This window comes from Orycteropus afer, unplaced genomic scaffold (assembly GCF_000298275.1).
Source record: "Orycteropus afer afer isolate SDZICR_OR568_19922 unplaced genomic scaffold, OryAfe1.0 scaffold00038, whole genome shotgun sequence".
In the NCBI taxonomy this organism is placed as follows: Eukaryota; Metazoa; Chordata; class Mammalia; order Tubulidentata; family Orycteropodidae; genus Orycteropus; species Orycteropus afer.
The window spans coordinates 13,377,040-13,438,092 of NW_006921625.1; the positions used below are offsets into that span (position 1 = coordinate 13,377,040).

Sequence of the window (61,053 nt, forward strand, 5' to 3'; positions counted from 1 at the left end):
GCGGGGCGGTGCTGCGCGCGGCTCCTCCCCTCGCCCTCCTCCTCCTCCTCCTCCTCCTCCTCCTCACCCTCCTGCTTCTTTTCGCCGTCTTTGGGCTCCAAGGGCTGCTCTCCTTCCCCGGGCCGCCCGCGGCGATGTTCAACCGCGCGGTGAGCCGGCTGAGCAGAAAGAGGCCGCCGTCAGGTAAGCGGCCCCGAGGTCCTCGGCGTGGGTCGGGCGCCCGGAGGGGCTGCGCTGCCGGCCCGGGCACCCTGCCTTGCAGCCCCGGCTCGGGCGCGGCTCTGCAAAGCGCTCCGACGGGAGCCCCGCCGCCCGCGCCTCCTTCTCCCCGCGGCCCCGCGTTCCGCGCGGGCAGAGCGCAGAGCCCGAGGGGCGCTCCCGGAGGAAGTTGGACTGAAAGAGGAACCGCAGCAGTTTTCTTTTTAGTGAGTGTCTGGGAGCAAAAGGAGATCGGAAACACCCCGACTTTGGAAGTAGCGCAGCACCTAGATTTCGAAAGCAGAACGCCGGCGGGGGCCCCTTTTGGGGTTCAATGCTCCGCCGCCGCGTTGGTGGTCAGGATGCCCAAGCGCCCGGAGCAGGCGAGCTGGACCGGGGCATCCGACGGGCAGCCTGGCCCCAGTGGTGGGGACTTGGTTCTGCACGCGGAGCCCAGCTGGGGCCGTGAATGTGGGTGAACCCCAGGAGGGAAAGGGGGCACGTCTGTGGCTCGTACCAGGGAAGAGTCCACGATACAGAGGACTTGGTGTGGCTGGGAAGCCCGGACCAGCCGGAGCCATAATTTTGGGCAACTAGATAGAACCCCTTGTGAAAAATCTTGCCCTTGATTCCAGGTCTCCTTCCGTGCGTAGCAACAGCCAGACCGTTGACTGCTTCGTGTGGGCCAGGGGCTGTGTCCCCCGCGTTCGTGTTCCCTCTTCATCCTAGGACAGCCCCTTGAGATAGGTGTGACGATCGCCACTGCACAGAGGAGGAAACCAGCTGGGGCTGCTGGGGGACTTGCCCCAAATCACACTCACTAGGTGATGGAGAGTGACTCTCCCAGATGTAGGCTTGCGTGAGGCTTGAGCGGATTTACCGCCCACCCCACTCCACCTTCCCAGATCCACTTCTGCCTAGGCCCAGGAGTCTGTTCTTGCCGCCATGCTTCCTTCTTTCACTTAACATCATATTTTTTTTTTGACAAGCACTGTGGTTAAGAGTGTTGACTGGAGTCAGCCTGGGTCTTAATTCCACGCCTACCACTGTGTAACCTCTCTGTGTAGCTTAAGATCTGCAAAATGGGAGGAATACTAGCTACCTCTCTTTAAGCACTTACTTATCTAAATCATTGTTTAGTAATTTATGACAATCCCAATAAAGTACGCACTTCAGAGGGTTCTTTTACAGTGCTTATCTTGTTGCTGTGCGGTGTGGTAAGCACTCAATAAGTGTTGGTCATGAAGTGTTGGTTTGAGTCAAAGGATTCCTTCCTGAGTGTTAGTGGTAGCCACTCGCTATAGTTGGATCTTTACAGGCTTATGTGGCAGTGGTCAGAGTATAGACTTAGTTAAACTGCTGGTTTTAAACTTGACTCTGTTGTTTCCCAGTCCAGCAACCTTGACTTCTCTGTGCCTCAGTTTTAATGGTGGTGGGAGCTTGTTGCTAAACTATAAAACTCATTGGCGTTGAGTTGATGGCAACTCAAGGCAGCCCCCTGTGTTATAGAGTAGAACAGCCCCATAGGGTTTTCTTGGCTGTCATCTTTGTGTGTGTGTGCGTGTAAGTGTGTGTGCTTTAAAGAATAGAGTTTGTCTCACAGTCCAGGAGGCTACAAGTCCAAATGCAGGGTGTGGCTGTAGGGCGAGGTCCTTGGCATTCCTTGGCTGGAATCTTTTATGGAAGCACATCCCCAGGGCTTTCTCCCACGATGCCACTAGGTAGGTTCGAACCTCCAGCCTTTGGGCTAGTGTTGTTGTGTGGCATTGAATTGATTACAACTCACAGCGACCCTTTAAGGCAGAGTAGAACTGCCCCATAAGGTTTCCGAGGCTGTAGTCTTTCTAGGAGCAGATTGCCAGGCCTTTTTGTCTGAGGAGCTGCTGGTGAGTTCGAACCACCGATCTTCGGGTTAGTAGAGTGCGAGCCTCTCACACCACCCAGGGACCTTGCTAAACCTCAGGTGGCTTGAAATTGGCAGTGGAGGGATGTTTACACCATGGAGATCAGCAGATGCTACAAATCTGTGCCCCCGCCCCCCATACACATACTCTGTTAATCAGCTGCATCAGTTTCTCCATTTGGAAACTGGATTTTGTAGTAGTGTGAGGATTAAATAAATACACTGAAGCATGTGAAGCCTGTAGCATGATGTCCGGCACGTATGAATGAAGTGGGTAATAATTGTCAGCCGCTCTCATTTCTCCCTTTTCCTGTTACTAGAGCTGTAACCAATGGCCTTGCACAGGTTGCTCATTGCTTTGGATAATTTTGGGGTTGAAGTATCGTGAAGAGAACAATCTTGGGTGATACAGTTGTGGGGTACTAGTGCGTGTGGCCAGGTTGTACCCCAGAAAGACTGGGGGAAGTTTCAGGGACCTCAGTGAAGTCTATCTCTTTCAGGGCAACAGATTTTAAGCCTGATGAGATGTGGGTGGGTTGTTGGTAGAGAGGTTGGTAGCTGAACGCTGCAGACTGGTGTTGGATGGCTGGACCCCAAGAGCCCCAATTCCTGAGGATTTTGAGGTTTAAAGTCTGCCTGCCAGATGGGAGAGGACAGGTGATTCTCTGCGGCCATCACTGTCAAGCAGTGGGAATGGAGGGGCCCAGTGAGAAAAGGGGGATGGACTAGAGGTGGAGTCAGTGGGGAGCCAGCTGAGTGTGATTCTGGGGGTCCCCCCACTTACACAGGCTCCTTCCCAGGCACTGAAGTTTCTCCCTCTTTTTTTTCCTTCTAATTTTGAGTTATTTTAAAGAAGGCTCTCCACATTGCATAAGCTTCAGGTCCTACAAAACTGGGTGCCTGATTTGGGTGCTGGCTGCGGCCCCACCTCCCAAAGTACCTTCTGCATTAGGTCTTTCTGATTTCAGCAAGGGTAATCAAACAGTGTCCCTAGGTGGGGCTGGGGGGTTAAAAGTGGGGTGGGGAACAGGGGTTTGGAGTTCCTGACCTCTCCTTCCAGAGTTCAAAGTGGAATTCCCTGATTCTCCTTTCCAAGGTTCCTCAAGATGTGAGAATGGGGTGGGTGGGTGGGAGAGGCAGGGGGAGGGCTTAATAAAATGCAGCTTCCTAGGCCTGGCCCCAGGCCCACTGATTTGTTCTTGGAGACCAGAGACAGGGAGGGAGGGTATGCCATATCTTCAGTAAGTGACCCAGTCGAGTCTTAAGGTGATGTGTGAGCACCCCTCACAGGATTCTGTCTACCCTCCTCCCCCAAAGACTGGCATCGTTTATAACTGGGATGCCATCACCTGAGAGGCCAAGCCACAGATATCCCCGCCCCCGCCCCTCAACCAGACCACTATGAGTCAAAACCAACTCAACAGCAACACAACCACCAGACCGAGGGGTGACTCACCAGAGGAATCCCCACACCTGCCAGGCAGGCCATGCCCCTGCACTGGGCCTGTTACACATTATCCCATTAAACCCTTGGGAACATTTTCAGATTTATTGCCATGTTTAAGTTTGTATTTCAGGATGACAGTCCACATAGCAGTTTAATGTCTTTGTTTTAACAACCAGCAGCAGGCAGCCTTGGTAGTTGGGGAATGTGCCCCCGAGGAACATCAGTGGTCTTGGCCTGCCGGCTCCGGCAGGGTTACATAGGTGTGGTCGCCTGCCAGCCAGCCGGGCCTGGCACCAGCTCCCAGCCGCCAAGAGCGCCTTGTCGACAGTGCTGGGGTGAGGTGTGTTTAGTGGGCGTCTCTGTCCCTCGCTGTTGGACGTTTGGGGAGCTAGGCAGGTGCCTGGCTGGCCCTGTCCTAGGGCCTCCTGGTGACCTGAGTCCCTGTCCTTCCTGGACTGAGTAAGCCTGCTCCCTCCGGCGCTGGGCTCTGGGAGCTTGCTGTTTCAATTGTGCTAAATTTACTCTCACCATGTCTTCTGCTTCCCCCAGATAGCTCTTGATTCTAGCCAGCAGGGGTGGTGGTGGGGCCAGGGGAACCCCTCGATAAGAGCTGTCAGGCGGTGCCTATGGGTGTGAGGCAATCCTCTGCAGACTTCAGGGGGCACATTTTCCTGGAAAGCCAGTTCCTAGCTCTTGAGGGCCTTGCCAAGTTTATACCCTCTTCTGGGCGCACAAACCAAACCCACTGCTGTTGGGGGGATTCTGATTCAAAGTGACCCTGTAGGACAGAGTAGAACGGCCCCATAGGGTTTCCAAGGCTGTAATCTTTGCAGCAGACTGGCATGGCACATCTTTCTCCTGCGAGTAGCTGGTGGGTTTGACCTGCCAGCCTTTCTGTTAGGAGCTGAGCCCTTAACCACTGCACCACAGGGTTCCTGCTGGATGCCTAGGGAGCCAGTCTGGCCTGCCTTCCTTCTCACCTGGTTTCTCTCACTCCCTGTGCCTTTGCCTCCTAAGGACACCCTCCCCTCCTGTTGCTAAACCTGCGTCTCATTGGCTCCAGCATAACCTCCCCTTCCAGGCCAACCTGCCCCCTCCTGTCTGCCCCGGACAGCACTGGAGTTTCCCCAGAGCCCTGCAGAGGGCGGGCACTTGTCTGGGGCCATCATCTCACAAGTGGCAGATCAGAAACCTCGAACCTCAGACCCAAGTCCAAGGCTGCGTGCGTGACCTCACACCGCACCCATTTGACCATTTGGTGAAAATATTTTTGGAGAACTAATGTGGAATTAAGAGGTCAGATATTGGTGGTTCAGTGGCAGAATTCTTTTTTATTTTTATTGTGATTTGGATGAGAGTTTACAGAGCAAATTCATTTTCCATACAGCAGTTCATATACACGTTGTTTCATGACATTGACTGTAATTCCCCACAGTGCAACACCTCTCTTCCCACTTCCTCCCTGGAGTTACCTCTTCCCTGTGTCTTTCTTTCCTATGCACTCCTGCCCTCTGAGCTACCTCCCTGTGCAAACACTGCCCTCTGTTCTCCCAGGATTGATCTCTCTAAGGAATATATCTACCTGATGTAAATGTTCACCCCATGCGCCTGTTCCAGACCTGAAGAGCAACTAGGCACCATAGTCTTGGGGGTCTCACCAGGCTCTATCAGACCAGCAAACCTGGTCTGTTTTTTTTTTTTTTTTTTTAAATGATTTTGAGTTTTGTTCCACATTGTTTTCCTACTCTATCCATGATCTTCTGCACTGATGCCTTTCTGAGTGGTTGACAGTGGTAGCCAGGCACCATCTAGTTCTGATCTCGCGGTCACGTAGGCTGAGGTTCGCATGGTCCACTGGTCTCTTGGACTGATGGTCTCCGTGCGTCTTTGGTTTTCTTCGTTCTTCTTTGGTCTGGACAAGGAGAGACCCATTGTCGATCTAGACGGCCACATGCAGGCCAGTGGCAGAATTCTTGTCTTGCATGCAGGGGAGCCAGGTCTATTCCTGGCCAGTGCACCGATGCACAGTCTGTGGCTGGCTGGCTGTGGCTGAAGATCAGCCGGTGGAAACTGTATGGATCACAACGCAACGATCCACAGCTGCGCATGACGGCCCAGGAGCGGGCAGAGTGGGCAGAGTTGCGTTCATTTGCACGTGGCGTCACCACGCTCTGGGGCAGACGTGGCGTCACTGTGCACTGGGGCAGACTTGACGGTAGCTAGCCACGTAACAACAGCCACAACCACACACCCCTCCTCCTGCACTCCCTTTCTCCCTTTCTCCATCGAGGGCGTTAAAGTCAAGCAAGCCCTTATCCACTTTCTTTATCATTTCATAAGAGAATGGGCACCCCAAATAGTAGACAGACAGGATCGCAGATCGAGAATTCTCTCATTACTGAAGATTCTGGTGGTGCCCGTTACTTCCAGGGACGGTCACTGAGTGGCCAAGCGACAGAGGTGAGCAGGCCTGTTTCACTGGGCTCCCTTTTGTGTCTCTGGATTTTGTACCGTGTGGTACAAGTCCCACCTTCCATGCAGGGGTCCTGGCTTTGATTCCGGGCCAGGGCACCTCAAGGGCAGCTACTGCCCGTCTGTTAGTGGAGGCTTGAGTGCTGCTGTGATGCTCAACAGGTCTCAGTGGTGCATCCACACAAAACAGACCAGGAAGAAAGGCCTGGCAGTCGGCTCCCCAGAACCAGCCATCGAAAACCCTATGGACCACAAGGCTCAGATCCCATTGTGCATGGGGTCGCCATGAGTCAGGGGCCCAACTCTATGTACTAACAACAACAGCAGCAGCAATAGCAGCTCCCTTGGGTTGAGTCCCACCTCGTCTACTTCCTTGCTTGTGCCTTTGGACAAGTTATTTAACCTCCTTGTGCCTTAGTTTCTGCATCTGGAAAATGGGGCTGATGGTGGGACTAACTAACCTCCAAGGGGCGTTGTGAAATTTAGATGGGATGCCGTCAGTGCTCTGTGTCAGCTATTTTTACTGGCTGTCATCCTGCTCCCTGGCTCCAAGTCAGACCCAGTGCTGACATGAAACAAAACACTTATCGATAGAAATCCGGATACCCTGACCCAAGGAAGATACAGCCCTTGGTCTCAAGGAGGGCACCATCTGCCCTATGGATGTTGGAGGGGAAAAGTACCTTATTTTGCCTTGAGGCGGGGGTGGGGAGGATGAAGCCAGTCAGAGTGACGGCCCTCCCTTGGGAAGGTCAGGCCCCGGAGGAGACCTGGGGCTTCTGGGGAGGCATAGAGCCAGTGCGGAGAGTTCGCTTTTCCCTGCCGACAGGCTTCCGGACGGGTTCATTTTTTCTCCCTTTGTCTGGAGAGTCAGGGTTCTGAGGAGGACACAAATAACAGTTCGGCTGCCTTACTTCCTTCCCTATGGTAGAAACTGGAAACCAGTGGCCATCTGGTGTTGGGTCCACTAAAAGAGGATGTTGAGGCTTATTTTTCCCTTGGACCCAAGCGTGCCTGGGAACCCCATGTCCCCTGCCTTCCTTGGACCAGGCGGCTTTGAAAAGGCAGTGGTGTCTTTGCGTGGAGCTTGCAAGTGGATCCCAGACATGGAACGTAAGGGGGTGACCCAGGGCGCGGCAGGGCTGTGAAGCATGCTGGGCAGACGCGGGAGAGGTGCAGGGGCGGCCTTCAGAGGTGTGCTGTGGACTCTGGACTTCGAGGGTCCCGACCTCAGTGAAAAGATGCTGAGGTGCCCTTCCCGAGCTGAGCAACTCTCTCTAACGCGTTTTCCTGCTTGCTGTTACTCGTTAGTTTAATTTTCATTATTCTCTTTTGCTAACTGCATTTCACCCAAATCAACCCCCCAGAGGAATTGCATGCCTGCAGGGTAGTTATTCTCAGAAGCTGATCCTGCTGCAGATAAACACTTAAATACTATTTAGATAGAGTGTTTCCATGACCCAATTTGACGCACTCACCAGTTACAAACTGACTCTCTGCTTCTGAGTTGGGAAGACATTCTTTTTCTTTGTTAGATGTGATACAGTCCGCATGGTATGGATGATGCCAGGTTTTCACTAAGTTTTGTGGGCTGTGCACCTGCCTTGGGTCGTCTCTGCAAAGCATAGCATTTTAAAGGGAGATAGGGTGTGTGCACACACATGTGTATGTGTGAGTGTGTTACACCAAACCACTTTTGAGTGGAGGTTAACATAGCCTTCAGCCTTTTCCTGGTCTTGAATGTCTAGTTTTGTTTTCTGTGTGTTTGGAGATCCTTAGGATGGACTCTCTCAGGACATTAGTTCGCTCTTTGAGGACATGGACATTGTGGTGGTGGTCTTGTGTGCCGAGTCAATTCTGGTTCATAGCCACTATGTGGAACAGAGCAGAGGTGATCCATTGAAGTTCCTGGCTTATTCAGGAGCACATCACCGGGTCTTTTCTCCCGCGGAGTGGCTGGTGGGTTCGAACTGATGAACTTTCAGTTAGCACTTTAACCACCTTAAAACCAAACCACTGCTATCAAGTCAATTCCGATTCATAGTGACCCTATCGGACAGAGTGGGACTACCCCATAGGGTTTCCAAGGCTGTAAATCTCTACAGAAGCAGACTGCCTCATCTGTCTCTCACAGAGCGGCTGGTGGGTTTACACTGCCAACCTTTTGATTGGCGGCCAAATGCTTTAACCACTGTGCCATCAGAGCTCCTTTTAACCACATCACTAGAATCGGATCTGGCTTGGGGAAATTGTCTAGGTAGGATCATTGCACAGCCCTTCCTACAGACTTTCAGCGGAGTTGAGGCTGTAAGCACTCGGGTGCCTTCTCGGGATGGATTTCTGAGGGACGGATGTCTGGAGGAGTCCTGGTTGGCTGTGACATCACACCATTTATAACTAATGCAGCCTCAGGATGCCCCGAGGAACCCGTTTCCGCCACTGCACGCGACAGTGCTCCTGCCTTGGAAGCAGTGGCTCCTCTGGAGCCAGAAACCCTGTGGAACCTGGGAAGGTCCAGGAAACATACGTGTGTTGCGGTTCTATGCTACATGCTTCCGCCACAGTCTGTGTGGCTTTTGTTTCTGGGTGAATCGGCCTCTCACCCTCTTTCCTCGGCCTTCTCCCCTCTGTGTGATTTGATCAGCCCCTTCAAGGCGGTCACACTGCAGCTTCTGTGGGTGTGAAGATGAGCAGACGTCGCACACGAAGACGGCAGTAGAGCCTTGGGTTAACAGCAGGAGCTCGGACTGCCTGGGCTGGGACCATGATAGCCCGTTTCTTAGTTGCAGAGACTGTGCCTCAGTTTCCTTATCTGTAAAGTGGGGATGATACTGACCACACCAAAAGCCTATTTTATGGGAATTGGGTGGTTTAGTGCATGTTAAGGAATGGTCGGTACCCTATCAACCAGGACATCAAGGCAATTGCAACTCACAGCAACCTGTAGGATAGAGTAGAACATGCGGTTGCCAGGGCTGCTAGCTTCATGGAAGCAGACTAGCCACATCTTTCTCCACAGAGCACCCAGTGGATTTGAACTGCCAGCCTTTTGGTTTGCAGCTGAGCACTTAACTGCTGCACCACCAGGGCTCCTGGAGCAGTACCCAGCACATTGTAAATTTGTGTTAACGATCATTATTAGCACTCGGCAAATGAATCTGAAATAAACTTATTGCAAGATAAGTACCACACATGCAAACATTTGAAGGTCTAAAATGCTTTAAAGGGTCTAACTCACTCACTACCATCAAGTTGATTCTGACTCATAGAGACCCCATTGAGTTTCCAAGGTGGTCAATCTTTGCAGAAGTAGATTGTCCCATCTTTCTTCCATGAAGTGGATGATGGGTTTGAACTGCCAACCTTCTGGTTAGCAGTCAAATACCTTAGGCACTGTGCCACCAGAGTTCCTTTTAAAGGGTCTAGGAGATTTAAAAAAAAAAGAAAAATTGTTTTCCCTCATTGGGAAAATTTTTTTACAGTTGAACTCAACAACAACAAAACATAAACAGAGCAGGACAAAATGAAAATAAACAAATGTTATCACAAACAACTTATTACAAGCTGCAGAGATCTGAAAGCTGCTAGAAAAATATTATTAATGTTTTCTCCACCTTTGCATTCCAAGCTTGCTTTCTTGTGAAATCCATTTAAAATGGAAACTTTTGTCACTGAGCAAAGGGAGGAGGGATTGGTGCTATGTGGCCTCAAGTGCCATGTGTCGGGTGAGATTGGGAAATGGTGAGGTCCAGGCTTTGCTTTCTTTAGTTCAGAAGCATATCTGCTTGCTACTGAGAACCTGTTATTTAGTTTTCCTGTACATTACTGAGTGGGCTCTGGTGGCGTAGCACCTAAGGCATTTGACTGCTAACCAGAAGGCTGGCAGTTCAAACCCACCAGCCACTCCTCAGAAGGAAGACTGGGCAATCCACTTCCATAGTGATACTGCTTCAGAAACCCAAAGAGGGGTCGCTATGAGTCAGATCCGACTCCACAGCAGTGAGTTTTGTTTGTTTGTTTTGGTACTTTACTGGTGGCTCAGTGCCTTAGACATTTGACTGCTATCTAGAAGGCTGGCAGTTCAAACCCACCAGCCACTCTGCAGAAGAAAGATCTACTTCTATAAAAATTTACTGCCTTGGAAACCCAGTGGAGGTTGTTAGGAGTTGGAATTGACTGGATGGCAGAGAGTTTGGTTTGATTTTGTTTTTGGTACGTTACTGACGTGATTGTAACATTTAAAGTGGACTCACCTCAAGACTGTGGCCCTTCAAACCTGGAGCTGGACCCAGCCCTGGGGATCATCTCGCAGCCGAACAACAGGCCTGTGAAGTGAATAGTGACACTTGTGAGGAAAGTACCCCTCAGAATAAACAACCCCATGAGACCGAAGGGCAGCGTTTGCCCCAAAACAAAGCTCAGAAGTCAGGAAGGAGCAGGAAAGAATGGAAAGGGGGACGCAGAAAGGAAGTGGAAAGGGAGCAGTTACACTGAGGGGACTGCAACGGATCCCACCAAAATGTGTACACAGACCCAGGAGAGATTGCCGGTTCAGTTCCCGACTGCCGCAAGGAAGTGAACATTGTAATGAAGCGAGTCACACAGATCCTTTGGTTTCCCAGTACATATAAAAGTGATGTTTAAACTGTACTGTGGTCTATAAAGTGTGCAAGAGCCTTATGAAAACGTTTGAAATGTGAGAATGACCAAAATGTGACACAGAGACATGAAGTGAGCACCTGCCGTTGGGGAAATAGTGCCAATAGACTTGTTTGATGCAGGGTTGCCACAAGCTTTTAATTTATAAAAATGCAATATCGCCGAAGCTCAGTGAAGCGAAGTGCAGTAAAGCAAGGTATGCCTGTAAATTGTTGACCGGAAAGCTAATTTGCTCTGTATGCTTTCACCCAACCACCGCGGAAAATAAATAAATAAAGTGGACCGAGATGGCTGAGAGAGCCTTTCATACTTGGGTGCATCAGAAAATGGTGGGAGTATCCTGAGTGGGGGGCCCAGGGTATTGGAAACACCTCAATTTAAAGGGTCATGTTCAGGCAGTGCTGAATGAAGCCGACCTCTGCCCAGGCTCATTGGCACTCGGGGATAATGACTTGAAACAAGAGACACTGTTAAGTGAATGGAACTTTCGGACGATGCATAGTGAAGATGTAGCTGTCTAAATGGATAGCAATCAAGAAGGCTTGAAAAGACAAGCACAGCCAGAAACGTTCATCAAAGTGCAAGACAGGAAGTCTTGGGAAAGTCCAAATCAATGTTTCTGGGGGGAGGGAAGCCTCATGACAGGTGGAGTGTGGTCAGGAGAACCCTACAGAAGGTAACAGAAGACAGAAAAAAGAGAACAGGGGAATTATTCCTTACCCTGGGCCCCAGAGCCAGTCAACCGGACTTTTCTTTGAAGCCATGGCTACCGAGAGTAGCTGTGACTTGGCGTGCTTTCTGAGACATCCCTGACCATTGCGAGCTCGTCTATGATGGTGTCAGTGGGAAGGGTCTTACATTGCATGTGCTGGAAGGGAGACAGTAGCCCCAGAGGAGTGAATGGAAGGACCAACCAGTTTTCTGACTGTGCTCTGAGGAGCTCTGGGGTTCTGTGCGGTGGTCCTGCTGAACACAGTTGCCACACACATGGGTCCCACATGCTGGTTCCACCCCCAGTGGTTCCTTAACTGGGTCTCCTTGGACGGGACATTGTGTCCTGTGGATCTTTGTTTTGCAGTCTATAAAAGAAGGAGGCTAGATTAGCTTAGCAGGGGCACCGGTGGTTCGGTGGGAGACCCAAGTTCAGTTCCCGGCTGGTGTACCTCACGTGCGGGCACCATTCACCTGTCAGTGGAGGCCTGTGTGCTGTTATGATCCTCAGCGGATTTCAGCAGAGCTTCCAGACTAGGATGGACTAGAAGAAAAGACCCAGTGACCCACTTCCAAACATCAGCCAAGGAAACCCATGGGTCACGGTGACCTCGTCTGCAACCAGTGAATCAGATGGTACGGGAGAGGGCGGTGTTTTGTCCCCTTGTTCGTGGGGTCTCTGTGAGTTGGGGGCAACTCGGTAGCAGCTGACCACAGCAGCAGGTCAGCCTAGTGGGGTTCACGTGTTTTGGAGTGGTAAAACTTCCTGTCCAATGGAAGCCAGGACAACAGCCTACGGTCCCAAGGCCTTTATGAAATAAAGGGCAGGGAGCAATTGTTTAACGATGCAGCCAGCTATCTTAAATCTCAGTTAACGAGAAGCTCTGGTTACCTGGAATACTAGTGGCTAAATGGGGATACACCAGATGTATTTGTTTGTACCACAGTATGGCAGTAAAAACCCAAATGTGGTTTGGTTTATTATTGAAAAAAATGTCAAGAGTTTGGAGTGATTTCAGACCAGGGGTGCAAGCTCATGGCCAGAGTCATCACTCTGCAATGGCAAGAGAAATGTGTGGCTGCTTAAGACCGTTCCTGGAACAATGAACTCCTGTCTCTACATTTATTTACTCAAAAGGAGACCTGCGAGTAGAAAAGAGCAAGCCGTCATGCTGTGTGCTCTGTGGAAAGAACAGAACAGAATGCAGCAAGATGCTCGCAGGAATAAACTCTGTGGCAGACATTTCTAATCATCCTGGCTTTTTCATTTGATTTCTGTCTTGTTCAGAAGCAAGCGGAACCAGCATTTACAAAGGAAACAGGGAACTCATTTAATACCCAGAAACTGAAGATCCAATTTAGAGAAGTGTTGGTCCATTTGGTGAAGTGCCTGAGTGGGTTTGCTCCTCAATTAGGAGCATGGATATGTCCTAAGTAATTCTTGTATGTGTTCCAATCCCGTGCATACGAAGACCCAGCCTCCACTGAGGTGATGGCACCTGCTTCATTTAGCCCACCAGCCAATGAATATCTAAGATCCAAGTAGCTTCCCCCTTGCTAGGAGGGTGGGGGGGTGGGTCTCATAAGCAGTAAGAGAATAAGTGTGTTGACTCCCACTAGACTGTCAGAGAAGCTGGGTTACTACTAAGGCCAGTGTGTTCTGATACAAATTTTCACCCCAAATTTTTAGGTCTCCGACTCTAGCTGTTTGCGCCATTAATGTAAGACTTTTCGTGTATCCTTTTATTTGTTGTTGTTGTTGTTATGTGCCGTCGAGTTGGACCCGACTCATAGCGACCCCTCCTTGGGTTTCACAGGTATTTATTGTTATTTGGGTGAAGATTTACAGAGCAAATTCACTTTCCATACAGCAGTTCACATACACTTTGTCTCATGTCATTGACCACAGTTTACCACAATGCAACAGCTCCCCTCCCACTTCCTCCCGATAGTTACCTCTTCCCAGTATCCATCCCTCCATGCACTCCTGCCCCCTGACCTGTCTCCCTGTGCATAAGCAGCCCTTCTTTCTCTCATGATTGTTCCCTCCAAGGAGTATATCTACCTGAGGTAAATGTTCAACTCATATGCCTGTCTTTTGTTTGGCTGGAAACCACGGGTGTGGGTTCAATTCCACACCTGAAGGGCAGCTAGGGGCCACAGTCTCAGTGGTTCCACCAGGCTCTATCGGACCAGCAAACCTGGTCCCCCCACCTTTCGTGTATCCTTTTAAAGTAATTGACTGACCACAAATCAATAAATTTCTGCTGATTTCTAATTAAAAGTTCATTTTCTCCTGGATTCAAACTTTTCTTCAAGGAAACACATCTCTGGAGAAAAGAAAGTCAACAGAGAAAAAAGTGTTAACTTTAAAAATAGTTCACTTGATGGGTCATTATTTTAAGGAAAGAGAGAGAGGAACTGATATTTGTGGGTAAGTCTGCTTGCTGTAAACCAAGTCCAAGGCTAGGTGCCTGAGGGCTTCTGCTTTTAATCCTTAGGACACTCCAAGAGTTAGGAGGGCTATCTTTAATCTAAGCAAAAAAATTTTGCCCTGGGTCACACAGTTCAAATTGGTCCAACTGGGTTTTGAACCTGTGCCCAAAAGCTCAGGTCTCCCATTGAACTACCAGTGCCCCTGCCTCAGACTGGGTTCTTGAACCTGAGGTGACAATCTATGGTTTTCCCCTGACCCTCGGAAGGGACCAAGCTGTGTAGAATGATCGGTGTCTGTGGTCACTTCCCCCTTCAGGCAAGTCGCCCAGCTGTTGGTTGGGCTCCCTTCTCCTCTGTCCTGTCCATTTTTAAGTGTCTTGAGTAGAGTACATCACTCAGTCCCCTTACACACTAGGGCACCAGAAATCTCAGTCACAGGATGGTGTTGTTGATGTTGCATGCCTGCGAGTTGATTGCAGCTTATGGCTCCCCATGTGACAGAACTGCTCATGGGGTTTCTAAGCTATAATCTTATGGGAGCAGATGGCCAGGTCTTTCTCCCACAGAGTCACTGGGTGGGTTCGAACCTCCAATCTCTTAGTAGCTGAATGCTTAATGGTGTGCCACCAGGGCTCCTTGTCATCAAGATAAATGATATTTAATGCAGTATTTTAACAAAATCAAATATTCTTTTTTAAAAAGACACCCACAGCTTATGCACAGGGAGACAGCTCAGGGGGCAGGAATGCATGAAGGGATGGACACTGGGAAGAGGTAACTATGGGGAGGAAGTGGGAGGGGAGCTGGAGCATTGTGGTAAACTGTGGTCAATGACATGAGACAAAGTATATGTGAACTGCTGTATGGAAAGTGAATTTGCTGTGTAAACCTTCACCCAAATCACACACACACACACAAAAGACACCCACAATGAACGAAATTTTGGAATTTAAAATCAAGACAAGTTCAGTAACAATGTGATGCAGAACCATATCAGAGACTAAGGGAAAAATCAGAAATGCCCATCTCATCTTTATTTAAAACTTGTGTTTTCCTCATCACATCATGGATCTTTTTTCCAAATATTGCACAATGTCGTTTATCTTGATGGCTGGGAGTTTTGGTCAACCCCCTTACGTTTTGCACCTGTGGTGAGTGCCTCGCCCTAGTTCTGGTCCTGCTCCCTGCTTTTATCTGTGCTCCAGCAGGTGCTGGGGTGCATTGGGAACATGTCCAGGAGCCATCAGCCTAGTGGGAGTCAGTCACGCACAGGGACACAGCCAGACGATTGTAAGACTGGAATGTGTGTGATGAAGGAACTCTGGTGGATAAGGCATTTGTCTGCTGACCAGAAGGTTAGCAGTTCAAACTCACCAGCCACTACGCAGAAGGAAGATGGGGCAATCTACTTCCATAAAGATTTACAGCCTCAGAAACCCAAAGGGGGTTGCTATGAGTCAGAATTGATTCAATGGCAGTGAGTTGTGTGTGATGGTAACCTTGGTGAAGTGTCACCATGAACACAAGGTTCCCTGGGAGGGCTTCAATGAGGTTTGAGGCAGCCTGGGAGTTGGCTTGTGGGCATGTGGATGGGCTGGGCTCCACCAAACGATGGCTGGAGAGTGTGGAGCAATGACAAGCCCCCTCGTTGCTCTGAGCCTCAGTGCGCCTGTTGTGTACGGAGGAGGGCACAGTTGTGCCTCCCTCTGAAGGCTGTAAGGACTAGAATGAGTCAGTTGTACTAAGTGCCTAGTAGGTAGAGTCTGCCACAATGGTGAGGCTGACGCTGACCCCTCTTTGTCGAGGTCCTTACATGGCAGTTCCTCTGGACCACGTAACGTGTCTGCTCTTTGTTTCACAGACATCCACGACGGGGATGGGAGTTCCAGCAGCAGCCACCAGACCCTCAAAAGCACGACCAAGTGGGCGGCCTCCCTGGAGAATCTGCTCGAAGACCCAGAAGGCGTGAAAAGATTTAGGGTTTGCCATTTTCACTGTTGATCAGGACTGATGCAAAACATGAAGGGGCGTGAGGGGAACCTGGGCCAGTTTTTAACACTGTCAGTTCCACTTTGAGGGTGCCTGGGTGACACACGAGGAGCTCTGGTGGCGCAGTGATTAAAGCATTCAAACTTAACAGCTGCTCTGCAGGAGAAAGATGAGGCAGTCTGCTTCTGTAAAGATTGATAGCCTTGAGTGGCACACATGGTTTGCACTCAACTGCTAACCTAAACCTTGGTTTGAACGCACCCAGAAGCGCTACAGAAGAAAGGCCTGGCACCCTGCTTCCATAAAGATTGCAGCCAAGAAACCCTGTGGAGCAGTTCCACGTGGTTGCCATGAGTCAGAATTGAGTCGATGACAATGAGTTTGGTTTTTGGTTTGGTCCCACTTTGAGAGCAGGGACTTCCTATCTGTCATTACCAAGGTGGACCAACCCCAAGGGGCATGCAGTCTTGTTTCTGGTATATGTACAGTGGGGGACGGGGGAGGTTGATGGAGAAAGGCACTGGGTTCATTGGAGGTCTGTTTGTACAAGGAATTCCAGCTCTGTGATGCCTGGAAAGGGGCATTCTCTTTGATTTGAAGGCTTGCTTTCTTGTGCCTTGGGAATTCTGAGGATGCCATTAGCTGCAGAGTAAAGAGGCTGGATAAACAGCCAGCAACTGGAGCGTGGTGAAGGGGAACGTCAAGAGAGCAGGCCGAGGGATGAGGAAGGGTCAATGCTACCTGGAAACAAGCATTTGCTCGGCAAAAACCCCAGGTGCCCTCTAGGAGGACCTCATGTGGATTTGAAGAACACCTTGAATCTCTTTGAGCCCCAACTTCTGTCTTTGAACTTGAGTCAGGCCAGGATAAGCACTCCTGCTGTTGGTCCCTGTCTCAGCCCCCGAGGAGGAGGTGGGCAGTACCAGGGGTCCAGTGTTCCTGGATGCCAGGCTGCTGCAGCTGCCTTGTGCATCTCAGGGACAAAAGGGTGTCTGCAGTGCCGCCGGCCCCCCAACATCTGCTCCCATCTGCCATCTCTCACCCAACACTGTCTCCATCATGGCATTGTTAGAAATGCTTAATGTGTTTTCTTTCCTTCTGTTAAAAAAAAAAAGAGCCCGATTTTAGAGGAATGTACTGTTTAAACAGTGTCGGGAAGGAACTAATATGTCTTCCGCTTTAATTTACTTTTTGGTAATTTATTGTCAGCTAGAGTTGCTGGTAGAGTCTTGCTTCATTTTCACTCTTCCTCATGACATTAAATGCATATGAAATTCTGGCTTTAACATTAGACATACACTTTGCTTTGTAGCCATTAAATGTTTGCAGGGATTTTTAAAGGGCAGTTAAGCCTTGTTCACTTGCCAAATTTTGCCAAATCAGTTGCTGAAGAAGAAAGCATTAAAAATTATTATTATTATTCTTTAAACAATGCAACTTACTGTATGAATTCTTTTCTTTTTATCCATAGGAGTTTCTAAAAAAGGAATTCAGTGAAGAAAATGTTTTGTTTTGGCTAGCGTGTGAAGATTTTAAGAAGACACAAGATAAGAAACAGGTATACCTTCTATTCTATAGTCATTGTCTTGATGTATTTTTTTTCCTCCTTATAAAGTTACAGCTGCCTTTCCAATGTTGTGTTGCTGTTATGTGCCGTCGAGTCGGCCCCGACTCATAACGACCCCTCCTTGGGTTTCCGAGGCAGTATCACTATGGAAGTAGATTGCCCAACCTTCCTTCCAAAGAGTGGCTGGTGGGTTTGAACTGCCAGCCTTAGTCAAGTACCTTAGGCACTATGCTACCAGAGCTCCTGCCTTTCCAATAGATGATGAAATTTACTAAAGAAACCTGGTTCATGTTGGATTTGGAAGGAAGGTTAAGCTTCAGGCTAGGGATCTTATGTTGATCAAAAAATTAACTATTTTAAAAAGAGTGAATAAATCCATTTTTATTTTATTTTTCTATTTTATTGTAAATCCATTTTTAAGTGGAATTCAAGTGGACAAATATTTAAAGTAAAAGCAGCAGTTCATGTCATTTAGAGTTCATCATTGCGTATGATTTTTTTTTTTTTTCCTTTATGTATAAGTTATGAGGATGTTTCTCCCAGAGCTTGCCCTGTTGGCATTTTGTATGGAGGTAAAACACTAAGCAGATGTGTAGACATAAAAGCACAACCTGCATCAGATGGATTGTCAATTATTCAGTGTATCTTTACAGAATGTCCTATAGTTGGCATGCACTCGACACAGAGGTTTCTGACTGTTCTCTTGGGTAGAGGGGTGCTCTTTGCAGGAGGTAGCTGATGTCACCTTCCCTATGTCAGCTGGATTTTCTGTCACTGAGGGTTGGTTGTAAGAAGTGGTGGGTGGGATTAAGAGGAAGAGGCATGTGGACTGAGTATGTTTACAAGGCCTGTTCCTGTGAATTTCTAAGAGGCTGCCAACTAAATACCTACAGGGGCTGTATAAGTGTGTGAGTACGTGAGGCTTCTGGTGTGTGGCTGTAGGGAGCAGTGGGGACTGCAGCTGGTTGCTTACCAAGTTTGGCAGAGAATACTGGGGTCTGTGGCTGTCTGGGCTTTTCCTGCTTCAAGTTCTGTCTCCACCAACTCACTGATGTTCTCACCCTCACCTCTTGGACCCTGAGGGACCTTCCTTCGTAAGGTATCGTCTTCCATCTTTAGCCCAGGGCTGCCTGTTTGTCCAGAGACGCTCAACATTTGGAATCTTACGTGGAGGCATCTGATTTCTATAAGCGTGGGAACTAATTTTTGGGAAATTTGAAACCTCGCCTGCCAAACAGAGCACATCTGTAGGCAGACGTGACTTGTGGCTGCCAGGTTTGAGCCTCCAACAGGAAAATCCGCGGGGCCAGCAGCCATTAAGTGTTTGCAGACAACAGCTTGGAAAGTGTCCACAGGGGCTATTCAGAGGCCCTGCGGGGCTCAGAGCATGTCCCCGATGGAGCAGTGAGGCCTTCCACTCTGTCGCTGGCAAAGGAGCTCTCTGGATGGACTCCTCTAGCTTGAATTCCCTGGTGGCCTGGCACTTCATTGGCCTTGGCACTTGGCTTTTGCTCCCTTCTGGCTCCTTCTGCCCTCAGGCTGGTTTAGCCTGAGCCTCCTGGATGGTGAACGCCTCAGGGGAAGGTGGGAGAACAGATGGGAGCACTAGTTTCAGAAAGCTGGGCTGTGGGTTGACGTCCTTCAGGGCGGGACTCCCTTATTCTTCGTCCTCAGCACCCAGGACAGGGCCCAGGGACACTCATCGATAAACCCTGCACCGTGTAACTGGTGGGGAGCCCCTGAGTGGCACAAAGGCTGGCTGCTAACCTTGGAGGTTCAGGTGCACACAGGTACCTCAGAAGAAAGGCCTGACAGTCAACCTCGGAAAATCCCGCCACTGAAAACCCCGTGACACAGTTTTGTCACCATGAGTTGGCTCTGACTGGATGGTCACTGGTGCAACTGATTCTTCCAGCTTCACCATAAAATCATGACTTGGAGTCAACAGGCGAACAGATACTTGCTCATCTCCTTTATTCTTTGAGTTGCAGCAATGGTAATGGCCTAGAGGTCAGCCAATGCACTCCCTGCTTGTAGACAAGGAAGTTGAGGCCCAGGGAAAGGAAGTGGGTCCCCCACCCTCACCACCTGTGGCAGAGCTGGGCTTGAACCAGCACCCTTGACTTCACCTGGTCCTTTTCTCTCCCCCATACACCATGTAGTTTATTCTCCAGTTCAACTCCCTACCTCTTTGTGGAGTGCTGTTTGTTGTTGGACATTGTGACAAGTGCTAGAGCTTCTGCAGGGCAAGACAGTGAAGCTCTTTCTAGGGAACCTCATTTGGAGGGGAAGCTAGTTCTTCAGTAAGCCTTCACAAATGCAGTGAGTGTAAAAATGGGAAGTGTGGGCTGTGGGAGCGTTGGCAGTGAGTTAGGGAGGGAGGGCCTTGGGGAAGTGACTTTTAAGTGGGACCAGCACTGTGATTAGGGTGGGGAACAGTGTTCCTGGAAGAGGAAACAGCATGTGTGAAAGCCTGGAAAGAAGAGCTGAAGGTTGACCAGTGAGCACGAGGGTCCTGTTTGTGGGGGAGCTGGCTCTAGTTGAGGCTGACAGGTGGATAAGAACCTGTGTGCCAAGGTGAGTAATAGGCCCGTGCCAGGACACTAGACAGCCACTGCAGGACTTTATCGGTGTGTACATTGGGCAGGGTATAAAACCTTTGGAGGTGCTTCCTCCAGTCTCAGGTTGGGCAGGCCTGGTGTTGCATTGCACTGCCCTGTCTGCATCCTGTGTAGAGAGAGAGCCTCCAGAATCAGGCAGCCCTTCTCTGCATCTCCCTGACTCCTCAGCATACGACTCCGTAAAGGTTTGCATCCTTAAGTCTGTAACATGTCTGGTGATTCCTGGAGTGTAGCAAAAGCCACACTTACCCCCAGCTGCCTGGGATGCAAATGGTGGTAGGAAGGGCAGAAGCATCTGTGGCATCCATGGTGACTGTGCCTTGGGGAACACCCATCTGGTTATCCTGCTGAGCCACTCATGCGTGCAGGCACAGAAACTAGAGCGCTGAAGCAGAGCCAGGACTCAGACTGGGGTTTCTGCCTCCTGGGCCCCTGCATTCTCCAGTGGGGCAAGCTGTGTGGGAAGGAAAAGCCAGGAGAAAGCTGGAAGTTTAAATGATAAAAGGAAGTGGATGAAGTGGGCTGGGAGAAGTCGGCCCAACTGAATATTCAGTTAGGCTAACCACATCTGGTCCGGCAGGGAGCGCGTGGGAGAGTTTCTCTCCAAGGCAGTTGTGGGATCGATGCAGTCTCACTTTTGCCTCCAGGATTTTAAATAGAACCTGTTTTTGTTTGTTTGCTTGGATTGTCCAGCTGTTTCTTGCTGTGACACTTGCTGCTATTGTTAGCTGCCGTCATCTATCTCAGATTCATGGTGACCTCACGCACAGCGGAGTGAAGCACTGGCGGTACTGCACCATCTGTCTGATCGCTTATGGATCAGACCATTGTGATCCATAGGGCTTTCATTTGGCTGACTTTTAGAGGTCAATTGCCAGGTCTTTCCTCCTACTGCCTTAGTGTGGAAGCTCTGCTGAAACCTGTTCAGTGTCATAGCTACCCACACGCCTCCACTGACAGACGGGTGGAGGCTACACATGAAGTGTGTTGGTCAGGAATAGAGTCCATATCTCCTGCATGGAAGGCAAGACTTTACCAGCGAACCACCACTGTCCTTGAATCTGTAGCATTTGCCAACTCCTAATATCCTGTATGATTTGTGCATTTGTCTTCTGTGTTGTCATTCCCTCTGTCTTGTCAGCTCCAGGAGGTTGGGACATCTTGTCTGTCTTCCTGCCTGCTGTATTCTGAGTGCCTAGGACAGTGTCCAGCGCACTTCCAGTTCCTCTTTGTAGGATGAATGCTTTCCACTCCGACCAGCAGATCCCAGAGTCATGCGTGACTGCATGCAGGGCCTGGCTGCCCCACCCACTTGGGGGGTAGCCACAGCCTTTGAGAGGACTTCAGAGATGAGCATGCTGTCCGTCCTGTTGGGGCTCTTACCCTCAGAAGCACCCAACAGTGGAACGACTACATCCCCTGGTCTGTGCTCTGCCCTGCATTTGGGAGGGTCTGGACACTGCATACGTGGCAGGGAGGCTGGGACTTAGATAAACAGTAGGGTGACACCTCCCTGCCTGTGTCCACATTGACCGGTCAGCTTTCAAAGCAGTCCTCTCTCCGTTTGCAATTTCTTCTTTCTTTTTTTTTTAATTGTGATTTGGGTGAAAGTTGACAGAGCAAATTCAACAATCCATACACACTGTGTTCTGTGACATTGATTGTGGTCCCCGTAGTGAAGCAACACTGTTCCCACTTCCTGTGTTTACCGCTCCCCTTCCTCCTCCTCTCCTGTCCCTTCCTGCCCTTCTGAGCTTCACCCCTGAGCACTGCTGCTCTCCATCTTGTGTGGCTGATCCTTCTCCTGAGTGGCACCCCCCCGGTGTGATTGCTCACCTGGCGGCCCGTCTGCTTAGGCTGACAGTTGGGCCACAGGGATGAGTTTGGTTCCAGGCCTGAAGGGTGTCTAAGGGCCGTCGTCTCAGGGATGGTTTTATAGGTGACTCTTCTTCTATGAGGTGCTTCTTCCTCATGAGATAGCACATGAGATCTAGCTGTTTTCTAAAACAAAGCAGCTTTTATGTCCCAGAAGCCTCAGCCAGAGCTGCACGAGGGTCTTCATTCCTGGCCCTCCCTGAGTCTGCGCCTTCGTTCAGTTGTCAGCACACTCTGTCGGGCCTGTTTTCTGTGTGTGGCAGGGACTGAAGGGGACACAGCTGGTACGGATTTGTAAGCCGGACTGAGAGCTGGGGAGAGGGATAGGCGATGGGGTGATGCTTGGCTTACAATAACTAACTGGATCTAGTGCTTGAGAGTAATAGTGGTGTGAATTGTATAGTGGTCTACAGCATATGGAGTCATTTGAGAGGCGTTTACATTATTTTTTGGGGTCCCTGGGTGGTACAAATGGTTAACACTCTCGGCTGCTAACGGAAAGACTGGTGTTGCCCCTCCACCCCGAGGTGCCTTGGAACACATGCCTATCAGCCTATTTCCGAAAAATCAGCTGCTGGAAACCTTATGGGTCATGACAGTCTGAGCCACAGCCGCTCGAGGGGATGGCGCGGGACTGGGAAGCCTTCCATGGAGCTGTCATGAGTTGGGAGCTGACCTGAGGACACCTGACAACAGGAACAACCAGTCAGGAAGAGTAGCTACAGAAGTCCCGGTGGTGATGTGTACTGTGTGGCTTGTCCTGGGCACTGCCAGGTGGCAGGCGTGGAGTGCCTAGGGTCATAGAGGCGTCTGCCACGGGTCTCTGCCTCCCTGAGCTGTCTGTCCCTGTGTGTCTCTGTCTCTTCTGCTCTTTTATGACTCATAAGTGATTAGGTTTAGGATCCACCTTAATGCATGACCTCATTAACATAACAAAGAAAACTGTCTCCAAACAGAATCATACTTACAGGTGCAGGGCCAGGATTCCAATATATATTTTTTGGGGGATCATAATTCATGTGACTCATGTATGTGCAAAAGCTGGACAAGGGTTAAGTTAGACTGAAGAAGAATTAACGCCTTTGAATTATGGTGGTGGCAGAGAAAAATGATCATACCACAGAGTGCCAGGGGAACAAACTAATCTGTTTTGAAAGAAGTACAACCAGAACGCTCCTTAGAAGCAAGGATGGTGAGACTTCGTCTCACGCACTTTGGGTATGTTATCAAGGAGGGACCAGTCCTGGAGAAGGACATCATGCTGGTAAAATAGAGGGTCAGCGAAATAGGGGAAGACCCTCAACAGCATGGACTGACACAGGGGCTGCAACGGTGGGTTCAAGCACAGTAGTGACTGTGAGGATGGAGCAGAACTGGGCAGGGTTTTGTGCTGTGCGTGGGGTCGCTGTGAGTTGGAATCGATTTGACGGCAACCGACAACATAATTCAATCCATAACGACCCTAAGATTCACATGTGCCAAGGTTCCAGACTGGTGACTGCCAGCCAAATGAGGCCAACACATTTATTTAGCCCGCAGAGTGTTTTTGTTTGAACATTTCATTGTGGTTTGGGTGAAAGTCTACGGAGCAAATTCGTTTCCCAATCACCAATTTATCCACGTTTTGTTTCCTGACGTTGGTTGCAACCCCTCAGTGTAACAGCACTCTTTCCACTTCCTCGCTGGGCTCCATTTCCAACCGCCCACTTTTCTGCCCCTTCTGCCTCTGAGCTTTGTTTTCGGGCAGATGTTGCCCGGTTGGTCTCGTGTGCTTGACTTGCCTGCAGAATCTTGTTGCTACTGATATCGTGTCCGGTTTATGGACGACGAAGCTGAGACCCAGGGAGGTTAAAGTTAGAGGTGCGCTCCTGCAGAGTCTGGGTTGAACCTTGGTGTCATGGCGTCTTCCAGCGCAGTCTCGTCCCCGACACCTTTAACTCCGTTAGCTGCTCTGTGGGCACTTAAGCTATAGCTCCCACCATCCCTTTTAGGCTTTCTCTTCTGACTTCCTCTTACTGCAGCTGAGGGTTAGCTTACTACCCCGTCTGCTGTATTTTTGTTGTTAGACTTCACATGTGTTGTTTGTTGCCAAGGATGCTACAGCTGTATTTTCCTTTTTGGGCCTTTTTTTTTTCCTTCCCGCTTTTCCTATTTTTGCCTTCTCCTGTAGCCCTCTAACATGCGTCTCTGGGCAGTGTTGCCTGAGGCCAAGATGTCAGATAGTCTCTAGTTTAATTTCCTTGGGGACACCCTCCCCAAGTCTGTGAGGCCACCTGCCTAGGCTGAGGAACGTCCTGCCTGCTGCGTGGTGCCCGTGGTGGTCCGTTGCACCACTCTGGACATTCTTTCCTCCATCCCGTTTCCGGGATCTGGTCCCGGATTCATTTCCTTATTTGGAGGGGGCACAGCTGGCAGGAGTTCCTGACTAAGGGGCCATAGCAGGTAGACAGTGTGAAGACCTGGGTGAGTGAAAATGTACTCCACCCCCACCCCACTCTGCTCCCCCATTTCATGGATGGAGCATAGCGTTTTCGGTTGAAATGAATTTCAGTGAGAATTTGGAGACATTGTCCGCTGTCTCCCACTCTGGTCGAGCATCAGCATATTATATGCACACTGATTGTTCTATTTTCTTTCTCTCTGGAATGTTGCAGGCTCCCCTTTTCATCACCCATATTGTAAAACTGCAATCGGTCTTCGCTGGGAGGAGTTCGTTCATTGTATGCCCGGGAGCTTTGCAAACCTTTGAGTCTGGGAATTTATAGTTCTAGGAAATGCTTCATTATTATTATTCAGTGATGTCTTTCCATTTTCTTTGTCTCTTTTCAAACAATGGTTTCTCCCTAGATTGAGACTTCCATTTTATCTTTCTTTTCTCCTGTTTTTCATCTCTTTGACTTTTGGTTCCTACTGTCTTTTAAGTATTAGAACTTTATCTTCAAATCCTACTGAATTATTTCTGCTTTTGCTTTTTATTTTCTCCAGACAAGGGTCCTCAGGTCTCCCCCTGGTCTCCTGATGAGTCCCCTCCCGGTGGGTCGCTACCTGATGAGTTCCCTCCTGGTGGGTGGGTGGGTCTCCACCCAGTGAGTCTCCTCCCGGTGAGTCTCTACCTGGCGAGTCTTCTCCCGTCTCCTGCCGGTGGTCTCCTGGTGCGTCCCAGGCCTGATGGTTGGCATCCTGGTCCTGGGTGGGAGAAGTCTGCTGGGAATCTACGTGCAGTTTCACTTAACTCCCACGTGCAGCTGGCGTCTCATTCTTGGGTGCCTTCCTGCCTCTCTTCTGGAGCCTTTTTGAGTGGCGACAACTCCAGTTTCCTGGGGCAGAGGGAGAGAAGGAGGACAAGGGGACAGTTTCTCGAATGCTCAGGGTGGGGGTGTTGAGGACAGGCTCTAACTGCCTCCTTCAGCCACCCTCCTTACTCCTTCCTTCTGGGTTACCTGACTTCTTGAATTCCTGCCATTGGGGCGTGCTGGGCAGAAAAGCCTGTTTCTTGCCGCTGCCCTCCCCGGTGTTGGCCGGGGCTCAGCTGACCCCTCGTTCTGTGCGCTGAGTCCCTTGGCGTTCCCCCTCCTGCCTCCGATGTCCCAAACCAGTTCTCAGAAGTAGTCGTGTGTCACTCATTTGGTATTTTCTTTGTTGTCTCTTTCTGTAGCTGATATTAGTGAAGTTGGTGGATTGATCCTTTTCTTTTCTTCTGTGTCCCCTCCCATTGCCCCTCTCTGGGCAGAGTGACAGGAATGGAGAGGAAGGGGCCAACTGACTGTATGTTCTGGAGGCAGATGACGTGAGCATAACTCGGTGACTGGCTGGACGTGGGGTGAGGGTGTTAGCAAAGACCTGGCTTCCTGCTTCCCGGGGTAGGGACTGCAGGGCCCTGCTAGTGCAAGGGTTCCTTTTCTCCTTCGTGCTAAGTTTGAGGTGTCGGTGGGACATGAGCCCACCTTTCTAGAAATCACTTGGGTACATGGGTCTGTAGGAGTTCTGGGTGGCACAAATGGTTAAGTACTGGTCTACTAGCCAGAAGGTTGGCAGTACAAACCCATCCAGTGACACTCTGGAGTTAAGGCCGGTGAAAGGTCACAGCCTTGAAAACTCTGTGGAGTGGCCTTACTCTGCACACATGGGCCACCAAGAGTCATTGTCAATGGCAACTAACAACAACAATGACGTGTCTGAGTGTGAGGACAGGGCCGGGCTGAAGTCGGGAGAGTGGGCGGTCAGAAGAGCAGTCTGCCGAGGACAGACCCTGGAAGCCACAGTGTTTATGGAATAGAGGGATCAGAAAGGGGCAGTCTTGCTGTGGAGGGAGTGGGCTAGAGGAAGAAGCAGGATGGTGAGCAGGGTCAGGTGCCAGAGAGTTCCGGAACCACGAGGCTAAGGAACGATAAGGGCTTGGCCGTGTGCAGTGTGCTGGTGAGCTGGGAGAGAGGTGAGCAGGTGTGGTGGGGGGTAGCCAGGGGGGCGCTGAGAGTGAACGGATGGCGGGAATGACTCACAGAGGGCATACTCGTCCTTGTAAGTGTTTCAGGAACACCCTGGGGTGGCGAGGCAGTTAACTACAGGGCGTGTGGAGTACTGGACGGAGTTTGGGTGTATTTATCGGATGAGAGGCACCAGCAGATACAGGGTCACTCTCTTCTGAGCTCCGGGGGCTCCTGCCTGCTGTTCTCAGTCAATTGCCTCTGGGCCTGTGCTGATTCAGGGAATTCGCTGCTCTCATCGTCCACTGGGGTGGGAGCCAGTTCAGGTCACTGGCTGCTTGCTGATGGTTCTTGGCTGAGGCTGCAGGTTTGTGGGGGCCTAGGAAGAGCTAGTCATCACACACCCCAGGCACGGGCCTTTTCCGGTCCCTTTGGGAACAGCGTCTCCACGGCAGGGGCCTGTCCAGTCCCAGGCTGTGGCCGCATGGGTCTGTAAGATCAGAGGAGAGAAGGTGGCCAGTCAGGCTTCCAGGTCACAGGGAGACTCGCCAACGTGAGGTGCTTCTTCTCTGGATGGGTGTTTTATCCTATCCTGACGGTGCTAGAATACAGGTAACAGATCTATTCGGAAAATCTACCAAAATAGCTTGCCAGTCCCGGTTCTCCTTTCTTATAAAGTGTCTCGGCATGGACACCAGGCTCTCCCGTGACCGGCTGTGGTTGGCAGTCTCAGGGTTCCCCTTCTTAGTCACACTTCCTGTCCCAGCCCAGATAAGCCCTGTTGCTGCTGGACCCATTCCCTGGGCTGGGCTTCCGAGGACCCCATACTCGTTCTCAGAGACCCAGGAGGGGCTGTGGTGGGCCTGAAGCTGGAGCTGGCAGACCAGCCATTGCTCGGGAGGGAGCCTGCCTCGTCTGTTTGGTCTCCGCCCCCAAACTGCTCACTCAAAAACCAGTGGCTGTTGGGTTGCTCTTGCAGCCCCATGCGTGTCACAGCAGAAGTGTGCTCCAGCGGGTTTTAAAGGCTGGTTTCCAGAAGGAGACAGCCAGGCCTTTCTTCCGAGGTGCCTGTGGGTGTTGGGGCCTCCAGGCTATCCGTCAGCAGCTGAGAGTGTTAACTATCTGCACCATCCAGAGATTCCTAGCTACTCATGAGACTGCTTCTCAGAACCACCCAGGATAGCCAGGAGCCACATGGCCGTGTGTGTGTGTGTGTCTATGTGTGTGTCTGTGAGTGTGTATGTGCCAGGAGAGGGAAAGCCAAAAGTAACCCATCTCCAAAGCTCTCTGTGGAGTTTGCTGATTTTTACAAAAATTAAAAAAAAAAAAATCAATTAGTTACAGATTTATTTATTATTCACTTGTCAAATACACACTTGATCATCTTGAGGGAAAATACTTCAAAGGCATCTGTACATTTTAAACTAAAAACCAAACTCACTGCTGTCAAGTTGGTCCCGATTCATAGTGACCCCTCTTTGGATTTCCAAGGCGGTATCACTGTGGAAGTAGATTGGCTGATCTACCAAGGATCAAGGAAGGAGTGGCTGGTGGGTTTGAACCGCCAGCCTTCTGATTAGCAGTCAAATCCCTTAGGCCCTAGACCACCAGAGCTCCTTCTGTACATCATAAAAGTCCTTATTGTATGTGCAGCACTGGAGATCCATTTTATTTATTCCTTTTTATATATTCTAAAGGAGCGCTGGTGGTGCAGTGCCTAAGGCATTTGCTTGCTAACCAGAAGGTCAGCAGTTCGAACCCACCAGTGGCTCCATGGAAGAATGATAAGGCAGTCTGCTTCAGTAGAGGTTTGCAGCCTTGGAAACCCTGTGGGGGCTCTGTGAGTTGGAATCAACTTAAATGGCAGTGGGTTTGGTTAGAAGACATTCAAATGAAGACAAATTGGTAGATAAACAGTTTCAGTTGTTGAGGTCTTTTATTTTTTGTCCTAAAACAGTCCAAAATGATTAATGTTGACTTGGTCATTGTTGATTTTACCTGCTGAAATTCTGCTTTCATGAAGTCACTTTAAAACAGGAAGTGGTTTCCAAAAAAAGTCCCTTCCAGACAGGATGTGGGTGGAGGAGGGAAGAGGCCCTTGGTGTCTTGGAGTGGTAGGTCTTTGAGAGCAAGGAGTTCCAAAGTGCTGCCCCACCTGGGTCTCACTGATGGCCCAGGCTTGTCCTGGAATACCCATACTAAGATGCTCCTAGGTCTTTGAGTCTGGCATCAATCAACTGTTCACACTGATCATCAATAAACAACATCCCCATGGTCTGGGGCATTGATCCCCACCTGGACGTCTCCCTGCAGGTGCTAGTGAGGCTTGCTCTCTGGGGGAACAGGAGACATTCAGGGTTGGGATCATGGGGACTTTTGACAGTGAGTCTCCAGAATGAAAAAATTAAAAGACTGCTTCTCCCCAGGTTTCAAGCACCAGGCATTGAAGCCTTCTGGCAGTTTTCATGGGGTGAGAGTCGGAGCCTGGGAATTTCAAGACCTGCTCTGGGGCCTGTGTGGAGACCCAGCTGGGCTTCCTGAGCCCCCCGCCCCACCATAGGTCACTCTGTGCACTGCAGAGACACGTGTCAGCTGAGTGAGGTAGTACTTGAGGCTTAGAGGAGCAGCCCGCCTCTGCTGCCGGCAAGGCAAGTGCACAGGAAATGTTCCTTTTCTAAAAGAAGACAGACGTTGGGGGAGGTCCTGCAGGAGCAGGCGCGGTGTCTGCAGTGCCAGTGATGGGCAAGGAGCACGTTTCACACGGAGCGGTCACGCCTTCCATCCGCCAGGGTGGCTGCACTGGCCACAAGTGGCTTGTAGGGAAACCGGAAGAGTGCAGACAGTCTTTCAGTCTTCTCAGCTCTGCTTACAAGACTTCCAAGGTGGCTGGGACCTACCTGGGACTCTGGTTTCCCAGCAGGCCTGCACTTTGGGGCTGCAGGGTGGGCAGTGGGTGTCTTATATTAGTGCCTGGTTGTTGCGTTGTTGCTGTTGTGTCCAGTTGACTCGGGCTCGTGGCGACCCTATGCATAACAGAATGAAGCATTGCCTGGTGGTGTGCCGCCTTTGAAGCCCACTGCTTTGGCCACTGTTTCAGTCTGTCCCACTGAGGCCCTTCCTCACCTTCCCTGACCCTGCACTTTACCAACCACGATGTCCTTTGCTAGCAGTGGGTCTCTCCTGATGACATGCCCACAGTGAGTGACAACCTTGTTTCTAAGGTGTGTTCTGGTTGTATTCTTTTAAGACTGATTTGTTTGCTCTTCTGGCGTCCATGGTTGGTTCCACACCCTTCGCCAACACCACAGCTTGAATGCATCAATTCTTCTTTGGTCTTCATTATTCATTGTCCAGCTTTCACATGCACAGGAGGTGATTGCAAAGACCATGGTTCAGGTCAGGTGTGCCATTGTCCTTAACGTGACATCTTTGCTTTTAACACTTTAAAGGGATCTTTGGCAGCAGATTTGCCCAGAATAATACATTGTTGGATTTCTTGAGTGCTGCTTCTCTGGGTGTTCATTTTGGATCCAAGTAGAATGAAATCACAGCAACTTGTCAGAGTAGTCACTGAAGTTGTCTGTGTCCTATCACCTGAGAAAAACAAAACAAACCTGCTTGGGAAGGCTGTGCATTACCTATAAATGGAACCATACAATAGGCGGTGCTTTGTGACTGGCTCCTTTCAATCAGCATAAGGGTTTTAGTCCATGTTGTAGCATGCATTAGCACTTCATTCCTATGTATGGTTGCGTGATGGTCCCATGAGCCCTGTATTCAGAGCGTTCACAGCATGGCCCTGAGTGCTCGCTCTGGGCAATGCTTTCTGTTGTGGCGATTTGGTTGCTGGAGGTGTGGCTGGCTACAGGTGCATGAAGGGAAGGGAGCTGGAGGCTAGGCTGACCCAGAGCCCTCCCAGGTAGATCTGAGCTGGGAAGCAGCAGCAGCGCCCCAGGGGCTGCAGGGCTGGCCTGCTCTCTTGCCCTAGCAGCCCCTCCTGGCCCCACCTGGCTGGGAAGACTGTGCTCACAGATAACACATGGGTTCCCTGTGTCCCCTCTAGATGCAGGAAAAGGCCAAGGAGATCTACATGACCTTCCTGTCCAGTAAGGCCTCATCCCAAGTCAACGTGGAGGGCCAGTCCCGGCTCAATGAGAAGATTCTGGAAGAGCCACACCCTCTGATGTTCCAGAAACTCCAGGACCAGGTAACCTGGCTTCCCTGCCTGTACCTTGATTTGAAAACCTACATTTATTCCAGGCCTTGAAGAAGTCAGTGGAACACCACATGTTAGACCTAGAAACCAGCTGTACCAGCTCGGCCTGGGAGAGCTGGGGCACGGAAGGGCCGGGGTTTGTGGAAGGGTGGGGATCTGGATTTGACGATGGAGTTTGCCTCCAGCCCGCTTCCTTTTGGTCTACACACGATTTGAACCAGCTGAGTTACCTGCCTCCTCAGCCTAGATTAGGAGGAGGCTGGGGCTATTTGAGGAGCCCTGATGACACAGTGGTTAAGCACCTGGCTGCTACGTGAAAGGTCAGCAATTCAAACTGACCAGCCGCTCCATGGGAGAAAGATGAGGCAGTCTGCTTCTGCAAAGATTACTGCCTTGGAAACACTATGGGGCAGTTCTACTCGGTCCTGTGTGATCGCTGTGTGTCGGAATTGGCTGCAGAGGTTTGTGTTTTGGGGGGTTTTTTGAGAGTCCCTGGGTGGCCCAGGGGGTTGAACCCTCAGCTGCTAACCAACAGGCTGGAGGTTTGAGTCTACACACAGCTTCCCCAGAGGAAAGACCTGGCAGTCTGTTTCCAAAAAGCCAGCCACTGAAAGCCCTGTGGAGCACAGTTCTGCTCTGTCACACAGGTCACCATGAGCTGGGATTGGCTCGATGGCAACTGGTGGTGGTGAGGGAGCTGTTTGAGGGACCCCCACTGGAAACATCACATGACAACAGAACACAGTCCAGAGAGCAAGCACAAGAACTCAAAGTGGCTCTTTTTGTGCAAATACCTATACACCTCCACCCACTTCAGCAGCCCTGGTGGTACAGTGGTTAAAGCATTTGGCTGCTAACGGAAAGGTCAGCAGTTTGAACCCACCCACTGCTCCGCAGGAGAAAGGTGAGACACTCTGCTTCCGTAAAGATTAGGGCAGTTCTACCATGCTGTGTAGGGTCACTATGAGCTGGAATCAACTCCATAGCAGTGAGTTTGGCTTGCTTTTTGGTTTCCACTTACTTCCAGTGGCCTGGTACTGTCAGCTAGCTCAGACTATTGCCCCTGACCCATGGGGAAGAGGTTAGCCTTCAGCAGCATATTCTACTTAGGAAAGCAGGAAAAAATTAGCCTATCAATATGGACCCATTGGGGTAAACTTTAGTTTTCCAGAAATTTTTCTCATGAGAGTGCTGGTGGTGACAGTCAAAGGGGATGAAACTATACTCAGGAGGTTTTGGGATATGAATTTCCAGATGTGACCATGCGTATCATGTTCTTAGAAAAACCAAATGTTGCCGATGAGTCAGTTCTGACTCATAGTGATCGTATAGGACAGAGTGGAATAGTCCCATAGGGTTTCCAAGACTGGAATCTTTCCAAGACTGGAAGTACAAAGTCCACAAGTACTTTGTCACATCTTTCTCACATGGAGCGGCTAGTGGGTTTGAACTGCTGACCTTCAGTTAGCAGCTGAGCACTTAACCATCGTGCCACCAGGGCTTCTTGCTCTGTTCTTCAAAAAACCAAACTCACTGCTATTGAGTTGATTCCAACTCATAGCAACCCCACAGGGCTTCCAAAGCTTTATGTCTTTACAGAAGCAGACTGCCTCATCTTTCTTCTGCAGAGCAGCTGGTAGGTTTAAACTGCCAGCCTTTCAGTGAGCAGCCAAATGCCTTACTCACTGTTCATAGGGAGTGATATATACAAACTGGTAGACAAACAGAACACAGACAGAATTCAAACATCTGCTGGCCATGACCTCTACCTGGCACTGACGTGGACACTAGCATGTAGCTTCATCTCACAGACTTGAGCAGCCCCAGAATCTCCTGGAAGCCTTATTAGGGTTAAACAGATGGGCTGGCCCTATACCCAGGGTTAGCCACCAAGCCCAGGTGGGCTGAGACCTCGCATTCCTACCAAGTTCTCACGGTGCTGACTCTGCAGGCCCCGAGACTGTGCTTTGAGAACTGCTGGCTTCCTGCCTTGGTTGGCCTTTTTGATCACCTGGTGGGTACACAGACATGTCCTCATCCAGGAGGCCCCCTCTTTGGTCAGCATCAGATAGCAAACAAATATACCGGGAGAAAATAACAGAGAGAAGGAGCAATCTGAAGACGTTTGCCAATTGATGCAGCAGCAAGTGCCAATTCTGCGTGAGCTCTGCATCACACAGGAGGGTGGAGGGTGTTGGGTTAGCCTGGAAGGCTGTTCCAGGGCCTCCTGGGGGGTGGGGATTCTGGGTCGATGGGAAGGATGCCATGGGCACGAGTTTGTGAGGGAACAGGAAGTGGGCTGCATGGGGAGAAGGCTGTCCTTATGCCTGTAGCCACATGGGTAACCCAAACCCCATAAGGAGGTGGCTTAAAGAACAGAAGTGTATGTTCATGGTTCTGGAGGCTGCAAGTCCAGTCAGGGTCTGAGCCGTGTTGACTCCTCCCTGGGTCACCATGGCATTCCTTGGTTCCTTGGCTCATAGATGGTCCTCACGTGGCAGCTGTCCCCTCCCTTGTGTGATCTGTTCTGCTCTTTTTCTGACTCAGAAACAATCAGGTTTAGGGTCCACCCTATGTTGTGTCAGCCTCATTCACATTTAAAAAAAAAAAACAACCCACTGCCATCAAGTTGATTCCAACTCACAGTGACCCCTGGTGGGTTTCCGAGGCAGTAAATCTTTATAGAAGTAGATTGCCCAGTCTTCCTTCTGCAGAGTGGCTGGTTGGTTTGAACCACCAACATTCTGGTTAGCAGTCAGATGCCTTAGGCACTGTGCTACCAGAGCTTCTCATTAACATAGCAAAAGAAAACCCATTTCTAAGCAGGATCACCTCCACAGGCCAGGGGTCAGGAATCAACACATATTTTATTTTTTGAGGGAGAGTAACACAGCTCGATCCCTGACACACGGCATTTGCCATGCTTGCTGCCTCCATAGCAAGTCCCTGTGAAGGAGCTCTGGTTCTGTGTTGCTTCTGCCAGGGGTTTGAACTGGTTCTTTGCAGCTCAGTGCTCTGCTGAGAATTTTAATTTCCACCCCAGGTAAACTGAATCAGAATCCACCCTTTAACAAGATGGTCTTAGAAATGAAAGTTCTCAGCAGGGCTTTGAACCAGAAGGTGCCAGGTTCGAAGCTCTGGCTTCTGAAACTCTGCCGCTGAGGTCCCTGCTGCCCACTGTCACGGTGTGTGAGCTGCACAGTGTGGGGCTCCCTCTGCTCCCAAACAGCCCCAACAGCCCTGTTTTCCTGACTGAAGGACAGTGAAGCTGGGGAGCATGTTTGGAGCCACCGGATTTCACAGAACTTGCGGGGGTGGGTGGTGGAAAGCAAGCTTCTCTCGTGGCTTTGGCTTGGCCGGAGGCTGACTGGCTTTATCAAGTCTCTGGCTGAGCAGGCCACCTTCCGGGCTTCCAGCACCCACTCCCCAGGAAAACCTCAGGCAGCCTCAGCATTTCCTCACAGCAGGGCAGTGCCCGCTGCCCTGTGGGTAGCTGATAGGGCAGTATCGACCCTGTGGAGCACAGCCCGGAACTTTGAAGGACCCGGAAAACCCTCTCTGAACATCCCATTAGATGACCCCACATCCACTGCTCTGAACTGAATTGTGATAGCGCACCCCACCCCCAGAGTATGTGTTGGAACCCTTCCTCTGTACCCCTGGATGTAATCATTTTGGGGACTAGGGTTTTCTTTATTAATGAGACCGTGTGAGTGTGGGGTGTGTCTGTACCTGATCACTTCCGAGTTACACAAAGAGCAGATTAAACAGGAGCAGACACAGAGGGAGGCAGACACCACATGAGGACCATGAGGGAACCGAGGATACAGACGCTGGGACAAGGACCTGCCCCAGAGCCGGCAGAGAGCCTTCCCTCCGCCGGCGCCCTGCATTCAGACGCCTGGCTTCCAGAGCTGGGAACAAACCAATCTCTGCTCTTTATAAGCCACCCACTGGGGTGCTTCTGTCACAGCAGTGCCAGGCCACGGTGGCATCCGTGTGTTCATTTGAAGACAGACGTATTGGATCTTCATTCAGGTACTGTTTATTCTCAGCTTACACCAAGGCTTCAGACCCATTCATTCCAGTCCAGCTCCCTGCTGAGAACTTGCCTTTTCATCCCAGATAGACTGACTCAGAATCCACATTTTCACAGGATTCCCCAGGCCATTCTTGGATACAGCTTACTAAAATGTAGATTCTAATTCGGTCTATTTGGGGTAGGAAAAAAAAAAAAAAGAGAGAGAGAGGCTCAGCAGGGGTCCAGCCAGAATGAACTGGTCTGAATCCCTGGTTTACAGACAGTTCTAACAAGTCCTGGTTTTTCACAGCAGATCAGCTGGGGTTGAGTAAAGAGCTGTTCAGGGATGTAGAGTGACGGGTGGCAAGTTGTGATAACTAAGAGGCCGGGAGGACACGGAGCAATGATACTAAACCACAGCGTAGTCACGGGAGGCACTGAGCATGGGCCCCGTGCACCACACTGCCAATGTCCCTGTGCCACAGAAAGATGCCACAATTCGCGGTCCTAGTGACCTCAAATCACCCAGCAGAAGTTAACCACGGTGCACATATTATGTGAAGACCGGGTTATATATTCTAGTTTTTCATCAGCACTTGTAAGAGGTTAGGGGGTGCACTTGACTGCCTGGAAGGTTCTTGGATTTATTCAGTGCTGTTAATACAGCACTGGAGCGTGCTGGTGAGGTCAGGGGTGCTGGGGGAGCCCGGTGGAGAGCCTTGGGTACTTTAGCCTGGACTCAGATGCTGCTGCTGGGCATTTAAGGTGTGGGGAGCAGGAAGGAAAGAGGCCCCCTGACAAAGTGGTGGTTTCTTGGAGGAATTATAATTCCTTGAATTTTCTTTTTTTAATAGTAAATTTACATTGATTGAGAATTTATTCTGTGCTAGATAATACCAGGCTAAGTGGTATTTTTGGAACATATTAACCTGATTTTAAGGTCCCAATGGAGTGCATTTTTTTTTTTTTTTTTTTGGTGGCACACAGAGCTCTGGTGGCATAGTGGTTAAAGCATTTGGCCACTAACCAAAAAGTCTGCAGTGTGAACCCACCAGCTGTTCTGCAGTACCCTGTGGGGAGGGGCAGTTCGACTCTGGCCTCTAGCATCCCTATGAGTCAGAATCAATTTGACAGCAATGGGTTAGCTGGTGCCCAATGATCCCTGGTAGCATAGTGGTTAAGCACTGAGCTGCTAACCAAAAGGTTGGTAGTTTGAACCCACCAGCCACTATACAGGAGAAGACTTGGTGACCTGCTTCTGTACAGATTATAGCCTGGAAAACTTCTGAATAGAGTCAATGGGAATGGGTTTGGTTTTTGGTTTGAGTTTAGTTGGTGCAGTTTGCGCTCAGCTGCTAACTTAAAGGTTGGCAGTTCAGACCTACCCAGTGGTGCTGCTGAAGAAAGGCCTGGCAACCTGCTTTCATTTAGATTACAGCCAAAACTCTATGGAACAGGCCAGCACAAGTCAGAATTGACTCAACAGCAACTAACAACAACTCTATTTTTTATAAGGAGGCTCAGAGAGTTTCAAAATTTGCCTCGAGATTGTTGTTGTTGTTTAGTTGCTGGGCTAGGAGCTGGGAGTGCAGCCAGGAGCATCAGACTGTCCACCCACGTGACGGTTCCATCCTGGATGGAGAGACAAATAATAACAGGTCACATCAAAGCAAGAGAAATATTAGAAGGAACTACAACAGGGGGATGGGCTGAGAATAACTGGGAGGGGCCTGCTGTGGGTCTAGTGGTCAGGGGCTCCCGAAGGAAGTGACAGACCTGAATGACAAGGAGAAGCGAGATGAGAAGAGCTCAGGCAGATCTTTCCAGAGACAGGCATGTGCACAGGCCCTGGGGCAGGCATCAGCTGTGTGTGTGTGGTGGGGGTGCCGTGAAAGTCCGTATGACTGGAGTGTAGTGGGTAATGGGGGTGTTGGAAACTAAGTGGGGAGATACTGGCTGGGCTCTGGCCCAGAGCCTGTGACAACCAATTTAATTTTGGGGATTTTGAGTGGTGGCTATTTATAGAGTGTGCCAGTTGGGCTAATAAGGTTTGGTTTGCTTGAAGGCTAGGCAGCCTGGCTCTGATCCCCAGCTCCGGCTGTGCCCGTCCCTCACCAGCTGGGTAAGAGAATGTGGATGACCCAGTGCGGAGCCATCTCCGTGACTAGGTCAGCTGCCAACCACGGCCTCCTGACCATGGCTCATCGCGCGTCCCGGACAGCCTTACGTGGCTCTGAGCCCTCCCTCCCCCACAGTCACTTCCTGGATGCTGAGCTTGGGCTCATGTCATGATCGCCGTAGGTTGGCACCTGACATCTGACCCCAAGTGGGTCCTGTTTCTCAGTGCAGCCCCTGTGCCCTCATCTGGAACGCGGGGCTTTCGGCAACGCTCCCTGCCTCCCTGAGCTGTGCTGCAAGGCAGTCTAGCCCCCTTAGTGCCCCCAGACAGCCACAGCCTGACTCCCTTAGACCTGTCTCCTTCCTTCTTCTCTGACTTTAGAATTTAGTAGCTCGAGAACCTGAGCAAGGAGCCCTGGTGGTGCAGGAGTTAAGCACCCAGCTGCTACCCTAAGGGCGGCTGTTTGAGCCCACCAGTGGCTCCACGGGAGAGTTTTGACAGTCTGCTTCCATAAAGATTTACAGCCGTGGAAACCCTATGGGGCAGTCCTATTCTGTCCTGTAGTCTCTGAGTTTGCATTGACTTGACGGCAGCAGGCTACGGGTTTGAGAGCCTGGCAGTATGTGGTCCCTCTGTGCCTCAGTGTCCTCATTTGTGAAGGGGAGTTGTGATCAGGTGGCCATGAGGGTGACATGTGGTCATATTTGTGACATGGTTATTTAACTCAGTACCTGGTATGTGACCAGCCCTCCATCAGGGTTAACTGTTCGTGTCCTGTAGAATGGAGCATGAAGGTGAATGTTCACTAATGCAGTGACTCTCAACTGGGGGCAGTTTGGCCTCTCTAGGAACATTGGGCAATGCAGATGCAGACATCTTTGGGGTCACACAGGGGAAGGGGTCCTACTGGCATTTGTTGGTAGAGGCCAGGGATGCTGCTAAGGATCCTATAACCCACAGGACAGTCTCTACAACAGGTCTTCTCCAGCCCAAAGGCCAGTAGTGCTGAGCTGAGAAACCTATCTTAACGAAACTTCCAGAAACATGGGAGAGTTCACCTACCTCTTACCCTCAATCTCCAGTCCCCACATGAAAAGCGGCAAATAGTGTATATGTTGATTTTCTACATCTTGGTGAATTCTGAGGAGGAGCTCTGGTAGCCTAGTGCCTAAGGCATTTGACTGCTAACCAAACGGCTGGAGGTTCAAATCCACCAGCCACTCCTCAGAAGGAAGGTTGGGCAATCTACTTCCATAGTGATACCACCTTGGAAACCCAAGGAGGGGTCGCTATGAGTGGGATCTGACTTGACAGCAGTGAGTTTGGTTTTTTTTGGTTTAGTGAATTCTGGGAAAGCATTCAGCTTACCCAGTGCTTTCTTTCACCTGTGTGTCTCACTGGGTCCCGGCACTTCACTTAGCACAGGAGAAGATTCACTGGTGTGGGGTGTCTGCACGACAAGCCTAAGGTCTTGTAGCTGGGAGAGAGGACAAAGAACGGGAGCCCTGCACTGTGGCTCAGCCAGGCTGTCCCCACCACACCATCAGTCTATGAGGATGGTTCTCTACCTCGAGCTGTATTATTTGAAAAGGCTGTTTTCCCGCCTTTGGGATCTCATTGTTTTCCCTCAACTTCCAGCCCTTGCTGCCATTTTCCTTCCTTGGCTCCTGGCATGTGCCACAGTGTCTTTGGCATTTCCACAGCACAACTCTTCCCTTCCTCCCTTTCCCGAGACTCATCTCACCTTCTCTGTCGGCTCTCCTCGACACCCAGCCCTGGCCGATTCTAGAGTATTCGCATCAGTTAGTCAGCCATAACGTGAAGGGATCAGATGAGTCACTGCAGCCAAACACACTTTTCTGTGTAAAAATACTTACGGCATGGTCTGTACTAGCCCTGTCAGCTCACCAGCTGCACTCATGTGCCTGCCAGCTCACATGACAAGGGACTCCACAGAGGAAGGCCCACGCAGGAACCACTGGCCATGAGCACATACATGAATCATCCTATTACTGTGTTGCTCAGAATCCTGGATGAATTCATTGTCCATTGTAATTGTTAAATTAATACATATTTGTGGTGAAGATAAAAAAAAAATTCAAGTAATGCTTTTGTTGTTATGTGCCGTCAAGTCGGACATGACTCATAGTGACCCCTCCTTGGGTTTCAGAGGTGGTATCACTATGGAAGTAGATTGCCCAACCTTCCCTCCGAGGAGTGGCTGGTGGGTTTGAACTGCCAGCCTTCTGGTTAGCAGTCAAGCAGGAGGCTGTGAAGTGAAAAGTTAAAATCCCCTGGGCCCTGTTTCTTCCCTCTCCTTTTCTAGAGGTAACTACGTTATAGTGTGTGCCCTTCCAGACCGTTCCCTGATACAATTTAATGAAACAATCTGAATCCACAGATCCATTTGGAAAGAACTGACAATAATATTAAGTCCTCTTCTCCATGAACATTGACTCTCTCTCTGTTTAGTTAGATCTTTGATTATTTTCATCAGAGTTTTGTAGTCTTTCTCATATAGATCATCTATGTATTTCATAAGATTATACCTAAGTATTTAAAAAAAAAAAAAAAAACTCTGGTTGCACGGTGGTTAAAGCATTCGGCTGCTAACCAGGTTGGTGGTTCGAACCCACCAGCTGCTCTGTGGGAGGCAGATGAAGCAGTCTGCTTCTGTAAAGATTTACAGCCTTGGAAACCTTATGGGGCAGTTCTTCTCTGTCCTACTGGGCCGCTATGAGTCAGAATCAATTCCATGGCTGTGGCTGTTTCTTTTACCTACTAATAATGTGAATGGTGCTATGTTTTTAATTTCCAATTCCAATTGTTCATTGCTAGCATATGGGAAAGCAGTTGACTTTTGCATATTAGCATTGTGTCCTGCAACCTTGCTATGTTGTTGTTGTTATTTGCCGTCGAGTCAGCCCCGACTCATAGCGACCCCCCTTGGGTTTCCGAGGCAGTATCACTACGGAAGTAGGATTGCCCAACCTTCCTTCCGAGGAGTGGCTGGTGGGTTTGAACCGCCAGCCTTCTGGTTAGCAGTCAAGTGCCCTAGGCACTATGCTACCAGAGCTCCTCAACCTTGCTATAGTGAGTTATTAATACCAGGAGTTGTTTTTGTTGTTAGTTCTTTGGAATTTAGAATTTGAAATCTGCTCAGTGACTGGAGTTTGTGCATGTGCAAGGTTTGAAACAAACACCTGGTCCTACAAGTTTCTCAGCCCCACTTTACACATCTTTCTTTTTTTTTCTTTAATTATTTTTTTAATTGTGATTTGAGTGCAACTTTACAAAGCAGATTTGTTTTACTCTCAGCAGTCACATTTGATTTCACGGCCTGATTACAAACCTCATCCATAAAAAACTCTTCTCCCCTCTCTTCCATGTGACTACTCCTCCCTGTGCCCTTCTTACCTGTGCCCTCCTATCTGTCCAGCTTCCCCTGTGTTTGAATGCTGCCCCTCTGATGTCTCATGGCTGATTGATATAAGGGCTGCATCTCCCTGGGGTAGGTGCTCTGCATGTAGGTCTTTCTCCTGTTGGGCTGAGAACCAATCCACAGAAGTGAGTCGACTTCCAGGCCTGAAGGATAAGCCGGGGTTGTAGTCTCAGGGGTTCCACCAGTCTCTATCTGGCCAGTAATTCTGGTCTTTTTGTGTTTTTGAATTTTGTTCCACATATTTCCTCCCACTCCATCCAGGATCTCCAATTTTGATCCCTTTCTGAGTGGTTGGCATTGGTAGCCGGGCATCATCTAGTTCTTCTGGTCTGAGAGTCATGAAGTCTGAAGTCTTTGTGGTCCATCACATCTTTGGACTAATTGATTCCAGATGACTCTGTTTTTCTTCACTCTTCCTTGCTCCAGACGAGAGGAGACCAATAGTTGTACCTTAGATGGCTGCTTGAAAGCTTGCAATGATCTGTTTCCCGTGGAACAGCGAGATTTGTGAAGATAGAAAGGTCAGGATCATCTCAAAAGGCAACTTTAACGTTGGATAGCCACTTTCTCTGTGCACAGCTCTGAGTGGGGAGGGGTGCTTATCCTTCTGTAAATTTTGGGGATCCCAGTGCCCACGCTTTAAAGCAGAATTCTGTGTGCTGCTGTCAAGCCTCACCCAGACTTCAGAGTCGGTGCTAACGTCTAGTCGGAGAAAGGCAGAGTGCAGACAGTCTCTGCACTGACAAAAGGGAGACCTCTGATGCTTTAAAAACAAGACTTCAGTGAGTGTCAGTGCTCCTAGCCACCTCTTGGGATGGAGGAAAGAACCATTAATCGGGCCCCTCTTTAGCAAAGTATTTTCTTTGAATTTTGTTAGCATTCAAGCCTGTCGCCATGGACTTGATCCAGCACATGGTGACCCCGTGTCTGTCAGAGTAGAGCTGTGGTCCATAGGGTTTTCAGTGGCTGGTTGTATTGGAAATAGATCAATGGCCCTTTCCTCCGAGGTCCCTGCGTGGACTCGAGCCTCCAACCTTCCGGTTAGTAGCTGAGTGCTCAACCATTTGCACCACCCAGGGATGTCAAGAAGAGAAATTCTTCCTTTGAGACAGAAATAAGGGCCGGGCCAGCTGATGAGGACCTGGAGTTGGGGAGGGCCAGCCCTGCCTACAGGAATCGTGTGGGGTCCTCTCCTCCCCTGGCCCCTTATTTCTCCAAGCACAAGCTCCTCACAGTTCCGTCTGCTGGACCGTGGGGCGGAGCTGGTGCAGGCAATCTGGGTGTTTCCATCTTGTGGGTGCCAGCTGACATTGGTTCCCAGAGAGTAAGTCCAGTGCAGAAATGGGCATTTTCCAGCATCAGAGCCAGAGATGGCAGGCTGTGGTGCTCAGTTCAAATGGAAGAAAAGGTGGCTCCCTACGGTTCCCACAGCATTTGCCCTATGAGGGGCGTGAAGGACAGGATTAGAAATACTTTGAGATTTTTTACAACTTTACAATGGTGTTTAGGGGAAGAGGTGGGGAGGGTTGGGCACCAGAGAGCACTTAGCTCTCCTCATGATGGCAAGAAGCAAAGATAAAAGGCCTTCCTCTGAGTAGAAAGCATGCCATTGGGGGTTTGGGTTTGAGTGTGAAAGACTCTGGAAAAAAGTGCTCAGAGCCCCACCCAAGCCCGATGACCCATGGACCTGTGAGGGCGTTCTGCCCCAAGTAGAGGGTCTGTCTGTCTCTACCCATGTCCAGCCTCCTCCTGGCGCTCTGACCCCCTCCCTGGCATGTCATCCATCTCTGACAGTCCCGTCTAGGAAGCTGGAGCCCCCTCAGGGCTGCACACCCTCCAGGTGGCTGCCCTGGTGCTTTGGGGTGAGGGCTGCCTTAAGTGGCTTTGTCTTCTCACCTGCCTCTGCCAGCCTGCCCTGAGACCGCCTCTTGACACACTCACCCCACATCAGAGGAGGGAGAGGCACCCCTCATCTCTGGGGTGGGAACACCCCACCTGTGCCCTGCCCCAGCAGCCTCTTCAGGGCCGGCCGATTCTGCCGTCATGGCATCGTCCAAGGGCAGAGGGAGAGACGTGTGCTTCTTCCCACAACCCACTCACGCAGGTGTGGAAGTACTGTCGGTTCTCATCTTTCATAGCAGTTATGTTCTAGAAACTGCCTCAAACGCCGAGTTAGCAGCCTGAAGCATTGCTTTCAGGGGAAATTTAGTCTGGTCTATAACAAGGCTAGATTTCTGTGAGCCTCTGGTCACAATGTTTTTGTCAATACATCATCTTATTTTATGTGCATTTCTGTTTAAAGACGACTGAATATATGCTGTTGATTCACTGGGTGGTGCAGGCAGTTTATACTGGACCACTAACCCATAGGCTCTGGCTTTAAACGCACCCAGAGGTACTTGGAAGAAAGGCCTGGTGATCCGCTTCCATAGAGATGACGGCCAGGAAAACTCTACAGTGCAGTTCCACTCTGTAACACGTGCGGTCGCCACGAGTCGGAATCAACCTGATGGCAGTGGGTTTGGTTTTTGTTCTGGTTGTTAATTCACATTGAACTGTTCCACCTCATGCCTGGATGAAGCTAGTAGCTGACAGTTTCTCTGCCTCAGTTATCTAGTGCTGCTGTATCAAATACGAGTGAGTGGCTTTAACAAACAAGTTTATTTTTTCACAGTTCAGGAGTCTAGGAGGCTGACTTTCGGGTGCCAGCTGGAGGGGAAGGTCCTTGTCTCTTTTTACCTTTGTTTCCTCAGTTCTTGGGTGAACTTCAGGCTCCACGTGGCCTGTGGTTGCTCTTCTCTGTGCCCAGTCTGTTCCTTTTGTTCCTCGGAGGTGACTGGCCTGAGACATACCCCATGCTGATATGGCCTCATTACCCAAACAGAGGAAACCCTGTCCCGAAATGGGTTAGGATGCACAACACAAATTTTTTGGCAACGTGATTCAGTCCCTAGTGGCACCTCACAGCCTTCTTGCGCTGAGGCACACCGACAACATCAGCACTGTGAGGAGCCGTTCTCACCCACAGAAAACACGAAGATGTGAGAATGGGCACCACACTGGCCAGAGAGACAGCCATTTCCAGGCTGAGAACGGAAACAGGAAGGCAGAGCGTTTCGGTTACCTAGTGCCGCTCTAACAGAAACACCACACACGGGATGGCTTTGACAAACAGGAGTTTATTCTCTCGCAGTTTTGGAGGTTAGAAGTCCAGAGTTCCAGATGCCAGGCTCGAGGGGCTGGGTGAAAGCTTCTAGGCCTTGGGCTTCGGTTCTGCCTCTGGCTCCTGGCTCACTGAACCTAGAGGCAGCTGCTGGCTACTGAGGATGATGAACCCAAGGTCAACAAGTGAAAAGGCACAGTCCCCATACTACCAAAGCACACGGCCAGCCATTGATTCAAGTCCGTTAAAGTCCCAGGATGGGCAGGGCAACATGGCAGGCTGCTGAACAATGACCCAGCTACATGCAGGGTTCAAGCATGCCGTCAGCTGGAGACCGTCCTTAAAATTGCTTTTTATATACCGGAAGCAGCCCACATCCCAGCTGCTCCAGTAGATTCCACCGTGGAGTTAATTACCAATCTCACCGTGGGGAATAACTACATCCAGCTGCCCAGCCACTCAACCAGGCCCAGCCAAGTTGACTCACAAACTTAACCACCACATGGAGTGTCACCTTGTTCGACTTCAGCTGGGATCTATTGCCACTCAGTTTCTTCGCCATTCTGCGCATGTCTCCGAATGACTGTGAGTGTGTGACAAGTATTGATTTGGGGGTTACAAATAAATTTTAGTGAGTAGGCGCATTTGTCAACACAGAATCTGAATACTAAGGCTGGACTGTACGTAGCATGTGTGTGTGTGCACATGTACACGTGTGTAGAGAACACATTTTATAGCATGCCTCGGGGCAGCACTGCTGCCGCCCTCATTCAATAATTTTCCTATAAAAACTAAACCAAGTTTTTGAAGCAAATAGGCAATCTCATCGATCAAACTTTCTGCTGCATGAAAGGATGATTTTTTTTTCTCTTTGTTCCCCGTGGAAATCACGTGGCAGAGAGTTTGGGAAGGTGGGGAGGAGGAGATTCAGGTTTAGTTGAGGTCTTCATGCACTTGGCTTCTAGGAAGTGTTAAGATGTTTATGAGGCTTGAAATGCAGTTAATTGAGACAGGGAGGAAATGCTGCCAAGTTAAGCTTGTTAGTCTACATGAGTGAGGTCTTCACACTGCGTGGGGAATCCCCACTTTCTGCTCAGGTGAGCCTCCTACTCTGCGTGGGTGAGCCCCCCTCTCTATACAGGTGAACCCTCTACTCTGTGTGAATGAGCCCCCCACACTCTATGTGGGTGAGCACCCCACTCTGAAGGTGAGCCCCCTATTCCCTACAGGGCTAAGCCCCCATCTCTCTGTGGGTGAGCCCCCACTCTCTGCGGGTGAGCATCCTTCAGCAGGGACGTCCCTACTAGAAGCAGTGCACCCTGAACACCTTATACCTGGAGGCAGGTCTTTGTCAGTCTCCCTGTGGTCTGGGATTCGGAGAGGGAGGGGCACCCTGGTGGTACAGGGACTTTGTGGTTCGGGACCCTTGTGGGTGGGGGCACATTTGCAGGGAGGCACCCTTCTTGGTTCTCACCAAGAGTCCCGCCTGCAGAATTGGGTCCCAAGGCAATGATGGTAAATGGTTTACGGTCCAGCCTGCGCTCACAGATGGGGGCTGCCAGAGCCGGGAGCCCTTCTGGGATGCAGCTGTCTTGGCAAAAAAGAAGACAAGATACAGAACACAGCTTAGCTGCCAGCTTGGTTTTCTGCATCATTGGCTGCCCGTCCCTCCTGCCTCGGGTTGGCCATCTGCTTTGGCTTTTATCTTTTCTCCCGTGTCTCCTGCCTACCTTGAACCTCCCCTCCCCCACACCAGGGTGGGCGCCACTTTCTTCTGTCTCTTCCCTGCAAATGTCTTGAGGAGTCAGGCCGTGTTGGTCACGGGTAGTCACAGTCCAGTCCTGAGTGAGGTCAGTTCTCCTCGTGAGGGAATCCTGGTTTTGTAGAACCATCTGGGACCCATAGAACCACTGCATTTCCTGTGGCAGAATCAATAAGCTGACCTTTGGGGGTATTTATTTCCTACTTAAGGAGCCCTGGTGGCACAGTGGTTAAGCACTTGGTTGCTAACTGAAAAGCTGACGGTTCTAACCCCCTCAGTGGTTCCACAGGAGAAAACCTGCTAATCTTCTCCCACAAAGATCACAGCCTAGGAAGCCCTGTGGGGCAGTTGTGCTCTGTCACACAGCACACTATGAGTTGGCACCCAACAACATTTCCTATTTGTGTGTGCACGCACACACACACACACACATGAACATATCTGGACTCCTTGTTTTTGGTGTTGGGTCCAGTTCTGAAATGCAGTATTTGGTCATTTCACGTCCACATACCTTTGCCTTGTACATGTGTTCTCTGCAGATCTTGTTTTTAATGACAGCTGATGCGTATCATTCTGCCATACGAGTGTCAGGAAGGCATACTGCTTAGGAGTGTGTCTTTGACCCAGCGGCCAGCCTTCACATCCCGTCTCTGTCGCTCACACAGTGGGCAGCACTGGGCCTCTGAGCTCAGTTTCCTCATCTGTGAAACCAGGACATTATAGGAGGATTAAATGAGAGGCTGTGTCATGGCGCTGGGTGCGTCAAGAGACTGCATCGTGGTGCCAGGTGCATGGTGCTGGGTGTGTGACACCACTCTGGGCAGGACCTGCACCGCCCCGACGCATGTCTCCAGCCCCTTGCTGTTGTTGCCCATGGGTGGTTTCTTAGGCTCACGTGGTAAACCTTTACTGGCGCCCGGTCAAGGCGTGGGATCCATGATAAACAAGGCTGTGGTCAGTACCTTCACGTAGTTCTGTGGCCGGTTTCTTAGGCGAGCATTTGGGAAGCCGTCTCCACTTCCACAGCCATGTTGGCTAAGCGCGGCCCATGAGGGGCTCTGTGATGGGCGGTCCCTGTTCCCTGGGCTCCCGGGCAGCTCCCAGCCCAGAAAGACCAAGGCTCTAGGAGCGGCACCCTCTCCTTCCTCAGATCCCAACCTCAGTGCCTTGGAGCAGCGCTGCAGGCAGCAGGGGCTGGAGGGGAAGGGGGCCCCGGCCTGCGGGACTCGTGTGCTCAGGTCACTTCCCACGTGCCTGCGAGTGAAACAGCAGCTCCCCAACCCCCTGGGGTGCGGGAGAAGCGCCTGCAGTCTCCTGGAACCCCCATAGCCCCTTCGGTCTCCTGGTGTGACTTTCCCTGCTTTCTCCTCAGCTGAGGTGGCCTCTCCCCTCCCAACCGCCCGTTGGGGCACCACTGGGCCCGCTTCTTCCCTCCTTTGAAGTAGGAGTCTCAGAGGCAAACAGGATGCTCCGCTCCCACGCGAGGGCTCAGACAAGACGCCGCATCCTGCTCAGGTGGGGGGTCCCGTGGGCTGTGGGGCCGGGTGTGGGAGGAGCACTGGGGAGGCGGGTTCCATGAGGCGTACCTGGGGCATCCAGCCCAGACTTTGAATGAGGTGGCCATCTGGAAGTTTCCTTGGGGGCTCTCGTGCCTGGAAGGGCTGAGTGATGCAGGTGGTGAAGGAAAGGGACGCTGGCTAGGTGCATTTGGGGGAGGCCCCCGTGGCAGTTGTTGTTAGGGTTAGGTGCCCTGGAGTCATCTCCCACTCGTAGGGGCTTCTCCCGCACCCTAGGGGGTTGGGGAGCTGCTGTTTCACCTGCCGCACATGTGAAGTGACCTGAGCACACGAGTCCCGCAGGCCGGGGCTTCCTTCCTCTCAAGCCCCTGCTGCCTGCAGTGCAGCTCCGAGACACTGAGATTGGGATCTGAGGAAGAAGAGGGTGCCGCTCCTAGAGCCTTGGTCTTTCTGGGCTGGGAGCTGCCTGGGAGCCCAGGGAACAGGGTCCGCCCATCACAGAACCCCTCAAGGGCAGCGTGTAGCCAACACCGCTACGACAGTGGCATTCCTCACCTCACTTGCTCTTGGCTATGATTTTTGTACTTTTTGTCATAATGGTTTCTCCAGACCTTAGCAAATCCAACCTAGGGTGACAGGGTGGGTACAAAACAGATAACCAGTGTGTGGGTCTCCTTAGCTGCTGTGGAGTTGGCTTCCGGTGCACAGTTACCCCATCACAACGCCACGGAACGCCACCCGGTCCTGCGCCCTCCCCGTGGCCCGCTGTGGGTCAGACTCCTGTGATCCGTGGGGCTAATCTTCAGAAGTGGATCACCAGGCCTCTCCTTCTAGTCCGTTTCAGTCTAGAAGCTGTGCCGAAACCTGTTCGTTGTCATAGCAACACACACATGTCCACTGGCAGATGGCTAGCTGTGTGTGGGGTGCACTGGCCGGCAGTCAGACCCTGGTCTCCCCACGGGGAGGCTAGAATTCCAGCACGGACCTTTCCCAGCCTCTAGGTAACCAGGATGCTGTCCTTGTGCCATCAAGCCCACTCCGACTCAGTGACCCTATAGGACAGAGTAGATGTGCCTCATAGGGTTTTCCAGGCTGTGATCCTCTAGGGAGCAGAGTGACGAGTCCCTTTTCCTGCGGAGGCACTGATGGGTTTGTCCCTCCGACAATGGAACATGAAACTGATGGGTTTGCTAACCTGTTGGTTAGCAGCTCAGCGCTTAAGCACTACACCAGCAGGGCTCCTTGAAGAAGGCAGAAGTCCTGTTCTCCCCTGGACTGTGGACTCGGCTTTTAGCAGAATGACCCAAGCATCCTCTTGTGGCTAAAGCGGTCTTGGAAAATGGAAGCTCTAAAGATGTCACTTCTGCCCTGAAGTGCCCACCCATCCCCCAAGCAGATGTCTGAGTCCTTAGCATCCATCAGACATTTAATTTACAAAATAGTTTGTGTGTGGGGGGAGAGGGCGGGGTCTCAAGACGTCAGGGTTTTAGCATCCATGTGATAACCCGGCTTGGCAGCGCACAGTGTTCTAGGCACCTCAGAACTTTCCGCTTTGCTGAGTCTGTGTTAGTGTGGTGATTGGCTTAAAGGTGATTTGGGGCCCAGCATGCACAATGTGAATTCTTAGCCCCCCACAATAGTCTGCACAACACCCTAAAAGTTAAGAGGAAAAAAGAGAGAGAGGGGGAGAAGGGAGAAGTGGTCAGTGGTTTCTCAGAAGAGCTTGTGCCCGTGTCTGAGTTATTGAGTGAGGCTGTAATAGACATACCACAGGTGGGTGGCTTCTACAAACACATTATTTTCTCACAGTTTAGAAGGCTGAAAGTCCGAATCCAGGGCGCCAGCTCCAGGCTTTCTCTCGCTGTCCACTCTGGGGGAAAGTCTTGTTTCTTCAGCTCCTGTCCTGGTTCCGTGGAGACCTCCATTGGTTTGGCATCACCCCCCATCTGTGCTCTGCTCGTTTGTTTCATCTCTTAGATCTCAAAAGAGATTGACCCAAGATACACCCTATACTAATCCTGTTCATTAACACAACAAAGACAACTCATTCCCACATGGGACTGTAAGCACAGGCTTAGAGGATCCACAGCACTTATTTGTGGGGACACAGTTCAATCCCTGACTCCTTGGCAGCAAGCAAGTTCCTTCCCTTTTTGCATCTCCCTTCCCTGCCCCTTTTGTAGGGTTGCTGAGTCAGAATCAACTTGACTGGCAACTGGTTTAGTTTTTGGTTCGGTCTGTGGGACGAAGGGGCAGGATGGATGGCTTAGCAATGGGGGGCGGGTGCAGGGAGCGTGGCTGGAGGGTTAGGGAGAGTGGAGAGGAACCAGAGGAGTCTGCTGTGTCTGGGGACAGCCCGTGGAGGACTGGCGGTGTCAGAGGTGACAGCCCAGGGATGTGGTCAGGTTAGGCTAGGTCAGGGTCTCCTCGCTCCCTGTGTTAGAACCGTGCTCCTCAGCCCGTCTGATTACGCAGCTGTTTGCAGTCTGCAGCTGACTGGAGGCTGTTCCCAAGGCCCCATGGGAGCCGGTGCTAGAATTCTCACCTGGCAGGCAGGAGACCCGCTTCCCTTCCTGGCCAGTGTGGCACCTGTGGGGCCTCCAGCTGTCTGTCAGTGGAGGCTTGCAGGCAGCTAGGATGTAGAACAGGCTTCAGCGGAGCTTCAGACGAAGAGACCAGGAGGAAAGGCCTGAAGCCTGCTTCTGAAAATTGGCCAGGGAAAAGCCTGTGATCACGAATCGATTGCTCTGGTTCCACTGTGCACGGGGTCCCCACAATGTCAGGTTACCCAGAAAGCAGCATGGCCTTACTAAACTGTACTGAACAAGTTCACATGTTCTCACCACATCAAAGATGCTGCTTTTAGGCATGGCTGGCATCTGTCTCTCTTCCAATGCCACAGCACTTTCCTGCAGAATCAAAGCCTCTTTTCAAATGTACAACCCCTGACAGGGCTGGAGTGCCCAGAAAGCAAGGCAAACACAGCCTTACTCGTGCTTACTTACTTACTGATCTGCAGTAAACAATTTTACATGGGTTTCACCACACTGTTAACGTGATTAAAACATGTGAAACTGCTTATTGGGTACCATGCCCCTCTGTCCCAGGAGTTGGGGCCCAGCCCCACAGCAGGAAATGACCATAAAACCCTCCCCCCTCCAAACTGAGTAAGTCCCACATTGTTTCTTGGCATAATAGCAGTTTGTCTCTGGTCTCGGATGCCATCCTTCCTGGGGGGCTTGACCTTGGCAGGTGGTGTGGCAGTGACTTATGACACCACAGTGTCAGTGATTGGTAGCCGTCCTCCTCTGCATCTCAGGCTCTTGGAGAAGTACGTCCCTGTGTCACCTATAGGAATAAAGTGGACACTGCTTGGCGTCTGATACAGGGCATGAGCCGGTGCTGTGTGAATCTGTACTTCAGTGGAAACTAAAGATGTGTCTGCCCCTGGCTCTAAGCTGGGTATTCCACGAGCCTATCTCAGATTGATGAGAGACATCCCGGGAATCCGCTCTGCCTGCCACGTGATTTCCTGGCACTTGCTTTCTGTGTGTCCTGTGTGGGGCTGTACTCTCTGGCTCATGCTAAGTATTTAATACGCACTTGATAGGATGATTTGTGACCTGGGTTAGTCTCAGCTTTCCAACTCGTTTTCTTTTCCTCCTCAGATCTTCAATCTTATGAAGTATGACAGCTACAGCCGCTTCTTAAAGTCTGACTTCTTCTTAAAACACAAGCGGACCGAGGAAGAGGAGGAAGACCCGCCCGATGCCCAAACTGCGGCTAAAAGAGCTTCAAGAATTTACAACACATGAGCCCCTGGAAGGCCAGAGCCGCCGCTTGAAGGAGCAGAGGGACTCCCTGTCGGGCCCAGCTGGGCTGATAGTTGCTTTGTTTGCGAGGACTGAAGCGTGCACCACCCTTCCACGGGATCTCTGTATTTTATTAACTGCTTGACCAGTAAGTTTTGCATGATGGCTAATCTTCCATAAAAAAAACAAATAGTTCTGAGGCTTCAGTTCACACGCAGACACAAAGGGGGCAGAAAGGTTCCTTCACTGAACACCCAGCATCTTGTAGCTTTGATTAAACTTGGTGTGAGGCCACAGGTGAAACATGGAAGCACTTTACTTTTTAAGTCTCTGCCTGGGGGTCAGGGTCAGGCCAGCCTCACAATCACTCTGCAGATCCACTCCAGATTGAGCGGCCGGGATGGACTCAGGCCGCTGGGGACACTGCCGTCAAGCGCTGTTTGGGTTCTATACGTCTTGACAGCAAGTTCAGTGCTGGAGAAAAGACAATCACTAACAGCCTCTGAAGACTGGGGGGAGCTGTGTGTGAGTGTAATCACCCGGTAATTGTTATTCCTTGTGCCTGGCTTAGTCCTGGTTTGACTCACAATCCGTGACATTTCATGCAACACAGATAGTTGATCTTTACAGAAACAAGACAGCAACCGGGAAGAAAAGATGACATGGGAAATTGTTTAGGGTCCCCATGGCAATGCAATGGGGTGTTGAATGGGAGGGTAGCTCCAGGGGGGCTCTAGAGATGGAGTTGGTGGGCTGCTGGTCCCCTTCTCCCTTAGCCCACTTCTTCTCGATTCCTACCCTTTGCAACACTGGTTGACTTCAAGCTTGAGGTTTCAGCCAGGGGAGGAAACGCTGTTTGAGAGTCTGCTGTCTCGGTGGGGGCTGTGAAAGCAGCCTTGTGCACACCCCCCCACACACCCAATAACTCTTTAGAGTGGACCCCAGGGCCAGCACCAGCCTCGGCAGCTTCTGCTAGGAGTCGGGCCATTGCAGCATGGGCTGCTGATGCAGGACCACCCCAGCCTGTTCACAGAGCTTAAACTTCTGTTTTCACAAAGCAACCAACCTCATTCCATTTCTTCCAACCCAGCCTTTCCCATTTGAAGAAACGTAAGATGTCGAGGTGACCTCAGTTATCCATCAAAGCAGGATACTTTTCAGACAGACAGGGCATGAGTTACTGACACTGGGACGGAATGTAGGTGCTGGCTCGGTTCTGGGCTAACCGGCTCGTAGTCACAGCTGATCACTCCCGGTACGGCCTCTTGTGCCGTCCCCCAGAGCTCCAGCCCCACCCATTCACTTTCCCCACCTCCTCCCATCTTGGGGCTGGGGAAGGTCGGCCTTTGGGGAACCATTCACTGCTGAGAATCGAGTCACCCAGCAGGGCACTCATCAGAAACAGGAAATGCCACGCACACATACACACCCCCGCCAATAGGGGATCCCCACCCTCCCCCAGCTCCTCCCCCGCAGGCCTCCTGAGTCTCCTGTCCCCTCGTCAGAACCTGGGCGTAAGAGAGAGATGCTGAGAATGACGCCCAGGTGCCCTGCCGCCCAAGAACTCCCACTTGCAGCCAGGAAGGTGGGTGCATCTGAGCACGTCGGTGCGCCACGGCTGCTCCAGCTCCACTTCTGGGGTGCCGACCGGAAAGGTGCAGGGATGGGGTTCCACCCACTGCAGGCAGGGTGATGGAGGGGTCCCATGGATTAGTCCTGCCCTGGAGAGCTGAGCTGGGCAGGCTCCCCAGCCTGAGGTGGGCGAGGGGGCCCTTCTTCCTTTCTCCCTTTCACACCAGGCTCAGAGGCCCTCTGGGGTGTTGTTCTTCTTATAAAGGAAACGGCCAGTTAGTGAGATTGTCTACAGAAAGCCTTTTCCTTAAGAGTTGCCTGCAAACACTGGTGGGTGGGTCGCCGAGCTGCACGAGTTTAACCACGACTGCCTTTTACCAGCGTGAGCTCACGCCACTTCCTCCCGCTCGCCCCTGCCTGGCTGCCTGCAGCCACTGCTTGCCGAACTGAGGCGTGTACATAACCCAGTCACTTGAGTCAATCACAAAAGTGTGTCTGAAGTGGAGGGAAATCCATTTGGCCAGATAGAAGCTCCAGCCAGCCTTTTACTCTCATCCCTGTGTCAGTCCATCTACTCGTTGATTAAATTATCATATTCTAGTCACTGGGTAGGAGCTCTGGTAGCGTACTGCCTAAGGCACTTGACTGCTAATCAGAAGGCTGGCGGTTCAAACCCACAAGCCACTCCTCGGAAGGAAGATGGGGCAATCTACTTCCGTAGTGATACTGCCTCAGAAACCTAAGGAGGGGTCGCTATGAGTCAGGTCCGACCTGACAACACATAACAACAACAACAACATACCATAGGAGCTCTGGTGGTGTAGTGCCTAAGGCATTTGACCACTAACCAGAAGGCTGGCGGTTCAAACCCACCAGCCACTCCTCAGAAGGAAGATTGGACAATCTACTTCCATAGTGATACTGCCTCGGAAACCCAAGGAGGGGTCGCTATGAGTCGGGTCCCTCTCGAGGGCAGTGAGTTGCATCACTAGGTGGTACAAATGGGTAACACACTGGGCTGCTAACCAAAAGATTGGAGGTTTGAGTCCATCCAGAGGCACCTCAGAAGAAAAGCCTGGTGATCTGCTTCCAAAACATCAGCCTTTGAAAGCTGTGCGCAGCACAGGTCTGCGCTGACACACAGTTCGCTCCATGGCAACTGGTTTTACCCTGTGCTAGGCACTGTGTTGATGTGCTGAGATGCACTGTGGGGAATAAAGTAGGCATGATGATCCCCGCTCCAGTGGAACCTCCAGGGGCCTCAAACCCCCGGGCAGCAGGCCATAGGGGCGAGCATTGTGTTAAACTTCCAGTGCAAATGACTGAGGCAGTGCATGTGTGAATTGCCAGTTGGCTGCAGACCTCACCATTCTCTATGGCCTTGGAACAGGCCTCTAACATCTAGGATATCTGCTAGCTCCCCAGTTTGTGCCCTGATCTTTTTTTCCCCGGTGCCAGGAGCACAGCCTGGTGATCTTTTCCTTTGTGACTTTGCGGTCGTTAATTACACCTTTCCATGCCCTATGCTGACCTGCCCAGATTCCTAGTGTCAGTTGTGGCTCATTTCCTCGCCTTGCTCTCTCTTTCCTTTGGATTCCCCCCACTGGATGGCAGGCATCTCACTTGCAAAGCACCTTTTGGAAATGCTTCTCCCTCAAAGCATGAGTAGGAGAGGAGGGATTACTCCCCCTTTAGTGATGGGAGAACCAAAGCGAGTGACAGGCCTGACCCCCGTCTTCTGACCCAGCTCCCTTTCTGTCTATCCTTGGCCTGGACAGGACAGAGAAGCCTAGGCCAGGGGTGGGGTACTGGGCTATGGGTACAAATGTTCATCTTCTCACACAAGAGATGTTAATGAGTGCCTGCCACTTCCCAGGCCAAGCACCAGATGCAGGAACGTGGGGGATGAACAAGGCATGAACCTGCCCTGGGAGCCACTGGTTGAAAGATGAGGGCCCTACCAGTGACCAGCCCTGAGGCAGGGACCCGGGGGACACACTGCCTGGCTGTGCCCATCTCTGAGCACACATCCTGGTTGCTTTGTCCCAAGTATCAGCTGTCTTAGCTATCTGGTGCTGTAACAGAAACACCCCAGGCAGGTGGATTTAACAAACAAATGTATTTTCTTACAGGAGGCTAGAGAATCCAGGGTGCTGGTGCTAGGGGAAGCTTTTCTTGCTGGGCTGTGGGGGGAAGGTCCTTGTCTCTTTTTGGCCACTGTTCCCCAGGTCCCTGGTGACCTGGTGATCATCATGTGGCCTGTGCATCTTCCCTTTGGTGCCTAACCTGTTTGTGTGTGTGTCAAAGGTGGTTGGTTGAAGACACACCTTGCCCTGATATGGTCTCACCAACAAAACTAAGTCCTATTTCCAAATGGGATTACATCCACAGGTATAGGGGATTACGATCTACAACACATAGTTTTTGGTGACACATTTAAGCCATAACTCCAAAGGATGAGTGACCAGGTAAATTGCCCGTTGCATTTGGGGACGAGGACACATGTCCTTTATGTGTTAGAGCCGGGAGCAGATTCACTGGCCCTGCTCTGTATCCGGGAGCATGCTTTGTTCACGCGCTTAGCCAACCACGAGGCCAGCGGCAGCCAAGACTCATGCTGACTTTGGCTACTTTCATTTTGGCTGCGGATGTTCTAGAATTTGCCTTATTTAAGTGTAGTGTTGTTGCACCATCAGCTTCCAGGGTTTCTAGTTGCTTCTCCCCACAAGCTCACTGTGCACAGCAAGTGGGTGCAGGCTAGGGAAGGGAGGAAACACGTGCACAGCCGGGGAGGGGCGGAGTCAGCGGATGGAAATGAACTAGAACCTCAGGCAGAGCCACGGCTCTCCGTGGACTCCCACAGGCATCGAAAGCTTGGCAAGTACAAAGCTGCTCAAGCCACTACCTGGGAGTCTGTCCTTTGCGGGGCATCTGAGTGAGGGCCAGTAGGTTTGCCTTGCGCTGGGGTGCTCAGCTCGAGGGAGGCTCTGCTCACCAGACCTGACTCGGTCTCCCTGCGGAGTGCAGAGGCCTCGTTCCTGACTCCATGTGCACCCACCTGCAATAGCAGAGGCTAGTGAGGGTAACAATCGCCCAGGGACCATCTCTGAGTTTGCACTCCCCACAGCCCAGCCAGCACCGTGGACTTGAGGGTGAGGGGTGAGTGTGTGACGCAATGGTCAGCCTCATGGTGGGGGTGATTCACCAGGGCCTTCATCTGGCACCAACCTTGGACTTGGCTCAGCAGGCAGATGCCTCCCTCGGGCCACCCTCGTTATACCTGTGAGTTCTACAAAATCATTGAGTAGGGAGAACTGGAAGTGGCCTGATCTTCTCTGCCCCACTCCTACTGTTGGCCCAGAATCCCTGGCTGGTGGAGTTAACATGCTCAGGTGCTGACCCAAAGGCAGGAGGCACCTCAGAAATAGGCCTGGCAGTTTACCCTACGGAGCACGGTTCTGCTCCGATGCACACGGGGTCGCCATGAATGGGAGTCCACTCCATGGCAGCTAGTTAACGTTTCCCGCTTGTCAGCCATTGCCAGGCCTGGGTGCCTGTGGACAGTCTCAAAGGCGGCGGGAGGTGGATGGGATTTCACTGGCATCTAAGGACTCCCCCTGGGTCACTGGGGCTCACAGCTGGTGGAGCCAAGGGCAGGAGACCAGGCCATTGTGAGCCCAGGACCCCAGGCTGGTCCAGATTTCAGCTGAGGCAGGTTGCAGCCATTATGGCTAGAAACTGTGACTCTGTGTCCCGGGAGAAGGCTGCCACGCAGCCATTCTGTATCCTTCCCCGTCCTCTGCAGGATGAGCAAGGGCACCAGGGAGAGCCAAACGCTAGTTCCAAGTATCTGGAGAAGAGACTGTTTCCCGTCTAACTCCAGCACAGTTTACACGCGGCCCTGCAATGTGGGCAAGCTGTTTCCTTCTTATTTAAGCATCTAAATCCGTTTTTAAAACAGTTATGGCAGACGCATCGCCTCAGAGCACCAGATGTCGTTCTGATGGAGATGTTTCCCAGGAGAGGAATGTGCTTCCCACTGGTCTCCAAGGCGAGGACGCCTCTCAAGAACGTGGCTTTTGGTCCACATGTCGCCCGGCTCCCCCTCTCCCCCTCAACAGAAGAATGGAAAAGAAATACAGGGCTGCAGCCTGTGTGGTAAATATTTATATCCACAGATGCCGGCTGATTGCAGACTCAGGCCCTGAGCTCCCGAGAGGGCTGTCCCTGCCCGTCCCTGAGGGGAGATTTCTCTGCATTTTCCTAGGTGGTGAGGTCAAACACCATGAACGGTAGACGTGAACATTTGGGTACACCTTTACTAAATTTGCAGGGTCCATGGGTGACATAAATGGTGGAGCTTGGCTCCTAACCAAAATATTGGCAAGTCCACCCAGAGGCACCTGGGAGGACAGGCCTGGCAATCTACTTCTGAAGGATCAACCCCAAACCAAACCCATCACCAACCATGGAGTCGATTCTGGCTCATGGCGACCCGGTGAGTGTCAGGGTGGAGCTGTGTAAGAAGTAGTGCTCCATGGGGTTTCCAGTGGCTGATTTTTTGGAAGTAAACTACCAGGCCTTTTTTTGGAGGTACTTCTGGCTGGACTTGACCTTCCAGCTTTTTTGGTTAGCTGCTCTTAACCATCTGTGCCATTGTTGTTGTTGTTGTTATGTGCCGTCGAGTCAAACCTGACTCATAGCGACCCCTCCTTGGGTTTCCGAGGCAGTATCACTACGGAAGTAGGATTGCCCATCCGAGACAGTTGTTGTTGTTGTTATGTGCCGTCAAGTCAGCCCTGACTCATAGCGACCCCTCCTTGGGTTTCCGAGGCAGTATCACTACGGAAGTAGGATTGCCCAACCTTCCTTCCGAGCAGTGGCTGGTGGGTTTGAACCGCCAGCTGTCTGGTTAGCAGACAAGTGTCTTAGCCACTATGCTACCAGAGCTCCCTCTGTGCCATGGGGGATCCAATAAATACATACCTAAACCTAAAACCCTGTGCTGCCAAGTTGATTCCGACTCATAGCAACCCTATTATTATGGGGCCACTGAACCACAGAGAGGTCTGTCAGGTCTGCCCAAGGCCTCCAGGGAAAGGTAGCAGATTCCTGGTCTGGTCTGACTCCTGACTCCTGGGCTGAGCACTTGTCACTGCCACCCTCCTTCCCCTGACACTCCCCATGCTGTATGGTCCCGGGAAGAGTCTCAGGACCAGTGAGCTAGGTTTGAATGGCATCGGGATGATTAAAGTCTCAAACGTGGGTGGGTTCCCAGAGCAGGAGAAGGTGATGGCCTCAGATGCACCCACACGTGAAGGCCCAGAGGAAGATGTGCCAGGGGCCAGCCAGAGAGGTGAGTGGCAGATCCAGGTGGCGGGTGTCCCAAAGCTGGAGATGGGTCCATTTGTATCCTGAGCCAGGTTTTGAGAACTGTGGCTAAGTCAAAGGCAAGGAGGTTAGGAAGAAGGTCCCTAGGTGGCCATCAGGTCCCTGGTGAACGTGGGAGACTTCTCAGTGGAGCAATAAGGACAGGAGTGTCTGACTCCAGGGAAAATGAGAAGGAAGACAGTGAGCTGGTTGTCCCCTCCCCATCTCCAGCCCATGAGAGGGTTCAGAGGACATCCCTCAGAAGAGCGGCTTGTGCCCTTCGTGGTTTTTCCTGGCGTGCAATGAATGGTTTTCCAGGGAAGGGCTGCCCACGTGGCGTCCGGGATGCCTGGGCTCCCAGACTCCTCGCAGTGGAGGACTGAACCTTCAAATGGTTAACAACACGGTAACTAGCCAAAAGCCTTCCTGAAGTTCCCAGCTCGGGCTCATGGGAGAGCTGGTGAGCCGTGGACTGATGGATGGACGGATGTATGGATGGACGGATGGATGGACGGATGGATGGATGGACGGATGGATGGATGGAGCAGCAGGCTCCCAGCAGGAGGAGGGACCTGGGAGGCCCTGGACACCAATCTGGGGAGTCCCCAAATTTTGCTGCCCCCTCTCCAGGTCCTGTAGTCAAGGGGCTTCATGTTCACCTGCTTCTGAGCATCCAGTCTTAGAACTGCCGGGTCTGAGCCAGGTGACCAGCCGCTTCCCTGGCTTCAGGTGTGAGGAGGACAGAGCTGGTACTGAGTGGGCAGGTGGGGCAGCTGTGCCCCCCCTTGCAGTCCCCACAGTTCCAAAGCAGTCCCAGTAGGAAGGTGAGGTTTCCAGGGACTTCCTCTGCCCTTTGCACCCCCCCCCCCGCCTGCCTGTTGTTCTGTGGTTTGGGCCTTCTGGGAGGACCCCAGACATCCCATGGGGCCACAGTGGGAGGCGGCTGTTTTGTTCATTTCATTCATTTTTAAAAGCAATGCTTTTTTTTTTTTTTTAATAACAATGCTTTGATGTGAGTTTATTACTTAAAAAACTGCAGGACTTTGTACAATAAACTGCATGTGCTGAAGTTATATTAGCAAAGAGATCAAGCAGTGACTGGCCACGTGCACAGACCTAAAGTTTTAGGTCTGTGTCTTCTCCCATCGCGGGAGCTTGAAAGTGTACCTTGAGATCCACTGCTGGGAGTCAGGCTGTGGAATGGGAAGGGTTTGGAGGTGGTGAGAAGGCCTGAGACTCTTTGGAAGAAGTCAAACACTGCTTATCCTCAGGAAACAGAGGGAGAGCTCCCCGTTACTTCTTGTTGTTGTTATGTGTTGTCGAGTCAGACCCGACTCATAGAGACCCCTCCTTGGGTTTCCGAGGCCGTATCACTATGGAAGTAGATTGCCCCGTCTTGCTTCTGAGGAGTGGCTGGGTGAGTTCAAGTGACTTAGGCACTATCCTAGCAGAGCTCCCTCCCCGTTACAAGAGGCAGCAAGCAGAGGCTGCAGTCATCTGCCGGGATGCTGTACAGGGATCCAGACATCCCCTGGGACTGGATTGCTGAACTCTAAAGCTTGTTTTGGAAGATCTTAAGAAAGACAGGGACCCAAATCTTCATTTCTACCCTGAAGGAAGGTGGGAAATTAAAGATTTTAAAGCAAAACAAAAACCAAACTCACTGCCATCAAGTGGGATTCTGACTCATAGCAAACCCCCTTTGGGTTTCCAAGGTAGATTGCCCCATCTTCCTTCTGAGGACTGGCTGGTGGGTTTGAACTGCCAGCCTTCTGGTTAGCAGTCAAATGCCTTAGGCACTACATCGTCAGAGCTGCCTATTCTGTATAAAGGAAGATTTAGGAGAAAGAAAAAAATATCTGAAAAGGCACCGTTTGGTTTCACACTTGCATTAACTTTTAATTTGGGGCCTTGGAGAGCTTTTGGGGCCCCATCCTACAAAATTGCAGTGAAATGACAGATATTAACCTGGAGGTTCCCCTGCCTCCCACCTGCCAGCCCAGTCACACCACCCCATACACACTAACAGGGAGGTTCTTTCTATAGGGAGGCTACGGGAAAGGGGGGGTGGGGTAGGGGAGAAAGCAGAAAGAGGAGGTATGAGCATGGCAGATGAGGGTGAGGGAGTTGGGTGGGGAAGATACGGGGACTTTAATAATTTTCCAGAATTTAGAATTTGGATCTCCTTCAGGGTTTGGAGGAAACGAGGAAAACACGCTGGGCCATATTTCTGAGACTGGACCACATAGGTTCTGGGTTTTACCAGGGTTACTTTATGAAGCTTGGGCTTCCTGAGGAGAGGGTGGGCTTGCTGCTGTGGAGGGCTTGGCTCGGTGTGGCAGGATGTGGCCAGAGGGGCTTCCCACCCCCTGGATCCACCTCAGGAACGGCCCTACCTTTGTGGCTGCAGTTTCCTGAAGCCTCCATTCACAACGCCCCCTACAGACCCCAAAGCCTTGCACCTTCCAGTGATCTCTCTGTCCTCTGAGACGACTACAAGTCTGGAGACAGACTGCTATCAATGTGCCTGGTAGGCAGATGGGAAGAGTGAGAGCCTGAGGCGTTGTGCCGGCTGCATGTGGGACTCGGTGGTATTTGGTTTTCTGACCATGGACGTGGAGCTCTTCCCATGATGCACCACTGCAGCGCCATGACCACCAGGCCCTAGTCATCTGAAATTTGGCTAGAAGGGTGGGCCAAGTCTCTTTGGCTTCACCGTCCCCAGAGCAACTCTCAAGTAACTTTGCAACTCAAGGCTGAATTGTCACTCTGGTTCTTATTTTTTTCCTGTTCTTTTCTTTGCTCATTGTAGGCCCTTTTAAAAGACCCTTTGAATTGTTTGTGACAATGAGTGACAGTACATTTGTCAAAGCGTCATGTGGGTGGTGGCATTCTGCTATCTATTCTGCACACACAAAGAAATGATGATGCTAATTACATATATCCTGCCTGGATGTACCCATCTGCCCCCTCTGCCTGCCTCCCTCTGAGCTCAGACAGACGGGAGGAGGGCAGGGGCCCGGAGGCTTTCTCCTCCCCACCGTGTTTACACAGAGCCCGGGAAGGGCATTGTTGAAGCTCTTGTTTCCAGCTCTTTTCTTGTTGGGAGGTGGGGTAGGAAGGGAGGGACACGGCTTTTCTTGGAAGCAAATGGGGTGGGGGGAGGGAATGCAAATCGCAACCACCGAGAAATGAAACTCTGTGGTTTAACTTGCAGCCAAGTTCAAAGGATTTGCTAGAAGACAATGACAGGTGCTCGGTCTGAGGTATTTGGGTTTCGATGAAAAAGCAAATGGACTCTTTGGTAGCTCACCTCACAGTCAGGCTGGTAGCTGGTCCCTCTCCACAGGGCCCCTGCTGAGCATCCCCAGTGAGGCTACGACCTCGAGGAAGGGAACAAGCAGAGAAGGCATCAATGAAATCTATTTTGAGACAGCCTCAGAAGAAACTCAAGCAAGGCCGCCCGTCCACCATCATGGCCGCCCATCCACCATCATGGCCGCCTGTCCACCATCACGGCCGCCCGTCCACCATCATGGCGGCAGTGGGGAGATAGAGCAGGCATCACACCATCAAGGGACTTTGAGCAAGGCAGCAGAAGGAAGGAATTTTCTGATGTTCCAGTTTTGCTCAAGTTGGGGTTGGAGGAACCACAGGGTATTTTCTTAAGACATGGAGTTAATTCGCTGGACCTTTTTCTTTCTTTTCTTTAATATTGAGGAAAAACGTTCTAAGATGCCGCTGCTAACTCTGCAGA

At 51.1% G+C, this 61,053-nt stretch overlaps 1 protein-coding gene across 1 annotated transcript; it reads left to right on the forward strand.

The window, feature by feature from the left end:
• Nucleotides 1-7,126: 7,126 nt before the first annotated feature.
• On the forward strand, nt 7,127-50,357 carry RGS10 (regulator of G protein signaling 10). The gene is made up of 5 exons (XM_007936841.1): nt 7,127-7,133; nt 15,688-15,806; nt 17,287-17,373; nt 30,366-30,509; nt 50,211-50,357. The coding sequence occupies exons 1-5, from the start codon at nt 7,127-7,129 to the stop codon at nt 50,355-50,357; spliced, it is 504 nt and encodes a 167-aa protein (XP_007935032.1).
• The last annotated feature ends 10,696 nt before the right edge of the window (nt 50,358-61,053 follow it).

Bases quoted from the DNA above. Each gene is read 5' to 3' on its own strand.
- RGS10 (XM_007936841.1), top strand. The intron at 15,807-17,286 runs GTTTGCCATTTT...TTTTATCCATAG, and splicing joins AAGGCGTGAAAAGATTTAGG to GAGTTTCTAAAAAAGGAATT. The intron at 30,510-50,210 runs GTAACCTGGCTT...TTTCCTCCTCAG, and splicing joins TCCAGAAACTCCAGGACCAG to ATCTTCAATCTTATGAAGTA.